Source organism: Medicago sativa, chromosome 4 (genome assembly GCF_051527215.1).
Source record: "Medicago sativa cultivar Bolivia chromosome 4, Bolivia_mono, whole genome shotgun sequence".
In the NCBI taxonomy this organism is placed as follows: Eukaryota; Viridiplantae; Streptophyta; class Magnoliopsida; order Fabales; family Fabaceae; genus Medicago; species Medicago sativa.
Genome location: NC_140752.1, coordinates 28,423,202 through 28,483,170, shown reverse-complemented (window position 1 = coordinate 28,483,170; position 59,969 = coordinate 28,423,202). Strand labels below are relative to the sequence as shown.

The following is a 59,969-nucleotide window of genomic DNA, read 5'->3' as shown; positions in this document are numbered from 1 at the left end:
GACTAAATTAGCTATCTAAAAACATATTCAAAAACCAAAATAATTAATATAAAATAGACGTTTGTGAATGTATTTGCAATTTCAATACATTCAAAGACTATAATGACAGCGTCTTACACATTCGTTCGCATTTAGATGCTAAATTAACAATTTAGTACTAAATTTGAATAAAGTCATAAAAACATGAATGAATGAAATTATATCAACAAGAACAAACAAAACAATTACACTAGCCTCGTCAATTTCTTTCAACTTCTTCTCGACTTCAATAGCTTTGGCAGTAAGTTCTTCTGCTCTGCGACGGTAGATTTCCTTTTGTTCGCGTAAATATTCAGAATGTTTTTTCAAGGTTTCTACATATGACCTTAACATTTCTTCATACTCATCGTCATAGTCGTACATTCCGCATCTGTTGGGTCTGATAATCTGCGATTTTTTGTTCACTTGTTGTAAAGAAGGGAGAAAATGGAAGAACCAACCAAACCATAACCTACTTTAGAAGAACCAGTGTAGGAACCGTGCAATGCTAAAAATACATTAATTTTTTTTTTAAGGAAATATTTTTGTTTTTTTATTTATAAAAGAAAATATTTATCCCAAGTTTTTTATATTGCAAAGATAAATATGTGTCCTATAGTTTTTTTTAGAGGGTTTCTTATATTCTTTTTTATTAGTGATAAATATATATGTATTGTATTTATAACATTAATACTAAATTATCTAGAATATTTAGATGGTTGTTAATCATAAAGTGCTAGATACATTAAAATTACAATAACATTTAAAATCCATCTGAACAAAGTATAGAATTACTCCTCTTATACATTTGATAAAGTATCACTGCGAGTACATACATAAGTCACACTGAGTGCAAAAGTACCACTGACGTGTACATAATACATAACAAGTGATGTATCTCCTACTAGTACAAGACAAGTAAACACAAGTTGTTCAGCTTCTTATACCATTCTCTAACACGAACAAACCTGCTTGTGAGCAATTTCTGCATCTGAAATAAATAAAAGGATTGGAGTAACCCCGAATACATCTCCATAGCATGACCGGTGAAAATTTCTATCATATCAGGCCAACATCAGACTCTTCTTATCAACGTGCGGGTCTTCCTTACGAAAAGTGTCTCATCTCACTGGCGTGAATCTCCGTGTCCCACTAGCGTGGACGACAAAAGACACGACTTACTTATTTTATTTTTGTCGTTGCTATGGGACCATAGTAGTCAATAGCGGCCGCGCGTAGCGTAGCGGTGACGAACCGCTACGCTGATTGTCGTAGCGGTGCAGAATGAGATAGCGGAGCTATAGCGGCATAGCGGAGCGGATCGGATAGCGGCCGCTTCAGCCGCTATTTGATTTTAGTTGAAAATTTTCAAATTGACACTATTTTTAAAACATTTTGTATGGTTTCCAAATTTCTATAATTATTTTAGGGCATATTGGGGATTTTTAAACCAAATTGACTTTGTTGTATGGTTTCTCTGTTCTTTTTTTCTTCCTCTGTTTTATGGTTTCTCTTGCTTTATGATTTTTTTTATTTGTTCCTCTATCTTTTGAATTTTGGCATTTTGATTTATGAATGTCTCATGAGATTTGAGTGTTATAATTAATTTTATATTAAATATAAGTTTTTTTTAGAAATATGTAAGTTTGTTTATACTTTATAACATTATTCATGTAATTTGTTCAAAAAATAATCAAATATCGGTGACCACTATTTGTCATGCCACTATACGCTAACCCGCTATCCCACTTTTGAGGTCGGCCTCTACGCACCGCTATCCGAGATTGACTACTATGTTGAATTTTTTGATTAAGACATTCGATACTATGTTGGAGACTTTAAAGCTTTTCATAAGATTTGGGTGTTTTGTATGATTAATGAATGATTCATGAGTAAAAGCTTTCATAAGATTTGGTTGTTTTGTATGACCTATGAATGTTTTATGAGATTTGAATGTTATATTTAATTTTATATTAGATATGTTTGTTTATAATTTATAGTATTATTTTACGTAATTTGTCAAAAAAGTTATCAAATAGCGGTCATAGGCACTATGCACTATCCCGCTATAGCATTTTTAGGGTCGGCCGCTACGTGCCGCAATTGACTACTATGTATGGGACACAACTTCTTGGGATTAGTCATATATCTGAATATATCGCTACATGAGCATATTTCTTATACTTTCATATACTTATTTGAGTATGTTCTTGTTCATTCTAACCTATTTTTCAGGTTCTAAATATATATTGTTTTCATATGTCATTCCTCAAAGGATTTATTAATCCATCGCATAAAGTTCAATATCATTTCCTTTTCTTGAGTCATTCATATACATATAATATAATTTACATGAGGTGCAAATTATACTATCAACCATTTGTGATTTATACAACAATTGTGATTTAACTAAAAATCTAAAATCCAGAAGCAAGAGGATGGAGTCAATCATTTGTATCTATATTACTAGAGAAATGTTAAGGACTCTGTTGTTTTTACACTCTCTCTTAAACACTTGCCCAGATACACATCCACGTCGCCTTGTTTTTGAACTTCTTATCAGGTTACATGTTGTACCTGTTGAGCTACTTCTAAATACTCCCTTCATCCTATAATATATGAGTAGTTTACAAAAATCACGGATATTAAGAAAAGTTGCTAGAATAATAAATTTGTTTGAAAAATACGTAACTATTACTAAATTGTTGAGTATGGGAAAGTGCTTAAGAGAGAGTGTAAAAGCAACTCTCCTAATATCCCTAACATGGCCAATTATAAATGAAAAATAACAAATGACTATAAATATAAAACAGGGAAGAAAATGTTGGAACTTGTGTTGGGGGTTTGCTGCAATAACTTGATCAAGAAGATAATGAAGATGAATATGATGAAATGTGCACATAAATTCCAAAGATTGTTGTATATCTTGATTGTTGGGAAGATGTTGTTGTACTTGAAACCTGAAAAGTTTAATGGTTATGCATGTAAAACTCAAAGCGCGTGGGGTTGCCACACTAACCTTTAGGTTCGATTCGCCCCCACCAATAACTGTATATTGGATGCAATATGAATGATCGGCAAATCCCCTTCAGGATACTATGAGTTCCTTGACGTGTATTGCATAACCACACCAAACGTATCTCCTGACAGTATTTTACAGATTTATGATTTCATCAATTCACTCATGCATTAGAGAATTGATGAATGATTTAGAGTAAGAGAATGAGGGAGAATTATGTTTTTAATGTAACAAAATTCATGTTCTTGTTGTTGTTGTTTGTGTGTCCAAATTAATGCCCAAATGTCAAGCATTTATAGTGCATTATATGACCCTCACATGAGAGAAAGCACCTCTTTGACTTGAATCAATGTTATGGTCCATTAAGTACCCTTTTGTCAAAGGTTATGATCATATACACTTGAATCAATGCAAATGTTCATTAAGCACTCTTTTACCAAAGGTTCCAATGTATATGAAAGATTCTCATGAAGAGTTACAACTCTTGGTGAAGAGTTACAACTTTTGGTTCTAAAGTGATTCCATTATTTTGGAAATCACTAACAATCCCCCACCATTTTCAAAATACTAAATCTCATAAATCCGGAAATCCCATGCCTTTAGATAATGGTATCTCACGATTTGAACCATTACTTAGTAAGTTAAGTTTTCGCTCATTCCCAAATAGTATGGTAGGCAAGCTTTGAACCATCTCTTCATTAGAACAAGTGTGCATAATTTACACATAGAATCTCGGTACCGTTGATAAAGAGAATTGTAAAATGACACATTTGTTTAAGACCTTGTGTCCGTGTATCCTTTTCATGAGAATTTAAGAGTCAAGCCCTTGAACTCAATGAAGCGGCCCCACTTCATTCACATATAGGTAGACTATATCATAAATGCCCCATAAGTATGCATTCTAGAAAATATTTGCTATATGTCCATTAAGAGGAAAAACCTCATCCTACCCTTTTTCTTCTTATGGTCCAAGTACTTTTACCCCCTGGGATGTTATCTATCGTCAAGTACTTCAATCACTCTAATAGTGTACTTTCACCGTTGAACCCAAGACTTGATGCTACTCAAGTGTGGGTTGAGTTTCCACCATTGGTGATCAATTAGATTTGTGCTTGTACCACATCCCTAATGATGTCTTCAATGTCATCAACATCTTTATCCGAAGACATCATATTCTTGTCAATTATTTCGTCAAATAATTGCAAGATTTTCTTTAACTTTTATAAAGTTTGAATATTCAATCATTCACATAGATTTTGAATTCTCATAGCTATGCCTATGAATCAACTTATATACTCTTGATAGTATTCACCAACTATCATTAAATCATGACACTTTTGTCAATTAAGTATATTGTGATAATACACAAACTTTTATGTCATTATACCTTTGCTATAACAATATTTAACATGCATTTCAATTTAAACTTCAACTTTTCTTTTATATCTGGTCAAGATATATCATACATTGAATGCATTTAAACATACATAGAAAAGTAAAACTTGATCATAAAAGAATGTCATAACCAAACTTCATAAGATGAGATTAAACATGCAAGTCATATACTCCACATAAAATAAAATATAACACAAACATTTTGATTTTAGTTATCATATAACTAATACATATATCATAAATTCATTGTGTTAAATTCAAGTTTATGTTTAAATATGTTCAATGCTAAATTTCAATAAACAATCACATAGAAAAATAAACAATGAACCAAAATCATAAATATTCTCTATGACTTTCTTCCATGAACATATATCAACTTACAATAATTCAAAATATACCCAAATTATTTTAATGTTATGATAAACAAGAAATTAACAATTACTTTTCATATTATCATGCACATATAATATCAACGCAATATTATTAATGATAATAATTTCTTACACAAAGCAAATAATATCATTAAAGCAACCACTTAGATATTTATGACCAAAGCACATACACTAATTTTAAATGAATAAAACAACAATCATTGTATTTGAACAATTTTTAAGCCCAAAAATTATCAAATTCAAATTCAAGAGGGACCATGATTTACATACACATCCAAAATGTTTCAAAGCTTTAATAGATATATTTGATTAAATGGAAAATGATTGTTCATGATGTAAATAATTACATTTTTTAATGGAAAATGATTGTTCATGATGTTAATAATTACATTTTTTTTTTTTTGCAGCCATGGGTTTCTCCGTTGTAATATAATTGAGAGTTTTCCAAGAATAGCCAATAAAGTTAAAAAAAGGTCAAAGATATCCCATTAAACATTGTTTTCATTGTCAACTCGGTTCACTTATTCTTATTTTCACTTTAATTTGGTACGAATGCAAGACAAACTCTAAATTTTGTGACGATAGAGAAAATTATGGCTGAGAAATGAAAATGTTTATAGTTATATATAACTCATGAGCCAGCCTTGTCCATTCTAATAAATCTGTCTTTTTAATTTGTAAAGTGTTTTGGGTGTGTAAGCAAATCATGGTCAATAATTATTATTACTAAGATGATGCGTCTCTCCTCCTTATATAAAACTATCACTTATAATAAATTTGTGTAACATTCTCTTTGAAGTGAGAGGTTTGAGAATGACACCAAGTTAATTTGGCCGAATCCGTTTCAAGAGGATAACCCTCAATTTCAAATTTGTGATGTAGTAGTATTAATAAGATAGTTGGTCTAAATTATGTTTCTCGACCCAATATAAGAGTTATTGTAATATCCCGCTTATCAGTATCGGAATATTATCAGTCAAGCGTGCCAGAGAAAGAAAGTTTATGAAAAGTAAGTTGACAGAAATATTTATTATGTGATGTCAACTTAATACAAGTTAAGCATCAGTGTCGGATTTAACACGTCTGAGGCAAGGGTATTCTGGTAATTGCACGAAAAAGGATATTTATTGGATTTTGGCACCAAAATATCACATTTTCCATCTTCCTTCTCTCTCTAGGTTTTGGGTAAAGAATTCTCTCCTCCTTCTCTCTAGATATGTGCCCCTCCATCCCTCTCCAATCCATCCAAGGCTTTCCAAATCATGCAATTGGTAACCAAACAAGAATCATAGAAGCTTCAAGGACAAGAAACAACAAAGAGAAAGGATTGAGCAAGGATTCTTGGCTTAGGGTTTGAACTTGGGAAAGCTTGGAACTTGAGGAATCACAAGGAATATGTTAGGTGAGTTCCATAGATAGATTATCCCACCTTTGGGTTGTGCAATTCTTGTGAGAGAATATGAATTTTGCTAAGCTATGTTAGATTATAGAAATTAGGGTTTTAGTACCCCTTTGTACCATTTATGATCAAATATTGTTAATTGATGCCATGCACATGATATAAGCTATCTTTATGATGTTTTGGATGATTAGAATGAATTAGAACACTTGAATTGAGGTTTTTATGCAAAATCACGTTTTCTGCAGAATTCTGGACTGCTACAGTTCGCCAGGCGGAATTTAGCTCGCCATGGCGAGCTGGGGATCATGGCTCTCTGGAGTAGCTCGCCATTTAGCTCGCCACGGCGAGAAATTTCGCCATGGTGGAGAGAATTTGGCCAGGCGAAATTGACTGCACAGCATGTGTTGTCAATTAGTTTTGAGGCCAGCAAGGGCTATCCGAGGCTCGATCTTGCAGTATCTTTTTAAACTATGAACCCCTCAATTCTAAGTGCCTAAAGTACAATTTCAAACAAGGTTTTAATCAAGGGAAAGACATGGCAAATTGTTAACAATACTTGTTGATAAATGATACGCAAGAGTGATATGTTATGCAATATGTCTGGGTAGTGATGAACTAAGAAAGGGATTGAGAGTAGAGCCTTGACATAGCTTGTCAAGAACTAGAATAATTAGTAAAGAATAGAATGCTAGGCATGAGTAGTATGCTTGATTAAATGCGAAGTGATATAGAGTATTCTCTTCGTATAGAAACTAGAGTGTCATACGAGTGTGGCCAGACGTGAATTGATTAGACATCTCTTCACATAGCAAGTTAAGCAAGCATATAGTTTACCTCTAGTCGGATCGTATAGGCATCCGAGGTAAAAGAGATAACATTTATAGATTAATACTCAAGTATATATATAGACCAAGACTTTTAAGTTAAAGGTGCCATGTCTCTTATGTCCACACTAGGTTGGCTCAAGGGGTTTCCATTAGGTGAAACGGGGTTAGCCGTAAGGAGCCCGCATGTCACTTAGTAAGCAAGATGTAGTGGTCGTGTCTCTTGTGTCCACACTAGGTTGGCTCAAGGGGTTTCCATTAGGAGAAACGGGGTTAGCCGTAAGGATCCCGCACGTCACTGCAGGAGTGCCGTTGGTTATACCTTAGATAGGTCTCCGTCGGATAGATAGGGATTGCGCTCGGAGTTACTCCACTCGGGGCTTTCCGTAAAATGAACTCAGATAATGCTTGTTTGTTAAACGCTAACTTATGAATGAATCTGACTGTGCATATTTATTAGACATATTTATGTTATGTCATAGAGCCTTGACGTAGATCGTCAAGAATTAGTAGAGCCTTGACGTAGATCGTCAAGAATAGTAGAACATAGACGTAGATCGTCAAAACTAGTATGATAGCAAGATAAGATACGTTGTTAGAAACATCGTATTTTGCATTAGAGCAAATAGAGAAAGATATGCCGATGACGATCTTAGGTTTCCCCTAATCGTCCGGTTTAGAACCATGTCATGATTATGTTAGAATTAGGCCTCGATACGTAGAGCGTATTCTTGGCATTGCGGTTTTAGATTCCCCTTGACCGCCATGACACGTATAGGAAGTGAAGCCTATAACAAGTGAGATAAGACTATGACGGCCCTAGTATGCACGACCGTCTAAGTATGCAAGTCCCCACACACGTATAATCAACCGTCAGGTTGTATTTTAGACACGTGGTGACCGTAGGTTTCCCCTGAGGTTGCCTATAGCCTAGGATTTAGGGGAACTCACTGAGACATTATGTCTCATCCCAGTCCTTATTTGTTTCAGATAAACAGGTTGGATTAGCAAGCTAGTAGCCGAATGGATGATGCGACAAGTGTTCGTTCGTACCGCTGCAAGACGATGTGGATATTCAAGGATGCATCTATTATACTTTAGAAAGTTGAGTTGTATTTTTATGTACGAACGCATTTGGTTGTATATATATTCATTCGTAGTTGTATTGTTGTAAATTTTTAATGTATCCAGTACTAAACTAATACACATGCTAGACTTTCTAGATACGTCTAGTATGGGTGTTACATTTGGTATCAGAGCAGGTCGATTCAGATCGTGCCTTGGGTCATTAAGTTACAACAAAGGTAGTGGGACCATTGGGTTCCGGGTAAATGTTCTAGTTGTTGTTGTTAGTTGAGCCTGATCAACTCAATTTAGCAGTCGACGATTAGAATGGATGCCTGAGAGCTGAATAGGACCCTGGAGGAACGAAGTATGCGATGAAGATGCACCGGAAAGTGTGAACTCAGAAGTAAGAACTCGGAATGAGTATTAGTAAGAAGTTGATCGTGCTAGTAGGTGGCCGGTGAACTAAGCAAGTAGAAGTACGAATCCTCCGGGAATGTAAGACAATGTTGAGAAGGGTCATTCCGAAAGTGTTGGGTAAGTTGTTAATGAAATTTCGTATACCCGTAAGTGAAGAATATGGAAATATCTTAGCAGGACCTGAAGCTTCAGTAAGGGTCGTAGTTAGAACGGAATTGTATTCCGGAAAGTAAGCGCAAGGCTACAAGATAGAGAGCAGTCGACGTACGTTGGCGGAATTAGTAGACTCTCAGGATTAGCGTTATGTTATTGAGGTTATGGACTTGAATGTTCCAAGTGAACAAGGTCCTAGTGTTCAGGAAGCTACGTTAAGCGGCAACGCAAAGAAGCAAGCTACTCGTAGTAGAAAAGGATTCAGTGAAAGTTTTATGTTATCAGGAATGAGGCATTAATTTCTAAAGTACCGAGATGTATCGAATTAGGTTGATGCTTGCCATGCATATGTAGTAGGATATTTTAGATGTTGGGAATGACTGATGTGCATTGATTTACTTGAGAAATAAAAATTTATGCAAAGAATGTTTTTGAAAAAAAAAAACAATTGAGCTGAAGAAACTCGACAATAGCGAACCTGGAGCAAAATTTTTGGTTTTCCCGAAAACTTTCAGTTCGTCTCTAGGGAATGCAAAGACTATTGGAGAGTTGTCTTCACCATCTTTTATGTAACGAAATTTTTTTGATATCGAGTGATGAATGCATATCATATCTTAAAGTTTTCAAAAGGGAAAGAGGCATGGGCAATCATCAACGAAAATCGATTCGGTTTAACGTGACTTTGGAAGTTAATGTGACAAGAGATAAGAATGAGTTTAGACCAAGAGTTTAGAGGCACCAGTATCTAGAATGGAAGTCACAGATGTGAAGGCATAAAGTAAGGAGTTAAAGTGGTGCAGAGTCATACGAAATCACAAGGATGTTGGATTTCGCGAAGTTATGAGTACCCCTCGAATCTATGTTTTGCTTGATTGACTTGCCAAGGCTCGTTATGATGTTGAATCACATAGTTTACATGATTTTAGAAAGATAAATGCATATGGGTGATTGGAGTTGCTATTTTGGGAATTAAAATGAAAATTTTGTAGGTACCGGTTTGTTGCGACTCGTATAGTTGAGCTAAACTCACTAGGACTAAGATATGATGGCATGTATGTGTTGTCAACTCATCCTATGAATTTAGAGTAACAACTGGAGCCTAGATACAATATATGCTTTTATTTAGTAGAAAAATCATCAACGTCAATGACCCGTGTGTTAATTTATGAAGTTTTCTTTTAAAGAAAATAAACGAGCACGCATAGGAATGATTAAGCAAAATATAGTATGCGAGATGTGAAGATACAATGTTAGATACATAAGGAAGTATGTCCGAGTGCATGATGAGTCTACCATGGGAAGATGTAAGAGCGATTCATGGAATAGTCGGTATGTAATAAAAAAGATGTGCTCCTTGAGTTAAGTTGCTCGGGAATAAGAGTAAGTATGACATTGATATGTCCAGAGGTAAGTTTCCCTAAGATTCAATCTTACCAGCAAGAAGTAGAGCGAGGTTGCAGAGTAGCATGCAACTTAGAAGTATCGAGCAGAGTTCAAGCAGATATTAATGTAGGGATAGAAGAAGAATAAAGTTCACTCGTCTCAACGGATCAGAGTATTGGTTGAAGCCAACCGGTGAGAATCAGAGTAGCGCAACGGAAGTTAATCAGTAAAGTTGTTAACATTAGCCATGGAACATGGAAATTGGTAGTAAGAATCTTCGTGAAGGAAGTTCAGGATAGAAATGCAGCTTTAGTGAGAAGTATTATGAAACGAGCAGAGAGTTCTCGTTATGTTAAGTAAGTATAGATGCTTATGCAGCCAGTATTGATTAAGGTAAAAGTTTAAAGAAAGTATCTTCACTCAAGTAAGATGAGAAAGACTAGAGTTACACAGATGAATTAATCGGGTTGCCTATTTGGTGATGTCGAATGCGCAGAAGAGCTGTTGGTCAGTCAGAAAGAATTTGTGATGTGATAAAAGAATATGATTCATGAGATATGCATGGAGAAGCACATATCATTTTATACCATACTTGTTAGGTGATAACTGTACTTTCTAGAATGGTGTCAAGCCATGATTTTATAATTTTTTTTTTTTTAGAGTTAAGATTGGTATTGAGGAACTTGGGAACGATGTTTATTTTAAAAACATTTAATTTCACATTGTTAAAACTGATGAGATACGTCGAAAGCGAGCAAGCTCACTTAAGACGTACATACTTCAGTACCAACTCGCTAGAGGCAAGTGTGAAGGAGAGTCGTAAAACCTTTTTCAGATATATAGACTCGTCCTGTGGTTCTGCAGTACTAGTATAGACTCAGTTTTAAAATGATATTTTTTCTAGTCATGCATCTATTTGTTCCAAGAACCTATGTACCAGAGTTTAGAAATTTTAGAAACAAAATGCTAGAATGAGTATCGTTATTAACTAACAAGAAGCCGTATTAGAATGTGTGCAAACTATAGAAGATAAGGTTTTATAAGGAAACGACGATGTTCACGTGATACTAATGTCCTACGGAATGCACGGATTGGTGCTTAGAATGTCCAATGCAAGTGTAAATGGACTTAGTAGAAAGTTTTATGAGCGTGCAAACCTCAAGATTGGTTAATAGATTTTCAGGTGAATCGGTGTATATGGTTTCGCTTCTTCATACCAAGTTAGACAAGTTACCCCTGGATTCGGGTGCAAGGAGACTGTGAGAGATAGAAAGGTTTCTTAAGACTCCGAAAAAAGATAATAGATTTGCGGAATCATCAAGATGAGTAACAAAGTAAGAGGCAAAAGTCGCAAGGTGCGGCAAGAAAGATTATGTATGCGTGATAAGATGTATGCATGATAAGATGTGTTAGATACAAGTAAGCACTGCAGGGCAAACCTGGATATCAGTAGAACTCCAGTTTAAAGGCAAATCCTGAGTGATTCAGATAGAGAAAAGTTACTTAGATGCAGAATTCATGCTAAGCAGAGAAGGAATAGATCCGAGACAAGCAATCCTCATATAACAAAAGTTAGTTTTAATCACTATGTTCTCAGACAGTTCTGTGATTTTGAAAAATATAGTAAGATTGAAGAGACCATATTCAATCATATGCAGAATAAGAAAGAGGAAGAATTACATGTATTGATAAGGAAAGTATGCTTCAAAACTCTTCTGAGTGAGTTTGCTCAGATATTGTATAATAAAAACCAAAGGAGGCAGATTATAGTTGCGATGATTGTAGATGATTTCTAAATTTCGAGGACGATATTTTTTTTAAGGGGGGTAGAGTGTAATATCCCGCTTATCAGTATCGGAATATTATCAGTCAAGCGTGCCAGAGAAAGAAAGTTTATGAAAAGTAAGTTGACAGAAATATTTATTATGTGATGTCAACTTAATACAAGTTAAGCATCAGTGTCGGATTTAACACGCCTGAGGCAAGGGTATTCTGGTAATTGCACGAAAAAGGATATTTATTGGATTTTGGCACCAAAATATCACATTTTCCATCTTCCTTCTCTCTCTAGGTTTTGGGTAAAGAATTATCTCCTCCTTCTCTCTAGATATGTGCCCCTCCTTCCCTCTCCAATCCATCCAAGGCTTTCCAAATCATGCAATTGGTAACCAAACAAGAATCATAGAAGCTTCAAGGACAAGAAACAACAAAGAGAAAGGATTGAGCAAGGATTCTTGGCTTAGGGTTTGAACTTGGGAAAGCTTGGAACTTGAGGAATCACAAGGAATATGTTAGGTGAGTTCCATAGATAGATTATCCCACCTTTGGGTTGTGCAATTCTTGTGAGAGAATATGAATTTTGCTAAGCTATGTTAGATTATAGAAATTAGGGTTTTAGTACCCCTTTGTACCATTTATGATCAAATATTGTTAATTGATGCCATGCACATGATATAAGCTATCTTTATGATGTTTTGGATGATTAGAATGAATTAGAACACTTGAATTGAGGTTTTTATGCAAAATCACGTTTTCTGTAGAATTCTGGACTGCTACAGTTCGCCAGGCGGAATTTAGCTCGCCATGGCGAGCTGGGGATCATGGCTCTCTGGAGTAGCTCGCCATTTAGCTCGCCACAGCGAAAAATTTCGCCATGGCGGAGAGAATTTGGCCAGGCGAAATTGACTGCATAGCATGTGTTGTCAATTAGTTTTGAGGCCAACAAGGGCAATCCGAGGCTTGATCTTGCAGTATCTTTTTAAACTATGAACCCCTCAATTCTAAGTGCCTAAAGTACAATTTCAAACAAGGTTTTAATCAAGGGAAAGGCATGGCAAATTGTTAACAATACTTGTTGATAAATGATACGCAAGAGTGATATGTTATGCAATATGTCCGAGTAGTGATGAACTAAGAAAGGGATTGAGAGTAGAGCCTTGACATAGCTTGTCAAGAACTAGAATAATTAGTAAAGAATAGAATGCTAGGCATGAGTAGTATGCTTGATTAAATGCGAAGTGATATAGAGTATTCTCTTCGTATAGAAACTATAGTGCCATACAAGTGTGGCCAGACGTGAATTGATTAGACATCTCTTCACATAGCAAGTTAAGCAAGCATATAGTTTACCTCTTGTCGGATCGTATAGGCATCCGAGGTAAAAGAGATAACATTTATAGATTAATACTCACGTATATATATATATATATATATAGACCAAGACTTTTAAGTTAAAGGTGCCATGTCTCTTGTGTCCACACTAGGTTGGCTCAAGGGGTTTCCATTAGGTGAAACGGGGTTAGCCGTAAGGAGCCCGCATGTCACTTAGTAAGCAAGATGTAGTGGTCGTGTCTCTTGTGTCCACACTAGGTTGGCTCAAGGGGTTTCCATTAGGAGAAACGGGGTTAGCCGTTAGGATCCCGCACGTCACTGCAGGAGTGCCGTTGGTTATACCTTAGATAGGTCTCCATCGGATAGATAGGGATTGCGCTCGGGGTTACTCCACTCGGGGCTTTCCGTAAAATGAACTCAGATAATGCTTGTTTGTTAAACGCTAACTTATGAATGAATCTGACTGTGCATATTTATTAGACATATTTATGTTATGTCATAGAGCCTTGACGTAGATCGTCAAGAATTAGTAGAGCCTTGACGTAGATCGTCAAGAATAGTAGAACATAGACGTAGATCGTCAAAACTAGTATGATAGCAAGATAAGATACGTTGTTAGAAACATCGTATTTTGCATTAGAGCAAATAGAGAAAGATATGCCGATGACGATCTTAGGTTTCCCCTAATCGTCCAGTTTAGAACCATGTCATGATTATGTTAGAATTAGGCCTCGATACGTAGAGCGTATTCTTGGCATTGCGGTTTTAGATTCCCCTTGACCGCCATGACACGTATAGGAAGTGAAGCCTATAACAAGTGAGATAAGACTATGACGGCCCTAGTATGCACGACCGTCTAAGTATGCAAGTCCCCACACACGTATAATCAACCGTCAGGTTGTATTTTAGACACGTGGTGACCGTAGGTTTCCCCTGAGGTTGCCTATAGCCTAGGATTTAGGGGAACTCACTGAGACATTATGTCTCATCCCAATCCTTATTTGTTTCAGATAAACAGGTTGGATTAGCAAGCTAGTAGCCGAATGGATGATGCGACAAGTGTTCGTTCGTACCGCTGCAAGACGATGTGGATATTCAAGGATGGATCTATTATACTTTAGAAAGTTGAGTTGTATTTTTATGTACGAACGCATTTGGTTGTATATATATTCATTCGTAGTTGTATTGTTGTAAATTTTTAATGTATCCAGTACTAAACTAATACACATGCTAGACTTTCTAGATACGTCTAGTATGGGTGTTACAGTTATATTTTGAAACCTATCTACCGACAATTTTAAAGTTGTAGCTACAAGCCATATCAAGTGTCTATACTCTATCAAATAAAATATCATACCATTAAAAATTACTTTTAATTTGTAAATTGTGTATAATTTGGAGAAATATTATTTCAGGAAGTGGACCAAACCGTAACCTCTAGGAACAAAAGAGGGAAATATTGGTGAATCAAAATTCAAGTCAAGGGAGAGAAAACCCAACACATGTAAATTTTGAATGAATTGCACAGAGGTACGTAACATGTAGCGTTGGTGAATTGCATTAAAATTGATTTTAAAATTATAGCACACTAGTTTTTAAGATGTTCTATGCGATGTTCCAACGTCAGATGCACAGAAAGCAGATGTTCTGTTTAATGTTCCAACATCATGCAAATAAACAAATAAAACGCAAGAAAATAAATGACAAGAAAGTAAATGGCACAGGAGAGTTGTTAACCCAGTTTGGTGATAAACACACCTACTCTGGGGGCTACCAAGTCAGGAAGGAAATCCACTAGTCTAGTCTTTATTCTAAAGTTCTCAACAAACTCCTCGTTTACAACTTAAGACCTAGGATCTGCCCATCTAGACTTCAACCTAGGAACTCCTAGATCTGAGATCCCATCTCACTATCCTACAACCAATCACAGCCTCTGTGATTATCTGATTCAAACACAAGTGGTGAAGTTACCTTCAAACACAACCTACAACCTTGCTTCAAAGCTTTGGTGTTGGACACGAGTTTACAACTCAATAAACAGTCCTTAACATGTATCAAGGAGATACAAGAAAGGCTCACAATAAACAAACAGTCCCAGACTTGCATCAACATAACACAAGAGAAGAACACACACGACTCAAAACCCTTAAACTAGTCTTTTAGAAATGACGGCTTGAATACCTAATTAGGTCTTGAAGTCTCCCTCATATACTGAAGCAATATGGGATAATTAACCTTGTTGGGCTTCAGAACAAAGTAGATCATCCAGCTGATCTACAAAACACGAATCAGTAGCAAATAAGGAAAGTCCTAAGAAGTAGGAACATCTTTTGGAACTTCCAAACATAACCAATTATTCCCTAAAATATTATTGCTCATTTGGGAATAAATGCACAACTAATTCTGTACAGATATGCGCGTTGCTTGGTTAGCAAGATATGAGGACGTGGATTCCTTAATAAGATAAAACGCGCGTACAAACAGACATGAAACAAGGCACACTGAACCATGCTAAGATGTTGGAACATCGTATCCAACATCTTACAGAGATGCCTGAAACATGTTGGAACATAGTATCCAACATCACAAACATGGATATTTGTTTTAGCAATAATGCAGCCAATACAAATACCCAACAATCCCCCCCCCCCCCCCCCCTTTGGCAAATTTTTTGCTAAAACAAATTATGGCCAATTACATAAAGCAGAGGAATACATAAATTCCATTTCTTCAAGCAACAAGAACACATATCTATGAAGAAACGGCTTGCACATATATCTAAAGAGATACCTTAGATACACTTCTTCAAATCATCATAAACAAACGTCCATGAAGAAGGAAAAATAATTTTCAGTGAATACTTTCAGAGAGAACATCCAATTAAAAGATACATCAGTATCACTAAAGAGATTTAGGAATGTGCACAAAAATATGGGATACCTCATAAAGCAGATATCACTAACATCATAGACAAAGCAGAGGAAAAATAAATTTCTATGCTACTATCAAGGAAAAATAAATTCCCACGTATAATTGGATGTTCCAACATCTTGTACAACATCAAACACGAACACCACTCAGCATATCAACAAGGGAAAAAAATAAATTTCTCATACTTACAGAAGACTGACAAGTAGATGTTTAGCACATCATATTCCACATCCAGTTAAACAGTTTGAGCATTTTCAAGCAAACACCATAGATTCACTCCCCCTCAATATAACCGCCTATGAGTGACTACTAACAATATTCCATTAGAATTCTGCTCTTTACCCAAACAGTTTTGCTCACTCCCAAAGTAAATTACACATATGACCCTACGCAACTTAACTTGCGCAAGTACAAAACGTACGTAACTTAAGTTACGTAGCGCAACTTAACTTACGCTAGTACAAAATATCACGTGACTTAAGTCACGTAGCGTATCTTTAGTCACACTAGTGTAAACCATGGTTCAGAGCAAGCCCATGCCTAGGATTTTTTGCGTGACTTAACTCACGCTAGTTTTAACACTAGCGCAACTTAACTCATGCTAGTACTAAAACTAGCGTGACTTAACTCACGCTGCTGCTGGTGCACAACTTGCAGCAGAACAGACTGGCAGTGGCACTAGAACAGAATGGCAGTGGCACTAGCTACTGTCTTGTTCCTTCATTCCCTGTTTATAGTACATGCATTCATTGATTCAACCAAAACTCTTAATTTAGAGAACATGCATTCATTCAATAATAATTTAGAAATGCAATTTTAAAGAAAATTAACGCAAATGTCATAAAGAGGCGCAACTGCGCAAATGTAAATACCATACAAAATGCCAGACCTAAATGTAACAACCAAAAATTCGATAAGATACTACAAATATATCCAAAAAGTCATAAAATGTAATCCTAAAATAAGACACTATTGGTCCTCCTGTGGACTCCTAGACCTCCTCCTCGGAACCGGCTGCTGCTCAAACACGCTATTGTCGGTACGAAGGCCCTCCAAAATGCCAAAGAAGAGTGGATTAGAAACCACCTCTGGAATCTCCATCACATGCTCCACTCTCTCTCTCTCATGCTGCCGATGACCTGCAATGGATCAGGAAGATGTCTGGCCCACTCCTGGTCAACAAGAATATCCTGGTAGACAGGTCTCAGAATGACAATATCAGGCTCTGGAGCAGGGTTGACGATGAGAGGATGGGACACACGGTAGAACCACCTGACGTACCTATCTGAATGCTTCCAAGGCTCGTCGTCTGGGACCTAGGCACCCCTCTGCTGGTGGGGAACGACATGCAGAGCAAACTCCAAGAAGGCAGCAGCCACATCTGCTGGGGCAAGAGGCATAACCGCAGTAGGAGGTCGGGGAACCTTCTGAACATGTCTGTACTGCCTCAGCACCTGCTCCGGCAAGTGACGCACCATCCTCTAACTGCCGGCCGTGATCTATCCGGAGTACCAGCACACGTCCTGAAAAGGCGTCACGTCTCGTCGGTGCTCGTACGGCCTCCAGGTGACATGACAATGCTCCATCGAGTCCAACAAGCCTCTAAAGTGGTCAGCATCAGGAAACCCCCTTTGAGGTTTCCATCTACCCACATACGGTTCCTCCCGGTCGTAATCTACATATCTGGACCTTGGAACCACATGTCTGAAGTGAGCTATAACCCATCCCTGCAAATACAAAGAGACAAAATATATACATGTCATACAAGCAACTATACATTTATGTTTAACTTAAAAAAAGAGGAAAAAATATATTACCTAACCACCAACTAAGCCAACATTTGCGTCTAAGGTAAGATTCAGCTGCTCATGCAAGAAAGCAAGTCCCATCGCGCCCCATGACCACGTGCCTATGTTAGCCAAATCCCGAATGGCAAGCATCCACAGCAGACTAATGGTTTTGCTGTTCTTGCCGGCAAAAAGGGTGTAGCCAAGCAAGAGCAACAAAAACGCCTTCACACAGGCGGGCCTAATACGACTCAGCTCCTACTCCTCCTCCTCTGATAAATCCTCCCCCAGAAAATGGTTACACCTGTTCAACAGGTGGTCATACTGGTCTTTCAGGGCCGTGTAAGAGACAGATGCACCAAAATCAGTCACATACCCAACCGCAGCCTCCACCGGGAACAACAGGTGGGTCACCAGCATATCCATAGCTGCGTCATGATCTAAATCCTCCTCATGAATGAGCCATCCAGCGACGGGGATGCTTAGGAGACAAGCAACATCATCCAGTGTGATGGTCATCTCCCCAACAGGCAGATGGAAGCTCTTGGTCTCCTGATGCCATCTCTTAGCCATGGCACACACTAATCCGTGGGAGATGTTGTCGTACCCAGTCAGAAGGAGGGGCCTTAGACCCGATCTATCAAGTGGTTCCCAGAACCAAGGGTTAGCATCTACCGGCAACGGAAGGGACAAGGAAGCAAGCTTCAGTTTCCTCCCGTGTGAGATGTCTTTCATCTTACGATGCACTTGCAACTGAAATACAAAAAAAAAAATTAAATATGTAAAATAAAAATGAAATAATAAACTATAAATATTCTACGTAAAATAAACATGAAATAATAAACTATATATATATATATATATATATATATATATATATATATATATATTCTACGTAACATAAACTTAAACATGAAATAATAAAGTATATATATTCTACGTAACATAAACTTTGACCTAAGAATAAACTATATATAACATAACATATTCTACGTAGTTATACTTAAATTTAAAAAACATAACATATTATACGTAAAATAAACTTCACATAATAGTAAAATATCATTAAATTAAATAAAGCAATTTATACTTACTGATCTATCGTTCCAGAGCTTGCATGCCACGTGTTTACCGAAGTCCGGTAAAAGTGACAACTCGTAAGGCCCCCTGGAAAGCCCCCATCCTCGTCCTCCATAACAGGCTCTGCATGTTGCTGCTCAGGATCCTGCTGCTGAGGCTGCTCAGGATGCTGCTGCTGCTAAGGAGGGTCGACAAACTGATGCTCAGGCTGATACCCCTCGTGAAACTGAGGGTGATACTCATACCCCTCCTGATAGTGATAACCTGGCTGAAATCCATCCTGCTCCTGATAATGCTGATCCTGATAGGCTAGCTCCTCAAACTGACGCTTATACTGTGGCGGGTCCACAATCTGGGATGCACCCGTCTGTGACGTCGATCCCCCCGCAGCATCAACAGTAGCAAGACTCGTGGCCCCCACTCTCCCTCGACCTCGACCCTCCGGGGGCTGTAGTGCTTGCTTCTCCCTACGTGCACTACTAGTAGGGGCCATCCTCCCTAACCTAAGCCTATCAGGCCTCTCCTGCTCAGACATATCTGCACAAAAATCAAAAAATATTTAACACATTTTCACATAATTTCGACAGCAACACACGTGTAATCTTTAACAATACAACAACAACACTATAATGTCGACATTGTCATTTGAATCCATAAACTACCAAATTGCATTCAAATTAACTATAATCAACATTAACAAACATAACTCTAACTAATTACATCATTAACAATCCAATAAAACAAAAAAAATTATCATTGAGACATTTCACCGAACACGTAGTGTGCATTTTTCAAACAACTATTTAATCTGGCATTTTCAAAACCCTAAACTACCACATTGTACCCTAAACAACATCTAAACAACAGTTCCTAAGTTAATTCGTCACTAACAATCATCAAAACTAACATGCAAGCAAAATTTTAAAAAACATAAAAATGTCCAATTTCTACACAAATTCGAAAATTTCAACCAAAATAATGCAAAGAATTAGGATAATCATCACTTACTTGATGTTTTGGATGAAATTTGCTTTGAATGGCGCAAGATTGATGAAATTCGAATTTTGGGGTGCAATTTTCGTCTTTGGAAATGTTGGGAAATGAGGGTTCTGTGTTGCTATGTTGCTGATAACCAACTTAAGTAACGCTGCGCAACTTAAGTCACGCTGCGCAACTTAAGTTGCGTTACCGTTATAACTAACGCATGTTAACTTGCGTGGCGTGAGTTAACATGCGTAAGGGTATATAAGTAATTTACTTTGGGACTGAACAATACTATTTGGGTAAAGAGTAGAATTCATTCCATTACTCCCCCTGAACACATGCATATGGAAGAAATTGAAAACCCAAAACTCCTAATGCAAAACCCAAAACTCCTAATGCATAGCTGCAACCTGTTCTTGCATCGGCAGTTAACTGCCGCCGGAGCATTTACGTATTTTAATGGTGTTTTTCAGGCTTTCAATAAGTGTGAACAACAAATTTCTAACCATCACGAATTCAATATTGCATACAATTGCCTTCACCAACAGCTTGCAATAACAAATTCAAGCAAAATTGCATCGTGCATGCATTCTTGTTATCCAATGGGCCTCTAATTATAACCATAATAATATTTTATTAGAATCAACACAATCGATACAAAATCACTAAAACACTTTGCTTAAATGAACACACTTTTTAAATTAAATCCTCTCAGCAAAAAGGAATCTCGAAGGAACATGAACATATCTGGATATGTTCTTGTATTCTTCACTTTGAGAATTCGGGAATCTTTATACTAACAATTTAGAGTTCTTAGAAATAGCCTATTTCAAATTCCTTTCCTCTAAGGATGTCCACCTCATCAAAAGTCTACTTGGCATATGTTCCCAAAATTCCTCCTAATTTTTAATACAAGCTTAATCATTTTAATTATTATTAAAAACCGTTTTTTATTTAACATTAAATTGTACATAAAGTAAATAGTTGGTTACAATCAGATAATTATTAATATAATTATTGTTTCGATTAAAATTTAAATGTTACAATAAAAATTTGAACGTTACAAATCAAATAATTATTAATATAATTAGTATTCGATTAACATTTATACGGTACATTAAAAATTTGGTTGGTTACAAAATTATAATAAATAAATTGAATAAATTATATATTTTTTTGATAGAATGAATAAATTATATTTTGAATTTTGGTCCGTTACACTAAGGCATTAACCTACTAATTAAAAAATTAATTGTATTAATTAGTTTTTAAGGTTATATAATTAATTTTTGTTCGTTACAAAACTATATTACATAATTATTTGTAAGATATTATTAAATATTAAATTAAATTTCAAATGTTATGAAGTTAATTTTTTGTACGTTACATGAAATATAATTTAATCGTTTAATGCACATTTTATAATATTAAAGACGTTGATAATATTAATTTTAAAACGGTCAAATTGATAATTAATTTATATTAACCGTTATGGTACAATTTTTATATATAAATAGTAGCGCTTTTGGGTACGAGTATACAACAATCACAAAATATAGTTCTTCTTTTTTTCCGTTCTCTGGTGCTCTTATATCTATATTCTAAACTATTTCTGTAATTTTTTTACTGCAAAGGAAAATGTCTACGAAACACGACTTCATCTCTGATGTTTCGCCATGAAAACAATCGTGGATATTGGTTGTGAGGGTTGTTCGTGCTTGGTTTGTTCAACACTACAAAAATAAAAAACTACCATTTTCCATGGAGTTGGTTCTAATGGATCGAAAGGTACCTTTTTCATATCGTTTTTTTGTTTTGTTTTTGTTTTAAGTATTTTTTTGTTTAAAGTATAGTGTTCTCATCTTATATAAAACATTTTATAATTTCCATAATTTAGAAAGAAAAAAAAATAAACCCTCCATTCAAACACACCTTAACTATCTTCCAACACCTTGCTAAACCATTCCTTGTGGCTGGTATTTGTAACTGTATAGTGTTAAGTCCCAAGTCTTGCTCATATCTTTATACTAACAATTTAGAGTTCTTAGAAATAGCCTATTTCAAATTCCTTTCCTCTAAGGATGTCCACCTCATCAAAAGTCTACATGGCATATGTTCCCATAATTCCTCCTAATTTTTAATACAAGCTTAATCGTTTTAATTATTATTAAAAACCGTTTTTTATTTAACATTAAATTGTACATAAAGTAAATAGTTGGTTACAATCAGATAATTATTAATATAATTATTGTTTCGATTAAAATTTAAATGTTACAATAAAAATTTGAACGTTACAAATCAAATAATTATTAATATAATTAGTATTCGATTAACATTTATACGGTACATTAAAAATTTGGTTGGTTACAAAATTATAATAAATAAATTGAATAAATTATATATTTTTTTGATAGAATGAATAAATTATATTTTGAATTTTGGTCCGTTACACTAAGGCATTAACCTACTAATTAAAAAATTAATTGTATTAATTAGTTTTTAAGGTTATATAATTAATTTTTGTTCGTTACAAAACTATATTACATAATTATTTGTAAGATATTATTAAATATTAAATTAAATTTCAAATGTTATGAAGTTAATTTTTTGTACGTTACATGAAATATAATTTAATCGTTTAATGCACATTTTATAATATTAAAGACGTTGATAATATTAATTTTAAAACGGTCAAATTGATAATTAATTTATATTAACCGTTATGGTACAATTTTTATATATAAATAGTAGCGCTTTTGGGTACGAGTATACAACAATCACAAAATATAGTTCTTCTTTTTTTCCGTTCTCTGGTGCTCTTATATCTATATTCTAAACTATTTCTGTAATTTTTCTACTGCAAAGGAAAATGTCTACGAAACACGACTTCATCTCTGATGTTTCGCCATGAAAACAATCGTGGATATTGGTTGTGAGGGTTGTTCGTGCTTGGTTTGTTCAACACTACAAAAATAAAAAACTACCATTTTCCATGGAGTTGGTTCTAATGGATCGAAAGGTACCTTTTTCATATCGTTTTTTTGTTTTGTTTTTGTTTTAAGTATTTTTTTGTTTAAAGTATAGTGTTCTCATCTTATATAAAACATTTTATAATTTCCATAATTTAGAAAGAAAAAAAAATAAACCCTCCATTCAAACACACCTTAACTATCTTCCAACACCTTGCTAAACCATTCCTTGTGGCTGGTATTTGTAACTGTATAGTGTTAAGTCCCAAGTCTTGCTCATATCTTTATACTAACAATTTAGAGTTCTTAGAAATAGCCTATTTCAAATTCCTTTCCTCTAAGGATGTCCACCTCATCAAAAGTCTACTTGGCATATGTTCCCAAAATTCCTCCTAATTTTTAATACAAGCTTAATCGTTTTAATTATTATTAAAAACCGTTTTTTATTTAACATTAAATTGTACATAAAGTAAATAGTTGGTTACAATCAGATAATTATTAATATAATTATTGTTTCGATTAAAATTTAAATGTTACAATAAAAATTTGAACGTTACAAATCAAATAATTATTAATATAATTAGTATTCGATTAACATTTATACGGTACATTAAAAATTTGGTTGGTTACAAAATTATAATAAATAAATTGAATAAATTATATATTTTTTTGATAGAATGAATAAATTATATTTTGAATTTTGGTCCGTTACACTAAGGCATTAACCTACTAATTAAAAAATTAATTGTATTAATTAGTTTTTAAGGTTATATAATTAATTTTTGTTCGTTACAAAACTATATTACATAATTATTTGTAAGATATTATTAAATATTAAATTAAATTTCAAATGTTATGAAGTTAATTTTTTGTACGTTACATGAAATATAATTTAATCGTTTAATGCACATTTTATAATATTAAAGACGTTGATAATATTAATTTTAAAACGGTCAAATTGATAATTAATTTATATTAACCGTTATGGTACAATTTTTATATATAAATAGTAGCGCTTTTGGGTACGAGTATACAACAATCACAAAATATAGTTCTTCTTTTTTTCCGTTCTCTGGTGCTCTTATATCTATATTCTAAACTATTTCTGTAATTTTTTTACTGCAAAGGAAAATGTCTACGAAACACGACTTCATCTCTGATGTTTCGCCATGAAAACAATCGTGGATATTGGTTGTGAGGGTTGTTCGTGCTTGGTTTGTTCAACACTACAAAAATAAAAAACTACCATTTTCCATGGAGTTGGTTCTAATGGATCGAAAGGTACCTTTTTCATATCGTTTTTTTGTTTTGTTTTTGTTTTAAGTATTTTTTTGTTTAAAGTATAGTGTTCTCATCTTATATAAAACATTTTATAATTTCCATAATTTAGAAAGAAAAAAAAATAAACCCTCCATTCAAACACACCTTAACTATCTTCCAACACCTTGCTAAACCATTCCTTGTGGCTGGTATTTGTAACTGTATAGTGTTAAGTCCCAAGTCTTGCTCATATCTTTATACTAACAATTTAGAGTTCTTAGAAATAGCCTATTTCAAATTCCTTTCCTCTAAGGATGTCCACCTCATCAAAAGTCTACATGGCATATGTTCCCAAAATTCCTCCTAATTTTTAATACAAGCTTAATCGTTTTAATTATTATTAAAAACCGTTTTTTATTTAACATTAAATTGTACATAAAGTAAATAGTTGGTTACAATCAGATAATTATTAATATAATTATTGTTTCGATTAAAATTTAAATGTTACAATAAAAATTTGAACGTTACAAATCAAATAATTATTAATATAATTAGTATTCGATTAACATTTATACGGTACATTAAAAATTTGGTTGGTTACAAAATTATAATAAATAAATTGAATAAATTATATATTTTTTTGATAGAATGAATAAATTATATTTTGAATTTTGGTCCGTTACACTAAGGCATTAACCTACTAATTAAAAAATTAATTGTATTAATTAGTTTTTAAGGTTATATAATTAATTTTTGTTCGTTACAAAACTATATTACATAATTATTTGTAAGATATTATTAAATATTAAATTAAATTTCAAATGTTATGAAGTTAATTTTTTGTACGTTACATGAAATATAATTTAATCGTTTAATGCACATTTTATAATATTAAAGACGTTGATAATATTAATTTTAAAACGGTCAAATTGATAATTAATTTATATTAACCGTTATGGTACAATTTTTATATATAAATAGTAGCGCTTTTGGGTACGAGTATACAACAATCACAAAATATAGTTCTTCTTTTTTTCCGTTCTCTGGTGCTCTTATATCTATATTCTAAACTATTTCTGTAATTTTTCTACTGCAAAGGAAAATGTCTACGAAACACGACTTCATCTCTGATGTTTCGCCATGAAAACAATCGTGGATATTGGTTGTGAGGGTTGTTCGTGCTTGGTTTGTTCAACACTACAAAAATAAAAAACTACCATTTTCCATGGAGTTGGTTCTAATGGATCGAAAGGTACCTTTTTCATATCGTTTTTTTGTTTTGTTTTTGTTTTAAGTATTTTTTTGTTTAAAGTATAGTGTTCTCATCTTATATAAAACATTTTATAATTTCCATAATTTAGAAAGAAAAAAAAATAAACCCTCCATTCAAACACACCTTAACTATCTTCCAACACCTTGCTAAACCATTCCTTGTGGCTGGTATTTGTAACTGTATAGTGTTAAGTCCCAAGTCTTGCTCATATCTTTATACTAACAATTTAGAGTTCTTAGAAATAGCCTATTTCAAATTCCTTTCCTCTAAGGATGTCCACCTCATCAAAAGTCTACTTGGCATATGTTCCCAAAATTCCTCCTAATTTTTAATACAAGCTTAATCGTTTTAATTATTATTAAAAACCGTTTTTTATTTAACATTAAATTGTACATAAAGTAAATAGTTGGTTACAATCAGATAATTATTAATATAATTATTGTTTCGATTAAAATTTAAATGTTACAATAAAAATTTGAACGTTACAAATCAAATAATTATTAATATAATTAGTATTCGATTAACATTTATACGGTACATTAAAAATTTGGTTGGTTACAAAATTATAATAAATAAATTGAATAAATTATATATTTTTTTGATAGAATGAATAAATTATATTTTGAATTTTGGTCCGTTACACTAAGGCATTAACCTACTAATTAAAAAATTAATTGTATTAATTAGTTTTTAAGGTTATATAATTAATTTTTGTTCGTTACAAAACTATATTACATAATTATTTGTAAGATATTATTAAATATTAAATTAAATTTCAAATGTTATGAAGTTAATTTTTTGTACGTTACATGAAATATAATTTAATCGTTTAATGCACATTTTATAATATTAAAGACGTTGATAATATTAATTTTAAAACGGTCAAATTGATAATTAATTTATATTAACCGTTATGGTACAATTTTTATATATAAATAGTAGCGCTTTTGGGTACGAGTATACAACAATCACAAAATATAGTTCTTCTTTTTTTCCGTTCTCTGGTGCTCTTATATCTATATTCTAAACTATTTCTGTAATTTTTCTACTGCAAAGGAAAATGTCTACGAAACACGACTTCATCTCTGATGTTTCGCCATGAAAACAATCGTGGATATTGGTTGTGAGGGTTGTTCGTGCTTGGTTTGTTCAACACTACAAAAATAAAAAACTACCATTTTCCATGGAGTTGGTTCTAATGGATCGAAAGGTACCTTTTTCATATCGTTTTTTTGTTTTGTTTTTGTTTTAAGTATTTTTTTGTTTAAAGTATAGTGTTCTCATCTTATATAAAACATTTTATAATTTCCATAATTTAGAAAGAAAAAAAAATAAACCCTCCATTCAAACACAGCTTAACTATCTTCCAACACCTTGCTAAACCATTCCTTGTGGCTGGTATTTGTAACTGTATAGTGTTAAGTCCCAAGTCTTGCTCATATCTTTATACTAACAATTTAGAGTTCTTAGAAATAGCCTATTTCAAATTCCTTTCCTCTAAGGATGTCCACCTCATCAAAAGTCTACTTGGCATATGTTCCCAAAATTCCTCCTAATTTTTAATACAAGCTTAATCGTTTTAATTATTATTAAAAACCGTTTTTTATTTAACATTAAATTGTACATAAAGTAAATAGTTGGTTACAATCAGATAATTATTAATATAATTATTGTTTCGATTAAAATTTAAATGTTACAATAAAAATTTGAACGTTACAAATCAAATAATTATTAATATAATTAGTATTCGATTAACATTTATACGGTACATTAAAAATTTGGTTGGTTACAAAATTATAATAAATAAATTGAATAAATTATATATTTTTTTGATAGAATGAATAAATTATATTTTGAATTTTGGTCCGTTACACTAAGGCATTAACCTACTAATTAAAAAATTAATTGTATTAATTAGTTTTTAAGGTTATATAATTAATTTTTGTTCGTTACAAAACTATATTACATAATTATTTGTAAGATATTATTAAATATTAAATTAAATTTCAAATGTTATGAAGTTAATTTTTTGTACGTTACATGAAATATAATTTAATCGTTTAATGCACATTTTATAATATTAAAGACGTTGATAATATTAATTTTAAAACGGTCAAATTGATAATTAATTTATATTAACCGTTATGGTACAATTTTTATATATAAATAGTAGCGCTTTTGGGTACGAGTATACAACAATCACAAAATATAGTTCTTCTTTTTTTCCGTTCTCTGGTGCTCTTATATCTATATTCTAAACTATTTCTGTAATTTTTCTACTGCAAAGGAAAATGTCTACGAAACACGACTTCATCTCTGATGTTTCGCCATGAAAACAATCGTGGATATTGGTTGTGAGGGTTGTTCGTGCTTGGTTTGTTCAACACTACAAAAATAAAAAACTACCATTTTCCATGGAGTTGGTTCTAATGGATCGAAAGGTACCTTTTTCATATCGTTTTTTTGTTTTGTTTTGGTTTTAAGTATTTTTTTGTTTAAAGTATAGTGTTCTCATCTTTTTTATCTAGGGTGATCGAATTGGTGCGTCTATACGAAGAACATTGATCTACAAGTTCAAGGAGCAGCTCCAAGAGGGAATGGTTTTCATGATTTCCTCATTTGATGTTGCTTGCAACAGTGGTTCGTATCGACCATCACGCAGCGAATACAAATTGAATTTCACAATCAACACAATAGTCAAACTATCTGAAACTGTTTTGGTCCCAACTAACGTGTATTCGTTTACACCTGCACCTAATGTTTTCAATGAATCTTGCGACAACAACTACTTGGTTGGTAAGTGACTATAATTTTCTTCATGTAGATTTTTTAAAATATTATTTTTGCTTACAAAAATAACACAATAATTTATTTTTTGAATTAATAAAATGTTTTGTTTAATATGATTCAATTGTACGTTATATTCTTTTAATAATAAATAGTAATTTGATCGATATTTTAATGTGTGTTATATATGCAGATGTAATTGGAGTCATGACTGGAGTTGGAGTTGAAAGAGAGTACAAAAGAGATGGTGTAAAAACTAAAATGAATGTCATTGAATTGGATTCAAATGGGTAGGTTTGATTTTTTTTGTAATTGTAATTTTTCAAGACCTGTATTATAGTATTTTTATTAATATATGTATAACATTTGACAATTTAAAATAGGTACCGTTTTAAATGTACTCTTTTTGGAGAGTATGTTGAAGAGCTGAACTCTTTCCTATCGTCCGGCGAATCTCAAAATGTTGTTGTAGTCATTATGTTGGCAAAAGTTAAATTGTTTCAAGGTAATAATTTATGACTAGCAATTGTGATTGTTTGTTTATACGTGTGTGTGTGTGTGTGTGTGTGTGTGTGTGTGTGTGTACACACACACACTTGATTCATATACTTTTATATCTTAATGATAGGAAAACCAGCATTGCAAAATGCATTTTCTTCCACTAGAATCACATTCAATCCTGAAATTGGTGAAACAAAGGTACTAAGGAAAAGGTATATATATATATATATATATATATATATATATATATATATATATATATATATATATATATATATATATATATATATATATATATATATATATATATATATATTGTCATACCCCAATTTTTGACCTAAGAATCCTACATTCACACACCGACACGTGTCCTTTGACCTGATTAAGTCTCTGACTTTTCGGTGAAAAATTCGACAGAGAGGTATTTTAAAATACCTCATTTTTAGTCCCGAGTCGGACTCTCTCTTCTTTTTTAGTCGTTATTTCCATCTTTTATCTTGTTTAAATTAATTTGATTTTTTTTATTTTAATTAGTTATTTTTATTTTAATTAGTCATTCATTTTCTTTTTTATAATTAATTATTTCTTTTTTTAGATAGATCCAAAAGTCTGTGTAATCATTTTTTTATATTTTCTATTTTATTTTCATATTTCATTATTTCTATTATTATTATTTTATTTTTTTTATTATTTATTATTTATTCATAAAAATCCAAAAAAAAAGTCCCAATGCACCAAATACAGCCTGTACGCGTTTTTCATTCCAATCCAGTTCAGTCCACCCTCATCTGCAACAGATACCGTTCATTCTCCCCCAAGCCAAGGCATTCAGTTGCTTTTGGAACCCTAATGCTAACACTATAAATAGAGTCTGCAGAATCACACGCAAAAGGGGAACAAAATTTGAAGGCACGGAGTTCCCAGGAGGCCGAAATTCATCTAACATAAACCTGCATCAAATCAATTCATCACAAACCAAAAAATTCATCGAACCGGCACAACACAATTCAGCATCGCATAAAACCAAATTCTAATCGCACCATTCATAAACCAATCCAAACCTTAAGCCAAAGTCATTCAATTTCAAAGACCTGTTACTGCCTAACCCAACCCGTCACCAACACACTCGAATCGGCCATCAGAATCAACAAACATCACATCAGCTGCGAGCACGTACACGCAGCCGCCGTCAATCCAAACGCCAGTCTACCGCAACACACAAGTACGGAAGGGAGAAGAAGGGAATCGTTTTCCCGCACCAACATCGAAACCGAACACCACAGGACCAATCGCTCAACACAAACCGAACCTGGCCAAAACTCAGTCGAACCAGCACAGACGGGAAAGGTAAGACATAGAAGAAACGGACACAAATCAATCCATTTCCATAAATAAGAGGTAGTTTTCTTTTCTAATTTGTATATTGTAGATCTAGGGTTTTTGTAGTTTGGATTTAGAATTTTTGAACTCAAAAACGGAGTGAGGGAGAAGAATAGATGAGATTGAACAAAAAATTAAAAAAAAGGATAGGTTTAACAGTAACCGGCGGCGGCGCCGCCACCCCTGGCCGGCCAACCGCCGCCGGAAAATTCACGAGGATAACAGAAAGAGAGAGAACCGAGTGAGAGGGGATAGTAAGAGAGAGAAAAGCAAGTGAAAAATGAAGGAAAAGAGGGTGTTGGGGTATTTATACTACTGGATGATCCTATGTGCGTGGGTGCATGTCTTGCCATGCACCCTCGCATCCCTGCCTTTCGTTTTTAATCAAACGGTCCACATGATTCAGACCTAAGCCCAACGCGTCCAGCTTTCCCTCTGAGCCCAATTCCTGCTTCTTTCAATTCCTACACCCCCTTTTAGTTACTCTATTTACACCCCCTTTGCTGTAAATTTATTTCTTTCACGTTTTTTCTTTCTTTTCATAAGCATCACATTTTTATTTAATCCCCATGCATTTTTTTTTTCATTTAGGTTTATTATTCTACTCATTGCATACTCATTTTTATTTTTAGTCATTTATTTCGTCACATAGAACTTAGAATGTATAAATAGGTTTTAATGTAATTTATTTTTATTCTTGTTTCTTGCACATAAATTAGAATGTAAATAGGCATCAATGTAATTTATTTATTTTTATCGCAGACCATAGCATGTATAATAGGTTTTTTATGTAATAGCTTTAGGTGCATGTGTGCGTGTGTGGGTGTATGTTTACTTTTATGCTTGTTAGTTTAGGTAAAAGGTCCTTGTGGTGGTCCAAAGCCACCATGAGTTACCTACGCATTTATCTTTTCTTGCTCCGATAGTTTTAACTTTGGTTTAGTTATTATTCAAAAACAACAAAAACATGCAAATAACAAAAATCACAAAAAAAACTCTTTTTTTTAACAATAAACCTTGATCTTAAATCAAGTGACGTCTTTTTTGTTTTCTTTCTTAATCAAATATCAATCAACTTAACTTATTTTGAGTTCATTTTCTTTCAAGTTAAAAAACACAAACAAATTTATTTGCCATTTGGCTTTTCCTTTTAAAACCTTTTTTTCAAAACTAATAAAAAACACACAACCAATCAAACGTCAATTTTTACCCCGAACTACGAGGTTTTGATCCCTCACGGGTACGTAGGCAGAGGACACTCGTCCTTCCAAATCAATAAAATGTAGATAATTAGGTCTTTCTTTTTTTAATCATTTCAAATTCCATTTTTTTCAAAAACAAGCAAGTTATAGCACATTATTTAAATAAAACCAAGAGGTTCCCGTAGAGTACTACGGACATAAAGGGTGCTAACACCTTCCCTTTATGTAACTAACCCCCGAACCCTAAATCTTTTCAAATATGGGGTAGTTTGAACTTTTTTCCCCTTTTCTTAAAAAAATGTTCAGTCGTGAAATAACCAAGTGAGTCAAAAGCTAATCAAATAGCCTTGATCTCCGAAAAATGACGCGACATATATATATATTTAATATAACATTTTTACTTAAGTTATAATATTATTGATTGATACTTTTTATTATAGCTTTCTTAGTGCAAATACAAATTCTCCTGCATCGGGATTGATCCAGTTACCAAATTCATCTCGCATACCTGTAAATGAGGAGTTTCTCAAACTTACTCCTAGGACCACTATTGACGAGTTGAAGAATGTTAATAAGGTTTTTTTTACAGGTCTATTTTGGTAAAGTTGGTACGCCTTTTGGTATAATGTTATTTTGTATGGTGATGCAGGCCACCTCTTTTATTGTCTTGGGAACAATAAGTGAGATTATTGATGACGACGGATGGTGGTACACCTCTTGCTCATGCAACAAAAAAGTGTATGCTGATTCTAACATGTACTTTTGTGAAAAGTGTGATCGTCATGTTGTGCATGTCACACCTAGGTATATTCTAACTTAAATATTTTGCGATTTTTAATCAGCTTAAGGCGATATCCTTAAGTTTGTTATTGATACATCCAACCGTTTGATGCAGGTTCAAAATCAAGATTCGAGTAGTTGATGACAACGGAAGTGCACTTTTTGTTTTATTTGATCGAGATGTTTCTGGATTGCTTAATAAATCATGTTCTGACATTATTGAATCCAACAACATTGTCGTATGTATTTTTCAACTGTTATTATAATATAATTATAATATAATACAAAGCTCTAATATTATATTTACTTTGAAAATGTATGATTCTACACAAACAATAATAACAAATGTATGATACTTTTATTCTAATGATATTTTGGCAGGGTGATCCATCTCATCATTTACCCGATGAGATTGCACAATTGGTTGGTACCAAGTTATTGGTTAAGGTTGACGTGAGTGTTGGATTCAATTCTAGATATGAGACTAGCTATCGTGTTATGAAGCTTAGCAATGATCCACATATCCTTTTAAAGTTTAAAAAAGTTGAGACACTCGAGGTATTGTAACACTTTAATTGTTTGAAACAATTTTTGAAGACATTAGTTTCCTTAATGAAATACAAAATTGTAATGTTTATTGTTTGTGTGCAGGTTAAAACAATTAGAGTGATTTGGTGGAACCTGCAATTCATAGCCGATATGCTTCGAAGACAGTTGGTCTCGAGAAAGACAATGTTGTCATGGTATTTAATAACTTTATGAAGTTTATTTTATTTGATATTTTGGAAGAAAAAAATGTCGGTTGTGATTATAATATATATATATACTTATTTTATTCTAAGTTGACATATTTTTTTGGTCTAGGACTTAATGGATAAGTTTTTTGAAATAATTCCCACAACTCCATCATCCGTTGACCCGGAAGGTGTTATTGACCCGGTAAAATGAAATAATATATAATTTGGTTCAGATTATCAATTACAATATTGACTTGTGTCTTAAACTTTAAATAAATTCTATAATAAATAAAAAAATTAAAGGCCGTTTTTAATTTCAAATAATTTTCTTCTATGAAAATGAATTATATAACCTTAAAAATGTTTTACAACATTTAAGATTTATAATTAGTAGGTAATTGTAATTGTGTAACGAATCAAAATTCAAGATATAATTTATTCAAGTTATTTATTATAATTTTGTAACCTACCAAATTTTTAATGTACCATATAAATATTAATCGAAACGCATATTACATTACAAATTATCTGAATGTAATCGACTAAGTATTTTATGAAAAAAAATTAATTTGAAGTTAGAAACGGCTTCTGTATAATAATTAACATTTAGCATGAATTAAAATTTAGGAGAATTTTTTGGAATACGTGTCAATCCATCTTATGATGATGTTGACACCTACGTAAAAGATAATTCTTGGAATATGATTAATTGGACTTTATTCTTCATCACTCAAACTATTTGGTCCATAAAAAATGGAGATTGTTTGTGTTCGTAATGGTAATTTACTGTCAAAATTTTAATTCGTAAAACAAAATACAAATTTGGGATTAAAATCAACTTTTTTTAACAAAGAATCTCCACTTTTGCAGCAAATTAAAAATTTAGGTTGGAATCAAAATTACAGTAAATGAGATAATTGAGGGACATGAAAATTTTGTTTTAAAACAAAATACTTTTGTCGTGAATTTGTTATAAAAGAGAGACCAAAACACAATTAATTATCATTTTTATTTATTTTTTTACATATGTGCAAACTAATTTCTTGCTTCACACTTCATATTTTTGGTTCCCGTGTTTTACAATATTTATTTAAGACCTAGGTATATAGAGTGGTTGTTTAACTAAGAAATATTCAAGCTGTAAAATCATTGTGTCTTTTTTTGTTTTTTTTATATTTTTAGCAGGCTAAATGGTAAGTTGAAGCCCCAGATAGAGAACACGATGACATTGCTAGATTACAAGAGTTCTACGAGAGCTTTAAAAACAAGAATAATGTTGATATATTTATGGAGACAAAAAGAGCTAAAGAAAATATATGCTTATTTTGTTGGAGGGATTTTTTTTTTTTCACAAACCTTTTAGAAAATATATTTTCTAATAAATGGTAATATTTCTGACCTTTGTTTTTTACCTTTACTTTTAATTACAATTTTGTGAGTGAAAATACAAATTCTCCTGGAGACTGCCTATTTTAGTTGCCTCATTTATCCCACATTAGTATACTAAAAGAATTTTTGAACCTTACGTCTAGGATCACCATTAAGGAGTTGAAGAACTAACATGTTTTGATTAGGAACATAGATCTAATGAGCCCGTTTGTTATAGTTTTTTTAAGAAAAAAAATCACTTTTTTTAAACAAATAATCACTTTTAAGAGTTTTGCATCCGTTTGTTACAGATTTTTAAAAAAATCAAAATCTAAAAATAATCTAAAAACAGCTTCAAATGAGAAGCTGTTAGGAGCAGCTTAAAATAAAATAGATTTTTTTTAGAGGAGAGAGAAAATATAATTTAAAAGATTGAACTAATTTTTTAACAAAAAATCCCTTTTATTTAGTTGTATCCAAACAAACTAGATTATTTGTTTAAAAAAAGTGATTTTTATTACAGTAAACAAACGCAAAATAGATTCTGATTTTTCATATAATCTCTAAAATATAATCTCTAAATTATTTTATATCAAAATCACTTTTATTTTAATCCGTAACAAACGGGCCCTGAGGGGGTTGACATAGATCTCCTCCATTTTTCTTCCGCGCATTTGGTGGAGGTTTTAGTTTGAGGATTTTGTGGGGTTTTTTTTTTATTCTCATGAAACAAGTTCCAATAGATGGTACTTTTCAGAAATTTATATTTTCTTTATCAAATCAAGAAAACTAATTGCATATACGTTTTTTCATTACCAACGAGGTCCTTTAAGTTATCTTACCGTAACAATTTTGGGGATTTCAGATCTTAAAAATGCAAGTTATTCGGGACATAAAGTTACAGTTAAATAACTTAAAAGACGTAAGATATATGAAAAGAACCTAAAGGACTAATTTGTTACAATTAAATAGTTTAAATAACCTCCGGTGTAATTTAACCTTTTTTTTATTGCAATCAGAGAGAGTATTGTGATTAAGTAAAAAAAAAAAAGATAATTTTATTAAGAGTGGTAGACTAAATCAGAGGTAATCATACATGTTTTAAGCACAATTGTACTTTTACCCACTATTTAATCATTCTCACAAAAATAGTTAAATCGTTGTAAAATTTAACTTTTTTGTTCTCAATAAATGGTGATTTATCGTTTAAATTTTAAATATGAGGATAAAGTATGATATAATGTTAAAATTTTGGAATGAAATCAAACTAAATAAATAAAATAGTATTTAAAAACATATTAATGTGCAAAATCCGTTAAAGAAATTTAAATGTGCAATGTGCAAAATCCGTTAAAGAAATTTAAATAAAATGTATCCCGTGCTTGGCACGGGTCGTTACACTAGTAAAAAAACAGATTACGGTTTTTAATTTTATTCCCCAATTTTTTTTTTAATTTCAATATTGATTTCTAATTAAACTTTATGATATTTTAATATATAATTTTTAATTAAAATGACATGGATTGGAAATGATGTGACAATGACATGTAGGATTCACATCATTAATGAACATGCCACATCACCCAGAGAGGAGGGGAACCAAAATTATTTGCTGACTTTAAAACTAGGGGATCAAAATGTTGGCTTTAAAAAATGAGGTATCAAAAATTAACAATTTTAAAAATAGAGGATCAAAATTGCATTTAAGCTTAATTAATATATAGACAAGAAAATCAAATTGTGTTGTTTGAAATTAATGGTGGTTGGGTTCGGTATTTGAAACAGACGAATTTCAGTTGAGAGATCTCCTTAAAATGACAAAAATCCATTTAAGAAGTTGATATTTTCCAACAAATATTTTTCCATAACAATGATCAAACCAAGAACCAAATCAAATAGTCTATCAACAATCCATTTAAAAGGCTGATATCCATAACTAATTACACTCAGATGATGTATTGTTATTGTTGGTGACAAAATGCTCAAATCAAATAGTTAATACTGATTCGTTAATTGCTTTAAAATAAAATATAATATATTTTTTTTGGTTACAATGCAAAAGGGAAGGAAAAAAGAGCAAAAGGAAAAAAGAAAACAACACAAAAAGGACTAGAAAAGAAAGTCCCAACTGCGTCCAGTTTGGGAAATTGTTCAAGAGAAATTATTTTATTGAATAAACTGGCTTTAATGGCCATTTTACAAGACTATTCTCATTGAGTTATCACCTGATAGACAAAAGTAGAATACAAAGAAATAATTGTGAAACAACCAATATTATTATCCCATATAAAAAAACTAATTTATTTTCATTGATTTAAATATTTTGCTATAATTTGAAGAATTTGACCACCCTGTCGAATAAGGTCAAGATATTGTGCAAGTAAAGGGCTGGTTTTTTTATCTTTAGGCAGACTAATAAAACATTCATTAACGTGAAGCGTAATATCTTCTGAATCTCCAGCAAAGGAATAATAGTTTATGCGATCCAAATTAAATTTTGCATCCCCAATCCTGGACCTGACACTATCAGGGCCAGATAATTCATCTGAACATATTTCATAATAGTTTGCACTTTTAACCAATGAGCTTAATAGGTTAATTGTGTTGGTACAATTGTTATTAACAACATCAATTGTGTAATATGCAAGATGAACAAGATCAACACCTTTTGCTCCTCCTGGCTTTGAGTTGAGAAGATTTGAGCAATATGAAGGATTGGAGGCTTCTTTGCAAATGACATTTACTTCAACAACTGTAGTGGAAACTGATTTGGAGGAATCAACATCAACATATAGAATAAAAAGCACCAACAAGAGAAAGGAGTATTGCCTCGTCATTTTGTGTTGTTTTTCTTTCTTGTTCTTTGCCTTATTGTTTTACCCTTTGTTTTATACATGTGTGTGGTTGATATGAATTAATAGTTTTAATAGCATTCTGATCAATTACAACCAATCGTGATTAATGCAAATAATTATTTTTAAAAGTCAAATGGTGTAGTTATTCACACAATGTTAGGTCGGAATCAGTATTGAATTTGCTATAGTATTAAGCATAATCAATTTATTCAATAAGCATTAAACAATTTCCTTAAAGCAAATTTATTCCCTTAATCAACAAGATTAGTTGTTATTTAAAATATGCAATTTTTCATCATTCATGTTATATTGTTTTTTTAAGTTTTAACTTTTTCTTGAATTATTAATAAAAATAAAATAAAAATGTTCGTTTTTTTAATAATTTATAATTAAATTATTTCAATATTTTAAAATTATATAATTATGAATGAGTATAAAAATTATTGTTAAAATGTAATGATATAGAGTTATTGCTGGGACACAATTAATAATTACTAGTATAGTGACCCGTGCCAAGCACGGGGAAATAAAAAACTTTTTTGATCAAATGTAGAGATTTTATATTATGTTATCTTAAAGTTATAAGTGTGGTTATAATTTAAATTTGTCATAAAAAAAATATCATCTTAATTTTGTATATATTTTGAAATATCTAAACGACGCACATAATGATTAAAGTATTTGTATTTATAATTATAAAATATATTTGTAGTATAACGGTTGCTCATTGTTTAACTTAGCATATGTAATATTTTTGCAAAAAATACGCCAACGTACTGTATATTATTTGTTGACATAACGTATTATATTAATCATAAAAACTAAAATATTTGTATTTTTTTTTATAAAATAGTCAGCGTCAGATGTAGACACCCAGTACGTGAATGCAAGCGTTAGAATTTTTACGGGTGTGTATAAATATAGTTCGTGCTACACAAACGCTGATTGTTATTTGCTTTTATTTTTTTACAATATCAATGTTCTAATGTAAATATTGTATTTTAGGGTAACAACTATGTAAAAAAAAAATTCTCATGGTTGTTACACCTGAAAGTGCATCAATTAAAAGTCAATTGCAGGAGGATCTGCTTATATAGAAATTGCATGTCCTGTAATGACCAGCACAGCTTACAACGAAATCAAAAGAAAATACGACTTACAAACAGTACACAACTTTAGTTTTCTCAGTTATAGCAACAACAATTCTAAAACATAACCAATGATCATACTTGTTGAAAAACTTCACGATACACAACATTTGTGGCCTCCTTGCAAACATTATTATCTTCATCCAATATGAGCAGCTTCAAACCTTTTCTAGAAGTAAATCGAGAGACATCGACATAGAGTTGTCCATGCGTGAACACGGGCCTAGGAAGATAAACTCCCACTCGAGATAAAGATTGACCTTGACTTTTATTAATCGTCATTGCAAAACAAAGCGTCAATGGAAATTCCCTGCGCCTGAATTTGAAGGGTAGTCCTGGATCACTCGGAATTAGATTCATCCTGGGAATGAATATCCTGGTACCTGTCCTTTTTCCTGTAATGACTGAAGCAGCTATCGTGCTCTTCCCAAAATGAGTAACTGTCCGCCTCGTACTATTACACAGTCCATTGGCCTGATCGATGTTTCTCGTAAGCATAACTGGGCATTCTACCCGTAGTTTTAACTGATGATTTGGAATTTCAAAGCTCTTAATACTGTTAAGAAATTCCGGTGTGAACCACTCGCTCTTGACATCAGAATTTTTGTCCGATCGACAAACAGAATCAGAGCTTAAATACTCTTTCTCTTCACCTGGAATCAGTGACATCATAAATTCGTTAACATGCTCAACTGAATCAAGCGTTGGTGCGAGTATCCCTCTTTCTTTGAAAAAGAGCCGGTCACCAAGGTTATCATTCAAATTGGGATATACAAAGTCTATTAGTGACATCAACGGATTTGTTGCCTCGGATATGAGCAAATCTTCGGGAATTTCTACCTTCATTTCACCATTCTCATCCGAATCATCGTTGTCGTCTCCAATTGAGAGTATCCACTTGCCAAAATTAGCAATTTCTTCCTGCTCTGTAGGTACCGAAGATGCACCCAATCTCATATTAACATTGAGCCTCAACACATTACAATAAGCCCATATCTTTGATGAATTGATTGATGCATCAACAATATCCTGTCTCAATTCTTTTCAGACAACATGCAATATCTGCCTGAAATCACTACCTAAAACTACCATCGTTCCACCAAAAGGTCTAAACTCGTTGAAGGGATCATTCTTGGACATGATATCACGCATCGATCGATCGACTGCCTCAAAACACCATTGGTGCATCATTGGAGCCTCGTCCCAAATTATCATCTTTGCAGCACGCACCAGGTTTGTTATATGACTATTATTATTCATGGTCAGCGATGATGCCTCATTAATCTCAACAGAGACTTTGAGCGTTGAGTGTGCGGTTCTTCCAGCTGGTAATAGAAGAGTCGTTATACCGCTGGATGCAGCATTCAAAACAATTAACCCCTTCGATCTAACAACATCTGACAATGTTATATAAAGATTTTTCTAGTACCACCGTAACCATATAAGAAAAAGAAACCACCGTCGTCGGAACCAACGGATTCCATGATCTTGTCATGCACACATCATTGTTCATCAGTCAGCATCAGTAACATATCAGTGTGTGTCTTTGCCATTTCATCCTTGTTGTAATTTAGCTCATCAACGATAAGCTTGTTTGTGAAGGTTGGCATGTCTGCTGCGTTTGGCCTGGGCATAGATTTGAAATCAGTTAGCGACCGTTCATTTTCTTGAAGCAACATTTCAATTTGAATCAAACACAGGTTCTTCAAGTCATTGTCACCGATACGCAGATCTTCATATTAAATATAAAGACACAAAATTAATATTAACACATTTGCATGCATATGTGTGCATGTTGAAGAGAAAGAAAAAAAATTAGCTTTATATGAGAAGCATTTATATTTAAACGTATCATTACGTGTTGAGACATGCCTATTTTCACTTATGTCTTTGACATAAAAACTAAAATGATAGGGAAAATTGTAGCCTCTTGTGGGTAGACAGCGTAAATTCTTCGAATTATATGCAATGCAATGAAAATAATGATATTAAAGTTACAACTCAAACTCTTAATAGATAAAAGCTTCTTTCACCTTAACTCAAACTAAAAAAAAAAAAAATAAGCTTATTTGAAAAGGATTGATTTAAGTCATTAGGAACTGATACAAAATGATGTCATGAATGGAAACTAATCTAGATAATGTGAAAAGTTAACCAATTAAAGAACATATAATGTGAACAAATTAATCATGATATACATTGTTGAAATCTATATACCTACTTTGTTAGGTAGCCTGGAATTTATCACTGTTTTACTTAAGCTTATATTTTCTTACGTGCATACACTCATATTTAAATTCTCTCTTTCTATTCTATATATTGTTGTATAAACTTATTCTCATCAAATAAAAAATATTCAATAGTGTATTTGTTAATTTTTTCTGAAAGACTACTGTGTTTGTTTATTATTACTACTTAAATAGATAAATATATTTATGGAGTCTGGCACACAATACTTTGTGCATGAGTATGTTAACCATTTTTTTTAAACCATGCCTTTTTAGCCGTGCACTGCACGGGAAAATAATATACTTTCTTGATCAAATGTCTTGATTATATATCATGTATCTTAAAGTTGTAAGTATGATTATAAACCAAATTCGACATTATAAAAAATCATCTTAATGTGATATATATTTTGAAATATCTAAATATTGTATATAAGGATCAAAGAATTTGGATTTAAAATTATAAAGTATAGTGTATAAAATGTATTCATTGTTGAACTTAGCATGTTTAATATATTTTCAAAATTACGTTGACCTACTGTGTATTACTATTTGCAACAGAAACATATTATATTAATCATAAAAACTAAAATATTTGTATTTTTTTATAAATAGTCAGTGTTTGACGTAGATACCCAGCAAACGACAACAAATGTTAGATTTTTAATGGGTGTGTATGAATATAGCTTGTGCTACACAAATATTGTTTGGTTTTGTTTCCATTTTTTTACAAAATCAGTGGTCTAATGTCTATTACTTTGATAATTAAAGAACACACTATCGTTACATACCAGACAGTACAAAGGAGGTCAAAACAAAGCAAAAAAAATCTCATGGTTGTTATACCCGAAAAGTGCATCAATTAGAAGTTAATTGCAGGAGGTATTGCTTATATAGAAGTTGCATGCCCTGTAATGAAAATTACGCACACAATGAAAAAAAAAGTCAGACTATACCTTGAAAATGAGCCTATGAGGGGTAATAGGTCAGGCTCATGCCTATAATTTTTGAAGTAGGGAAGGCTTATGCCTTACAAAGCTCGGCCCGGTCTAGCCCATTTCAACCTCTAGTATGCGTCATAAGTTTAATTCCCTTGTAATTTTCCCATTTTTGTATATCTCTCTCGTTCTTATAGACCAGATCCACTCATTCGACATTTCCTTTGACCTCGTGATTTTGTTAAAAAATTTGGTGAGCTACCCCATCCCTCTTTCTCCTAGTATTTTATACACTTCAATTGGTATGTTGTCATGTCAGACTTCTTTGTCATTACTCATCCTTTTCAAAGTTTTTTCCCCTCATGTTCTTGGATCTGACAAAAATAGTTATAGTTTTAAATCTTCCTCTCCAGTGTTTAACCAGTTAGAGTCCGGTAAGATCTCATTCCTTTCATTAAATAAGTTGCGGAAGTGATTCTTCCATATATTCTTTATATCTCTTTCCTCATCTCTAATACACTTCACTTGATCCAAATCTCGTATCTTTATTTCTCATCCCTTAGCAAGACTATATATAGATTTTTCTCACTCCTTGGTGCCTAAGTAATAGTATTGGTGTAACCCATCCAAATCTTGTGCAATTGCTTCATTCAATCCCTTTTTTGTCCCTTTCTTAGCTCTATTATAATTTTCCCAAAATTTGGCCCTTTTACACATAGATGTACTCTTTAAAACATTCCATTTTGATTCTCTTTTTACTTTGAACACTTTTCTCAACCACCAATATTATTTGCTCCTAGGTCCAAAACATTTTGATTATCCTAGTGTCTATTCTTCTACTTTTCTAATCTCATATTCCATCTTACCCCACATATCACTTGTGTTTCCATGTAGCTTCGTGAAACTTCCCATTAAAATAATGTGTTGGAAAATACTTTCATTTTCACCCTATAAATGTCATCACTTAGCTTATCATGGGAGTCTAACTGCGTCTTCTTATATTCTCTCTCCTTTTAACCTTTACATATGTAACCAATAATCTATGTTAGATAGTCAAACTCACTCCAGGAAAGACTTTATATTCCAAACAAATCTTTTTGTTATATTTCATAGTAAGAAATAAATTTATCTGAGAACATGACATCTCAATGTTTGATCAAAAGTCAACATACAATTTGTGATGAATTTACCGTTTGCATTTAACTCCCCAATGTCATACCACCCATGCACACCTTAAAAACTTCTTGAAACACTATCGGCCCTACATGTCCATTTAGATCCCCTCCTAGGTAAAATTTTCTCCTACTGGAATATCCTAAATGAAGTATTCTAAATACTTCGAAAAACTAACTTTAAGATATTCTTCCAACACTACAAATGATGTGTGATGACTAATAACATTAAAGATGTATTGTTTCCTTACAAATTTTAGGGTTACGATAAGGTCTCATATCTATTTTACATTCATAATATCATTCTTCCACTCATTATCCACGATAATTCCTATCTCATTTCTCGATCTAACTTTATAATTTGTCAGTGTACCAATGCTAACTTCTAATTCTTTCGCTTTTTCACTCACCCCACTTGGTTTTTTGTAGGCACACAAAATTAATCTTTGCATAGTCATAATGTCAACTATTTCCATATTTTCTCAAGTAAGAGTGACTATATTCTATATTCGAAAATGGATCCTACTCTCAGATACAACTTCTACCTGTTCATAAAGAAAAGGAAACCCTTACTTATTTTTCACTGCATCTAGACGACAATGTAGAGAACTTTGCTCATTTGACAATGTACTTGAGCTAACAAAATGTGTTGCTTATAGGCATTAGCGGGGTTGTCTGTTTTAGACCCAGTCTAATGGTGGATCCTTTTATTATTAGTTTCAAGTAAGAGTGACTATATTCTATATTCGAAAATGGATTCTACTCTCAGATATAACTTCTACCTGTTCATAAAGAAAAGGAAACCCTTACTTATTTTTCACTGCATCTAGACGACAATGTAGAGAACTTTGCTCATTTGACAATGTACTTGAGCTAACAAAATGTGTTGCTTCTAGACATCGAGTGTTGCTTATAGGCATTAGTGGGGTTGTCTTTTTAGACCCAATCTAATGGTATATCCTTTTATTATTAGTTAAGTTTGATATATTATTATTTTTTATTCTTCAATTTTGAATATTATAAAATTTATTTTTTTACTAAAATTTTAAAGGTTAATGTTCAAATTATTTTTTTGGTTCATATTAGAGACACCCCAAAATGAATGTGATACGAAGAATTCACATCTTCTCCAAAAAGACTCATAACTTGAGATGGATGGGGTACTTAATAAGACTAATCAAAAGGGGATTTAGAATCTTCTTAGTTTATGACATTTAAAACGTTTTACTCTATCATAATCATATGAGATAATCGACTATTTTGAGGAATTGTGAATTAATTGATATTAACACAAACTTTATCATACTTATTTGTCACATTTACTACTACATGTGTTTTATATTTTTTTTATGCATTTCAGTATAAAACGAATATTCTATAATAGATTTCGTAACTAAAAAATGTATAAAATTAATATAACCAGTTATCAACAAAATTGAAATTTTAGACTTGAGGTATTTTATATTTTTTATAAATAGCATGTGGACAAATAAATGATTATATATTTTAGACTTGAGGTATTTTATTTCAAATTCATGCTTTTTGAAATATAAACTCCAAATGAAGAGATTTTTGTTGTAACTAAACGGTTCAATGGTTTAAAATTATATGTTTAAAGAGGTAATGGCCGAAGTCGAGTTTTTACGTTAAAGATATTCCGGTCTTATTTCATTTAGAGGAAGTCATTCAATTTGATATCTACTTAATTAGCAATTAGAGAGACAAATTAATACAAACAAATAATAAACAATATTATAAATAAATACTACACATTATGATTTTTTTTTTTTGAAAGGCTACACATTATGATATATAATTATATAGTTATATAGGGCATGTAAACGAAAAATTATAGGATTCGTACATGTAAAATTATAGCTAATTGCCTATATCACATTGAAATGAGGATACGTACATTGAATTATAGATTCAAAAAAAATTCAGTGATGTAGATGAAAAATTATATACCGTAACTATATATGGCATGAAACATTAATTACCTAATGTGGTATTACACTAAATAAGGGAACTCGTTAATTCCGTAAAAAAAAGATCTCATTAAATGATCAAGATTTTGTATCTTATTAAGATTTCGTACATTGATTTTTTTTTTTGTCTTCACGAACGCGTCTCAGAATACAAAAAATGAGAGGAGACATCGGACAAAGAAATTAGACTAATGCTATAATTTTAAACGGAAAAAATAACTAAATAAATCAACCACATGATTTGACCATTGATACTCCAAGTTTCTTGATGTGAATGAGAGATATTAGGATCGGGTATCATTTATATTGATCAAAAAAATATATAAAAACAAACAAACAGACGAACAAAAAAACGATCTAATATAAAAGCAGATATAAAAATATAAAAATAAAAAAAATCGAGGTCAAACAACCTTATTGCTCATTAGAACCATCTCCAAGGAGTAAGGAAGTTTGTCCTTGTTCATATCTCTCGCAAACCAAAACCGGACATCTTGTACCCTGATATTCTAACTTTCTTTCAAATGGGATATATCATAAACAAAGTCGATCTTTGGAGACATTTGATTATAGAGAGAGATACGAAGATGACGCAAAGAAAAAGAAACGAAATAGAAAGAAAGACAACTGCATAATTGGAGTTGTGATGTGAATAAGCTGTTGGCCAACATGTCTAATTTATAGTTGATTTTTCAGGACAATTTCGTAAAATAACAATATTTAATTTGAACTGATATCCTTTTTTTTTTTTGAAGAAATTTGAGCGCATATCTTAGCTATTAAACAAAATACATTAATTTTTATTTGTTTTGTTAAAGCTTACCAATCATAAGTCTGCCGTTAACCTATTAGTACCATGCAATACATGTTTCCTTTCATCAATTACGTGCAACATATATGGCAATTTAAACTCCTAAATTAAACCAGCAATTAAAGCCTTGCAATACTCGTTCGTCCAAAAACTTTTTTTTGTGTGCATATATTGTAAAGAAAAAAATAGATTATCATTCTTAACAATAAACAATGAGTATTGACATTGTAACCGATTTTATTTTTGGGCATGATTATATTATTAAAAAAATACATTTTTGTCATTATTGATACCATTATTTGTTGTAATAAAACTATTATTATTATTATTATTATTATTATTATTATTATTATTATTATTATTATTATTATTATTACTACTACTACGACGAAACTAAACAGAGGAAAATTATAATACAAATCCTTAGATAGGGTATCAAATTGATATACATGGTAACAAAAATTAATTACAAAAAATAATAGGGAAAGTTATAATAATTCAAAGGCTTGAGAATAAAAGAATAGAAGGGTGCCACATGTCGACACTTGCTTGAAATTCAAAACCATGAGAAACAGCGACACATGTCAACACCAAAGCAAAAGGAAATCATTTCCATAAAGGGCGATGAAACAGGTCGTAAATTTATATCATATAGATTTTGAGGTGCTGGGTTGGAGAGATTGGATGATTATTACGTATTAATTATAAAACGAATGACGTGTACAATCGGGACTCATTTAGGCACCCAAATGGGGTGCTGCATTGTGGATAGTCTTAACCAATCAATCTCTTAAACAATTTCCTTAAAGCAAATTTAATCCCTTTACAATGACAGCATAATCCCTATGATTAATTTTGCTTTAAAATAAATTTGTTGTGGTATTAAATTTGCTACTAATTTTCCACAATTCATCAACCAACAAAAATGTCGAGACTGTTAGGGTCATGATCGGAGTTTGAACATTGACATCTCCACTTGTCACTATGAGTTTATAATATCTTTATCATTTCTAATGTCTAAAAAAACTTGCAACTAATTATATCAAATGTTCTCCCTTTTAGAATATTTTCTGGATAAATAGAAAGTTTATTGATACGTTCAAATATAAGTCACTTAAAATCTACTCTTGGGCTAATGTCTTGAATGATATATATTGTAAATTAAAGTAAAGAGATGTTAACATATTGTAAATTAATGTAAAGATATGTTGTCTTTGTATAAGCATATCATAGATCTATGTTTAGAAAGTTTTTTTTTGTGACTGGGGTTTAAACCCCGGACCTTGCATATATTATGCATTGTCCATGCCAACTGAACTAAGCTCACGAGAAAAAAAATTGCAACTAATTATATCAAATGTTCTCCCTCTAGAATAATTTTCTGGATAAATAGAAGTTTATTGATATTGTCTAACAGAAAGGTTAACCACCGTTCAAACTTCAAATATAGAATATTGTTTTAGACCTAGCAGATATTGCTCCCGCCCAGCATTAATTCCATTTTTATCCCTGCGTTAGTTAACTAACGCAGCGTAACTTAAGATGTGCAGCGTTACCTAACGCTACGTGCTGTTTTAAAGAACAGACAATAGCTCATATCCTCATTTCCACAATTTTCTTCTCAAATCTCTCTCAAATCACCCAAATCTCAAATCCTTCAATCTCAAATCAAACAATACTCCAATAACAAGTAAGTTTTCATAATCAAACACCATTAAGCTTTTATGTTTATATGTTAAATTTTTTGTCTTAAATTAGAAAAAATTTAGATTTAGGATTTGTTTAAATTTTGGTTTTTTTGGCAAGAATTCACACAATGTTACATGAAAATGACTTGTTTTGCATAAATGTTTAGTTATTTGCATGTTTATGTTGTAGTTTTGAGTTTTAGAGAATTTTTTTAGATTTAGGGTTTGTTTAAATTTTGATTTTTTTTGCAAGAAATGATACAATGTTGCATGTAAATGACTTATCTTTATTTATTAATTTTGTTAAGTCTGCAGCAACTTAACCTAATTTTTTTCCCTCCACTGATCCCTCATTAGGTTTGCAACAACTCTATCCTAAGATTTTGGCTCTAAATTTGCATCATATATGTTTTTCATTTCTCTCTAATAACCGTGAATATTTTTCAAAGGAAAAATTTAATAGATATCTTAATCCTTATCCGTATCCATATTATTTATTAATTTTATTATGTCTCCAGCAACTTAACCTATTGTTTCTGTAGATTTTTTTAATTTAATAGATATCTTAATCTGTATCCTTATTATTTATTACTCCCTCCGTTTCAAAATGAGCGTCGTTTTAGTCAAAAAAAAAAAGTTTCAAAATGAATGTCACTTTCAGTTTCCAATGCAATACTAACTTTTTCTTTTCAATTATACCCTTCAATTAATACTATGTTACACTACTTCCAAAGGATTATTTTTTCTTTAATGAAAAACAAACCAATAGTTGATTAGGATAATTTGGTAAAATTGCTATGACATTTGACTACTTTATTTCATTCCTTAATCTCTGTGTAATTGGCTAAAACGACACTCATTTTGAAACGGATGGAGTAATTTTATTAGGTTTGCAGCAACTTAACCTATTGTTTCTGTAGATTTTTTTTTTTGACAAGTTGTTGTACACTTATTTAATACGTTTACAAACAGAATACCCTAATTTCCATGCAAACTCAGCTACCTTAAATAAGCAACTTAACCTATTGTTTCTGTAGATTTTTTTTTTTGACAAGTTGTTGTACACTTATTTAATACGTTTACAAACAGAATACCCTAATTTCCATGCAAACTCGGATACCCTAAATAATTTGTTAGGAACCATGAACTGCATTAATTTTTTATGTTTAACTATAAAAGTAATAAATAAAATTGACCTGTGCAACAATATAATTTTGTATTCTTTTTATCTTTTTTCTTTATAATTTTTTTTTATTATCATTTGATTTTAATATTGTATCTCTAATAATCTAATTTGCGTTTATTGATCGACCCATGATCTTACGGGTTAAAGATTATTTATTGGTATCTATTATAGTTGAGAAGACCCGTGAGTCCCAATGGTCTAAAGTCTAGTATTGCTTAATTGTTTAGATGTGTGCATGTTTATGTTGTAGTTATAACTTTTAGGGTTTATGTAAAATTTGCACTCCAAGTGTTTGATGAAATGTTTGAATGAGTTTTTCATTGATTGTTTTTAATTTCTTATTGTGTAGATTTGAAACAACGGTCGGGTGGATCGACGTTCATGCACAATTTAACAGCGGAGAACCTCAGCGGTTGAAGATTCAGTGCCTTGGTGTAACGCTAAAAGGTCTCAAGGATCAACTGGATGAATTCAACCAAGTAGTCAACCCCGGAGACACAAGGAGGGTGGAATGTGTTTGCTATAAACGTCCAATGCTCGAAGACGGGAGAATATCATTCAGTTGGGTGGAATTAACGAACGATGAAAACGTGAAGAACATGTTTTGGGAACACAACATGTTCCAGTGGATCGATATACGGGTAACGTTGCTGAGAACTGAAGATATCATTAAGGGTCTGATTCCGCCAGAAGATTGTGATTAGGTAGGGAATGCACCTTCCAACTATAACAATTGTCTTACCTCTGAAATAGAAATTCAAACTTGCTAAACGCCAGGTCCCCAACATTCGCCCATCATTCATGTGTTTCCTTTGAAAAGATTAAATTCTTGTTAGGGCGCTGGTTTAGATGAAGGTATTGAAGTGTCAAGGAATGAACCTCATTTCGTTGGCACTTGAATACCATCATCTAAAGCAAGCCTAACAAAAATTTATTCTTTTCAAAGGAAAAACATGAGTGTTGGGCAAATGTTGGAGTCCTGGTGTTTAGCCAGTTTGAATTTACCATTTCAGAGGAAGATAATTGTTGTAGTTGGAAGGTGCATTCGGTACCTAATGTAATGTAATGATACCACAACGTAATGTAACGTAGATGAAATTATAACTAAATAAAATTTTCTATTTTTTGAATTAATGTTGTGTACTTATCGAATTTATTTATTCAATACGCCATTTTTATTTGAATTAATGTTGTGTACTTATTCTAATTTATTTATTCTAATTTCGTTTAATTTATTCATTTTATTCTAATTTCGAATTTATTTATTTGATTTATTCTAATTTATTTATATACCTAAAGGAGCAACACTAGCCTAGAGAAAGAGGGGAAGAGTGTGGGAGGAGAGAATGTGAGATGGTGTGAGGAAATGGGGAAGTTTGGATGGGTATTTATAGGTGGGAATTATTTTATTTACTTTATTCTGAATTATTTTATTTACTTTATTCTAAATTATTTGTTCATTTTATTCCAAATTATTTATTTGTTATATTCTAATTTATTTATGCACTTGAAATAAATTCGAAATTAGAAAATAAATTCTATTTTATTCTAATTCAATATGTATTCTAATTTATTTATTCATTAAATACAGAATTACAAAATAAATTCGATTTTATTTATTCAAAACATAATCATAAACTTAAAATAAATGCAAATATAAATACAAATAAAAAAACAAAATTAATAGACATAACTCTCGTTTTATTAATGTCATTCAAACATTACAATAAGCAATGCATATATTTATTTGAATTCACTAATCTACTTAATATATTTTTACCTTCTTGGGGTAAAAAGTTATTTTTACCCTCTTCGGTATATAGTAATAGCTTTTGGGAAAAATAGTGATCACTCCTGTTGGGGAAAACGACATCAAGATCCCTTGAGGTAAATTTAAATTTGGTTCCTTTTATACCCCCATGATGATTCTTTTTACCCACGGTAAAAAGATTTTGGGAGTAAAAGGAAGCAAACCTAATTTTACCTCAAGGGATGACGTCTTTTTCCCCAACCCGACCGACCACTATTTCCCCTAAGAGCCACTACTATATACCTAAAGGGGTATAAAGAGCCTAGAGACTAAAGAAGCAAAAAAAAAAAAGAGAAAGAGTGGGAGGAGATAATGTGAGGAAAAGAGGAAGTTTGTGAGGGTATTTATAGGTAAAAATGGTAACCTAGTTTGTATCTACCATAAATATGGTAAAAAAAAACGTTGTAAAAGTGGTAGAAAAACGTGTAGATTGAATGTTGAAAACTGACCAAAGACCAAAAAACGTGTGTTCTTCAATTCTAACCATCGGCCAACTTGCGCGAGTTAACTCACGCAAATCACTACTACAAAATCGGACTTATATAGCGCTTTTTTTTTTGCTTTAGATAGCGCTTTTGAAGCGCTACTGTAAATGGCGCTGGTAATTACTCTTGTTTATATATATGTGGGATCAGTGGGAGTGTGTACACAACATTATATATTATGAGCTCAAATGAGAAATCTCACTCTTGTTTATATATATGTGAGATCAAGAGAAATGTGTACACAATATTATTTTCGTTATCGCCATATACTCTTGTGCACACTATAAAATATGGCATAGCTTAAGAGACTTTAAACTTTAGTCTCATTATATTATATTGAGATATATATTAAAATTCTATCAATCTCAATGAGCATCATAATTGGATACTTAAGTCAATTTTGTTGGAATATGCACAATAACTTCTTGGCATGCAAATATACATTGTGCTTCTGTTTTACCAACATTCCACATTTTTTGAGGCCATAAATAGTAAGTACAATGTATAATATCAATACTCCTATCGAGTATGATATTGTGTTCTTGTGGTACTTATAATTTGAGATAATCATAAATGTTCTTTTGTTATTGACATTCTAGTGGCCACATTAATCCACATCTTTTTTTTTTAAACTAAGTGTCTATGTTAATCCAATTTGGGGATTATTGAATTTCCTATTTTGCTTTTATGGATTTTCATAGTCACATTTTTTTTATAAAACTTGGATTAATTGAATGTCGTAGAACATTTATCGATTTTGACTAATGTAATTACTCTCTCTTTATAGGCTATCCCTATAAGTAATTACTATTCTTATACATATGGGGATATATGACTTTTATGGAATTGAAAACTCATTGGCAGAACCACTAACCACAGACTTATATATACGAGTATTGTAACTCATAATGATTTGATTAAGTCTATGATATTTTGGGTTAGTGTGAGTTTGTTATAGTATTTTTTTAAAATGCTTGGGCCATTCTTTAATGACACATTCTTTTTAATTCAAATGTGTCACTATAAATTCATTTGTTTGAAAAGTGAGTCTTTGACCATACATATAAAGCTAACTTCACTCTAGAATGATTAGTGATTTGACCATACATATAATTTTAAAATTAATTCTTTATGACAAGTGAAATATTATATTCTTTTAGTAATTGAGTATTGTCATCCAAGTGGGAGATTGTTGGATTAATTATTTAATTAATCAATTTTGGATTGACAATAATCAATTATTATAAGTTAATCTTATAATATAAATTATGGTCTATTGTGTTAAACACTCATTATATGATGAATTTGAGTGATTGGGCTATTGTTACTAAATGGACCGTGATGGGTTGAACCATTTAGATAAGCCCAATGAGAGGTCCCTGCCCTCAGTCGTTTAGCTATTTAAACGCCATCACATTAGACCGTTAATTATTCTGAACAACATTGTGAAAACCTAAAGCTAGACGGAATGAGGGTAGTCATCCATTTCATGCTTGTCGGCGGTTATCCTTCATCAACCTAATATAAAGGTACACAATTCTTCTTCCTTCTTTATTATTGATAATATGCTATAACTTGTATCTATTGATCTTTGGCTAAACACTAAAACTTTTATCAATATTTAGACTTTTTCTATTAGATAAGGAATAATGAAAAGAAAGCTATTTGGAAGCATGACAACTACAAAAAATTTGAAAGATTGTATATCTTATTAACTGGGATGAGAAGTTTCATATACTAAAATCCGCAATGACGCGATACATTGAATTCGTCATAGATTTCTTTCACGAATTGAAAATTAGAACAGCGTCTTATTAATCCGGAGTCTTTGAATAAAAGCATGTAATTTATACTGATTGATCACTATTCTTTATCTTGTCTTCAGACAGGATATGAGCAGGACGAGCATTGACAACTCAGCAATTCTTCCTAACTTGACCAGGCTTATCAGACTGCAAGTCACCCAATTTCAACATTCCTTCAACAAATGCTTTGAAAAACTCACTTTGATCTTCGCTAAACAAACTCACAAACCCTTTTGTTTGTGGAAAAGTGAAAAGTGTTTGATCCGAGTTGAGAAATCCCCTTCCACCAACCAAGTCCTTGAAATATTGGTTATCGAAAATCACAGGAGTTGCATCAAGGTTTCCTGTCTTGTTTTGATCAACATCTCGAGGACATAGCTTGTCAAGTTCTTCCCTAAATACAGGATCAATTGCAGGGTCAGGCTTTCCGCTACCGGATTGATTGTATAGCCGAAACATGATTGAAAAACAACGAGCTTTGCCCATAGAGTGTGATCCTGAGAGTGCTACAAGGTCTTTAACACTGAGCTTGTATTTTTGGAAGAGATTAATGAGAGCAGTGGCATTAGATCTTGGACTTGGCATGATATTACTGGAGTTATCTTGACTTGCTGTTAAGCTGTCCAATCTTCCTAATCTCACTTCCCAATTAGGTCCTCCTGTCTGCAATGAAAGGGAAATAAAAATAGGGAATTTGAATATGCAGTCTCAGCAAGGATCTGGATCTCATTAATTTGAGATCGGATGGCTCAGATTACACAATAACAAAATAAGATTTAAAAGACGCAGTCCTTAAATTCGAGATCAAACTGTTGAGAATAAAAACTATATGCGACACAATTTTTGCACCAAATCTATTTTCTTCTCGATAATGTGTCTAATTTATATGGACAATATTGGAAAAGGGAAAAATAATTCAACAAAAAAAGATAGCTACAAATTAGATCAATATGGTAAACATTTTAGCATTGGAGAAACACACAAAAGATTGGTGATAATTTTGAAAACCTAAAATAGATTTATTTTATCACTTTCTGTGATAAAATAAATAATCTCAACTGTCAAACTAATAAATCAAATTTTTTTTTGCAATACTAATAAATCAATTGTAAATATTATGTGCACATACAATAAAAAATTAAAATACTAATTATTGATTTTCTAGAAGAGTCATATTTATTTTTTTTAAATAATGAAGAGTAAATAAACAAACAATAAAAAAGAGTCAAATTCATTAGTAAATTTTTTTTTCCTTTTCATAAATCATAAAATTATTGTAAGATATAGAGAAATACAAACCAGTGCTACAGCATCTCTAGAAGCCATGATTATGATATCAGCACAAGAAACAACACCAGGACAAGCCTTCTCTAAAGCCTCCGTAACCTCATCAACAACTTCAAATGATCTGAGTGAATTTATATTTGAAAGAGCCAATTTCTCTCCAAGCATAGTTGGTGTATCATCAAGCAACACAGAACCATCACACCCCTGCACAAATTAAACAACTCATTCAGCCAAAGAAAAATCATTTTATAAATAAAAATAAATATATTTTAATTCCTATCATTATTTTATTTAAAAAATAATAATAGGGCGCTTTACATATTTTATTTTAAATCTTTGACCAAAAAATTTTATTGCAATTATGTGACAAAATATTTGTAGAGATTAAAGAGATATATAAATCTAAAAAATAACTGATTGAAAACATAGAATTTTGATTGTAAGAAAGAGTAAAGATAGAACATACATTAACAAAGCAATCATGAAATTGAAATCTCATAACTGATGCAACACTTCTTGGTTCTTTTTTAAGAGCATTTCTCATAACATCTCTGACAATTGTTTCAGCTTGTGGACATGTTTTTGAGTAATACCCAGGTCGAAGATCCGCTGATGTTACTATGATTATGTTTATGATGAAGATCAGAAACATAAACATGGTACTTTTAGTTTTGTTTTGAACCATGTTTGTGTTAGTGGAAAGAAGAGACAGGTAAACTACAAAATTTGTAGATTTTGTTCCTTCCCACTTTGATTCAGTGGATATTTATAATGGTAGAATTTCAGTGGATATTTATAAGGAAAATGATTCATGTACACCCTTTTTCTATACCACTTTGTGTACACCCCTTATGTGGCAGGGATATTTTAGATATTTCACCATTTTCTCTTCCATTGTCCTCTTCTTCTTTCTCTCTCTAAACCCACAACAGATCTCTCTCACCACCATCTGCAACAAAGAAAACGAGATCCAAACCTCTCTCACCACCATCGCCGCCACACTCTAAAGCCGAAGAAAACGAGATCCAAACCTCTCAACGCACATATCCATCAGCTTCTCCCTCTTCACAAACCAGTATGATTTCTTCAGTTTAATTTTGCAGTGTTTTCTTCAGGATTGAAAATCCTAATATTCTCAATTATGTTCTTGTTTGAGATTTACCTCATTGTCATTGTTTTTTCGTTTTCTGTGAGATTCATTTAGAATCAGTGTTTTTTCGTTTCCTTTGAGAACACAATTTGGGATTCACTGTTGTTTATATATGACTACACATGTTGATATGTGTTTGTGAGAAGATTGAATTGTAAATTTGTAATTTGATTTCTAATTTTGAAAGAATCACATTGGTGCAGAATCCCTTTGATTTCTAATAACTTCAATTTTGTTTGTGTTTGATTCTTCCATTTTTTTGATATTTCTTTTGTTGTTTGGTTAGTGCATGACAATCTTTGTGTGTCAATACCATGTCCCATTTTTAGTTTCAAATAGATGTATAATGTTTTTAAAATCTTTGTAGCTATTGTCGGATTGCTTCATTTTAGCTCCTTGTCTATATGATATTTGCTACATATAGTTTTAGAGGCTCTTATTATGTTGATGCTCACACTTGATGGGAATTGCATATGTGTTTGGGATGGTAATTTGTGTTGGTTAAGTGAATCTATTTTAAGTTAGTTTGTCTGAAACATGTTATACATAGAAGAACATTCATTTATCATTGTATTATTGTTAGTAAAAAATCATAAGTTTTCCCCAAATTATTTAGTCTGTCTTTGGTTGTTCCTCTAAATGATATCACGTAGAGAGTTAGTGTCAAACTCTTAATCAAAAGAATTGTGGTCACACTTTTATTAAAAAATGGTCAAGTGCTAAAAAATTGAAGAAAAAAATGTGGTTACATCTTTATTAAAATATGGTTAAGTGCAGATAATTTTTTGTTAGTATGCCTATCATGACATACATAGGAAAACATTAACTTGTCACTATATTATCTCTAGAACGATCTTTAGTTTTTGTGAAAAATGTGTGATTATAACATGTGTTTGTATTTTAGTTATAAGATGGATTTTTTCATATAGTTCAGGTAAACAAGTGGGGGCTGATCTTGGTATTTTGGATAATATTGTTGTATGTATGACCCTGTTTTAAGAGTTGTAGGTGTTAGTGATTTGATGATGCAAGGGATATCGATGTAAGTACTCTTTAACTAATTACAATTAATGTTTATGTAATTGTTCGTCTCTTATGTTTTTAATGCATAATCGATGTTTATTTTTTAGGCAAAGATAAGAAATCATGTGCTGCACAGATGGGCTGGTTGAAATTAACAAAGATTTGTCCGCTGCACATAAGAGCAATATTATGGAGTCGCCGTTCCGATATCTATTGAACATGAAGACCCCCATAAAAATGAATGGAAATGTGTTGAGGAAATTATGACCTAGTTGGGATGCAAGGAGCTTTGGTTTCTTAATTGCATAATTTTTCTGTTGTTAGGTTGATCCACTTAAAGATAACTAATTTTAAACGTAGGAAAAATTAATGACTACGCCATAGTGGCAAAATTGTGGTTACATTGTTCATTTCTATAGTTATATGTAATTTTCTTCTGTAAACAATATCAATTTATCAGTGAGATATTAAATATTACTACCTTCCATGTTACTTAAGCTCTAAATTGGAGTAGTTTTCTTTTGTCATGTTGGTACGCTTATAGACAATGTTAGATAATTTATCACTTGTAGTATAAAAAAGGTGTCACCTTCCATGTTGCTTGGACTCTGAATTGCAGTTGTTTTCTGTTCTAACGTCGATACACTTATAGATGACCAATTTTGAAAACAGGAAGAAAAATATGGTTACGCCTTCGAAACATAGTGGTTATATTGTTCAAGTTTTTGGTTATCTTTATTTTTCCGATGAATTTTTAAGATAATTTATCAGTGAACAATAAAAATTTATCACCTTCCATGTTGTTTGGTCTTTGAATTTGAGTAGTTTTTGGAATTGCAGTAGTTTTCTTTTAATATGTGTAAACAATATCTATTCGAGCCAATTTGTCATTGAGATATACAAAGTTAGCACTATTTAGGTTTTCAAAGTGTTCATCTTTACGCACGCAAACCTCTGATAAAATCAAAGACGCATTTTAGACTCCAAGAAACATTATGGTTACACCTTTGATATCACCTCATAACAGTACAAGATACATAAAAGGGGAACACTCGTGATATTTCTCTGATAAGTTTAGAGAAATCTCAAAAATTGTAAGGATTTTTCAAAAATTTGATAGAGTTGGAAAACTAACCAAATTCTAAATCTGTTTAACCACGTTTTATCAAAGGAGTAACTGCAATTTTTGAGTGTCCAAATTATCATTGATCGTAACAGATGGATATCATTTCACCTCTCAGTCATGGTCATCAATAGAGATTCACTAATGTGCCCGAATGTACTCCTTCCACAAAAATGACGTGGAGAAATAGACGAGCATGAAAATAAAAAGGTATTATCGCGCCTAAAGACGGACAAGTTCTAATTTATGAAAAAATAGTGGTCACATATTTGTAAAGATGTGGTCATATAGACCATATATTTGGCTAGTTTATATTTCCCAGATGTAAATAATTTCGTTTTAGGCGAATCGAACGCATAATCTCATTTGATCACTGCACTAAAAGCATTTCCAACCATAAATAACATGTTTTACAATCGGCAAGTTTATCACGCCTAAGGACGGACAAGTTCTAATTTATGAAAAAATAGTGGTCACGTATTTTTAAAAATGTGGTCATACAGACCATATATTTGGCTAGTTTATATTTCCCAGATGTAAATAATTTCGTTTTAGGCGAATCGAATGCATAATCTCATTTGATCACTGCACTAAAAGCATTTCCAACCATAAATAACATGTTTTACAATCGGCAAGTTTATCACGCCTAAGGACGGACAAGTTCTAATTTATGAAAAAATAGTGGTCACGCATGTGTAAAAATATGGTCATACATACCATATATTTGGCTATAAAAAATGTAGTCAAAACCCATATAAACCTTGTCAAATTAAAAAAAAAAAAACTCGGTCTCTGCAACACGTTCTCTCCTCCACAGGTCCCCTTTCCTCTCAAATCAAAGAAAGATTTTTCACGAAGATGCAAGTTTTAAACTTAGCCTAATTCTATATGTTGAATAAGCTAGACCCATAGTTTCAAATAGAAGTTGCAATGACATATGTGATTGTGGCTAAAGCAACTGCAAATGCAACATTGTAAGTTGTAATTGGAGTTATCTAGAGTTGTCGTATATACCTTTTTACCGTAAATATAATTCACAAAGACTCACCTTCAAACTCTCCCTAATTAACCCTTAAAAATGTTTATATCAGACAACCCATTACAACGAACTAAGTTACATGGTTGAGTACATCATTATGAACACCAAAAATTGCATTGGTTTTCTGTTGTGAGCTGACAAACTTATAAACGACCAATTTTAAACTCTGGAAAAAAACATGGTTACACGTTTGTAAAATTGTGGTTATATGCTTCAAATATTTGGTTATATGTAGTTTTTCTATTAAGACAGTATAATTTTAAGACAATTTTTCACTGAAATATCAAATGAGATAGAGATTCTATGTTTCTTGGACTCTTAATTGCATTACTTTTCTGTTGTGAGGCTAATAAACTTATAAACAACCAATTTCAAACACGGGAAAAAAACATGGTTATGCCTTTGTGAAAGTGTGGTTATACCCTTCAACAATTTGGTTGTATGTAGTTTTGTTCTGAAAACAATATCTTTTAAAATCAATTTATCACTAAAATAACAAAAGTGATAGATATTATATGTTTCTTGGATTCTTAATTGTCTTAGTTTTCTATTGTGAGGTTAGCAAACATAGAGACAACCAATTTTAAATACACGAAAAAAAACATGGTTACGCCTTTGTAAAATTGCGGTTACAAGCTTTAGATATTTGGTTATATATAATTTTCCAGTGAAAACAATATCATTTTAAGACAATTTATCACTAAAATATCAAAAGTGATACAATGTGGTGAAAATAATATCATTTTAAGGAAATTTAAGGCAATATATGTTTCTGAGTTTAAGCTATTTACTCATATTGTACAAATAAAATAGAATAGCAGCAAATAAAACAATTACAATGCAAAATAACATTGATATTTACATTGTTCATACTTTATACGGTTAGAAGTAATTGTGGCATTGTAAATTGTAACAATATCGTCGACTTGCATATCATGGCAGAGAATCATGATGACAGAGAATCATGATGACTTTGCCCTTCGATTGCGAGTTTGGACAGCCGGCAGCAGCGATTGTAAGGGAAATAAAGTGTGCGCAAGGGAACCATGGTAAGAGCCTTGTGCTCTGCCAGCTATATCTACTTGCATAACTGTTCTACCTTTTTTTTGAAACGGCGAATATCATTAAACCCGAACTCTCGCAAGATGCAAAGAGACGGAAAACAAAAGAATACAAAGATGCCGCCTATAAGCTTAACATCACCCAAAAAAACCATAAGAACCATGACTGCCGAAACCAAAGCACTAAACAATGGCTTAAGCTATGACTCTGAAATCTAATTCAAGCCATCAAAATTCAGTCCCATAGCTATACCACTAGCTGCCCCACCAAAAGAACTATCAAACAACCCCCAAGGAAAGGTGCAAAGCATTGGAACCACAACCCAAACTACCAAACAACAGCAGCAAGCGCTGCTGGACTGTCATTACAGCAGGCTAGCAGCTCTGTCACAGCAAAACAACAAACCGCACAGCAGGAACAAAAGACAACAGAAATGTTGCCGCAGCTCCTTAGCGCACCAAGCACTCCCGAGGGCTCCAACTCCACTCATAAAACATACAAAGTAGGAACTGTAGTTCTACCAAGGATCCACCTCCAAGACATCACCTTCACCTCCTCCACCAAATCTACCCACGAAATAATCGCATTTTTAAAAATGGTCTCCTTCCACGCTTTCCAAATCACCCAAATTACTACCTCCCAAATCATACGCAAACCTCTCCGAACCTTTTTATGCATAGGACCACCACTCTAACACTCCCAATGTATAAACAAATTTGGCGGCATAACGAAATTCAAATCAAGCCACAACATCAAATTCAACCAAACATTCCTCGCCATATCACAATGAAGGAATAGATGCGATACATTCTCCAGCAACTCCCCACACCAAACACAATTATTACCAATATTAAGCGTTAAACAATTCCGTTTTTCCAAGTTAATTCGAGCCGGGATACGGTCTAAAAGAGCTTTCCAAACAAAGGCAATCACCTTGGATGGTGCCCCGG

General features: G+C 32.2%; 1 protein-coding gene, 5 long non-coding RNA genes and 1 pseudogene across 6 annotated transcripts in view; 4 read left to right on the top strand and 3 right to left on the bottom strand.

Moving 5' to 3' along the window:
• Positions 1 to 6,064: 6,064 nt before the first annotated feature.
• LOC146927507 (uncharacterized) lies at positions 6,065 to 8,276 on the top strand. Its single transcript, XR_015008201.1, has 2 exons — positions 6,065 to 6,226; positions 8,041 to 8,276. It is a non-coding gene; the product is annotated as an uncharacterized LOC146927507 (long non-coding RNA).
• A 3,904-nt stretch (positions 8,277 to 12,180) lies between these two features.
• LOC146927506 (uncharacterized) lies at positions 12,181 to 14,427 on the top strand. The gene is made up of 2 exons (XR_015008200.1): positions 12,181 to 12,366; positions 14,193 to 14,427. It is a non-coding gene; the product is annotated as an uncharacterized LOC146927506 (long non-coding RNA).
• Positions 14,428 to 27,757: 13,330 nt separating this feature from the next.
• LOC146927504 (replication protein A 70 kDa DNA-binding subunit A-like) lies at positions 27,758 to 32,569 on the top strand (annotated as a pseudogene).
• LOC146927505 (uncharacterized) lies at positions 29,315 to 31,458 on the bottom strand. The gene is made up of 2 exons (XR_015005695.1): positions 29,795 to 31,458; positions 29,315 to 29,704 (listed from the first exon to the last, which is right to left on the bottom strand). It is a non-coding gene; the product is annotated as an uncharacterized LOC146927505 (long non-coding RNA).
• Positions 32,570 to 52,220: 19,651 nt separating the features above from the next.
• Positions 52,221 to 54,426, bottom strand: LOC146927503 (peroxidase 17-like). Its single transcript, XM_085700744.1, has 3 exons — positions 54,089 to 54,426; positions 53,635 to 53,826; positions 52,221 to 52,998 (listed from the first exon to the last, which is right to left on the bottom strand). The coding sequence occupies exons 1-3, from the start codon at positions 54,305 to 54,307 to the stop codon at positions 52,447 to 52,449; spliced, it is 963 nt and encodes a 320-aa protein (XP_085556870.1). The 5' UTR covers positions 54,308 to 54,426; the 3' UTR covers positions 52,221 to 52,446.
• Positions 54,427 to 54,523: 97 nt separating this feature from the next.
• Positions 54,524 to 56,300, top strand: LOC146927502 (uncharacterized). Its single transcript, XR_015005693.1, has 3 exons — positions 54,524 to 54,697; positions 55,781 to 55,814; positions 55,903 to 56,300. It is a non-coding gene; the product is annotated as an uncharacterized LOC146927502 (long non-coding RNA).
• A 2,336-nt stretch (positions 56,301 to 58,636) lies between these two features.
• Positions 58,637 to 59,969, bottom strand: part of LOC146927501 (uncharacterized) — a 2,437-nt gene continuing 1,104 nt past the window's right edge. The window contains exon 3 of the long non-coding RNA XR_015005692.1: positions 58,637 to 59,969. This exon is cut by the window's right edge and continues 568 nt beyond it. This is a non-coding gene — a long non-coding RNA (uncharacterized LOC146927501).

Coding starts and splice junctions, on each gene's coding strand:
- LOC146927503 (XM_085700744.1), bottom strand. CDS start 54,307: ATGGTTCAAAACAAAACTAAAAGTACCATGTTTATGTTTCTGATCTTC. Junction 53,827..54,088: donor TTCATGATTGCTTTGTTAAT/GTATGTTCTATC, acceptor TAATTTGTGCAG/GGGTGTGATGGTTCTGTGTT. Junction 52,999..53,634: donor CTAGAGATGCTGTAGCACTG/GTTTGTATTTCT, acceptor CTTTCATTGCAG/ACAGGAGGACCTAATTGGGA.